At 39.2% G+C, this 72,089-nt stretch overlaps 4 protein-coding genes, 2 long non-coding RNA genes and 3 pseudogenes across 8 annotated transcripts; 3 read left to right on the forward strand and 6 right to left on the reverse strand.

Moving 5' to 3' along the window:
• The first annotated feature begins 4,163 nt into the window (after positions 1–4,163).
• Positions 4,164–4,768, forward strand: LOC147924642 (uncharacterized). The gene is made up of 2 exons (XM_087496862.1): positions 4,164–4,236; positions 4,329–4,768. The coding sequence occupies exons 1-2, from the start codon at positions 4,164–4,166 to the stop codon at positions 4,766–4,768; spliced, it is 513 nt and encodes a 170-aa protein (XP_087352988.1).
• Positions 4,769–7,800: 3,032 nt separating this feature from the next.
• On the reverse strand, positions 7,801–9,274 carry LOC147924643 (uncharacterized). The gene is made up of 2 exons (XR_015585664.1): positions 8,576–9,274; positions 7,801–8,061 (listed from the first exon to the last, which is right to left on the reverse strand). It is a non-coding gene; the product is annotated as an uncharacterized LOC147924643 (long non-coding RNA).
• A 661-nt stretch (positions 9,275–9,935) lies between these two features.
• LOC147924644 (zinc finger CCCH domain-containing protein 13 pseudogene) lies at positions 9,936–10,425 on the forward strand (annotated as a pseudogene). The gene has a single exon (XR_015586065.1). The product of XR_015586065.1 is annotated as a zinc finger CCCH domain-containing protein 13 pseudogene (transcript).
• Positions 10,426–15,739: 5,314 nt separating this feature from the next.
• LOC147924645 (uncharacterized) lies at positions 15,740–17,599 on the reverse strand. The gene is made up of 2 exons (XM_087496863.1): positions 17,174–17,599; positions 15,740–17,107 (listed from the first exon to the last, which is right to left on the reverse strand). Exons 1-2 carry the CDS (start codon positions 17,597–17,599, stop codon positions 15,740–15,742), a joined length of 1,794 nt encoding a protein of 597 aa, XP_087352989.1.
• Positions 17,600–34,401: 16,802 nt separating this feature from the next.
• LOC147924646 (uncharacterized) lies at positions 34,402–36,476 on the reverse strand. Its single transcript, XR_015585656.1, has 2 exons — positions 35,515–36,476; positions 34,402–35,426 (listed from the first exon to the last, which is right to left on the reverse strand). It is a non-coding gene; the product is annotated as an uncharacterized LOC147924646 (long non-coding RNA).
• Positions 36,477–37,182: 706 nt separating this feature from the next.
• Positions 37,183–38,762, forward strand: LOC147924647 (zinc finger CCCH domain-containing protein 8-like). Its single transcript, XM_087497097.1, has 3 exons — positions 37,183–37,417; positions 37,910–38,270; positions 38,349–38,762. The coding sequence occupies exons 1-2, from the start codon at positions 37,183–37,185 to the stop codon at positions 38,086–38,088; spliced, it is 414 nt and encodes a 137-aa protein (XP_087353223.1). The 3' UTR covers positions 38,089–38,270; positions 38,349–38,762.
• Positions 38,763–41,501: 2,739 nt separating this feature from the next.
• LOC147924648 (uncharacterized) lies at positions 41,502–42,095 on the reverse strand. The gene has a single exon (XM_087496864.1). The coding sequence runs from the start codon at positions 42,093–42,095 to the stop codon at positions 41,502–41,504; it is 594 nt and encodes a 197-aa protein (XP_087352990.1).
• Positions 42,096–57,961: 15,866 nt separating this feature from the next.
• On the reverse strand, positions 57,962–58,062 carry LOC147924649 (small nucleolar RNA R71; annotated as a pseudogene).
• Positions 58,063–66,525: 8,463 nt separating this feature from the next.
• On the reverse strand, positions 66,526–67,050 carry LOC104773728 (zinc finger CCCH domain-containing protein 13 pseudogene; annotated as a pseudogene). Its single transcript, XR_015587610.1, has one exon. The product of XR_015587610.1 is annotated as a zinc finger CCCH domain-containing protein 13 pseudogene (transcript).
• Between the last annotated feature and the right edge of the window lie 5,039 nt (positions 67,051–72,089).

A 72,089-nucleotide genomic window follows, 5' to 3' on the forward strand; every position in this document is an offset into this window, starting at 1 on the left:
CTATGCCTGAAGAATCATTTCAACACTCTCTAACCCAAGGCCTTAAAGTTTCGAGGACGAAATTTTTTCAAGAGGAGGGGTATGAGATGATCATGAGACCATCCATGAAGATCCTTGAGCCTTGTTCAACACGAACAAAGTTGAAGTTCAATTCTTCCAGCCAAACAACCATTTGCGATACATTCCATTTGCCTAAGGAGGTTAATCTAGTTGTTCACTTGAAGAGTTTTAGGTTCAACTGGTTTAAGAGCTTCCAGAATTATGTATGGCAATCATGTGTTGTTTCTACTAAGGAAAAAGTGAAGAAATGGTACAGCCCATGTTGTTTCTCATCAGCAACATTGGACCAAGGAGTGGAAGAGAGAGAAGTTCAAGGATGCACTTATTGGGCTAATTCAAGAGATTATGGGCAAGGAGGGCATAGGAAATTATATTGGGGATGTTGTCTACCAAGTCCAGTCCATTTTGAGCCTAATTCAAGTCCAAGAAAGCCCAAAACAATTACTTTATTTTGTGGTCAAAGAGGGGCGACGACAATAGAGTTCAACTCACTTGGGAAGGACACCTTTGAAAGGCAAACTTCAAGAGTTGGGTCTTTATTCAACTATCTATCTTTATTATGTTTTAGTTTCAAGAATAATCAATATTTGACTTTGTTACCAAGTTTCTTATCCCTATGTAAACTCATGTAATCTCATTTGAGAATAATCAATCAATTTTCCTTTTCATTTTAAGAGTCTATCTCTTTGTTCTTTTGTCTAGAACACTTCTTTGTTTCTTGGTGTGTAATATCCAGTCAACAGCCTCCTCTTGCTGGACTAGTGTGTCATATCTAACAGCGATTGGAGTTGGGAATATCAGCAGCCTTCCGCTACTGCTGTGCGACCCCTCAATCCATTAAATCTCCCTCGTTGCACCTTGCACCTTGGCGAGTTTCTATCCATTCTAATCCGGCTGAGAGATCCTCGAATTTGGGCGTATCAAGTGGTTAAAACATATTTCACAAAATCCTCTTGTCTTTCTATCTTCCTTCTTCCCTTGTTGCTTGTGAATTCCATTGGGTTGCTTAGATTTGTTCTCTTAGAACTTAGGGAGAAATCTCTTGAGTGACCTACCAAAATCGAGAGAAACACTGAAGTGTGTGAGGATTTTTTATCTGCTAACTATTGGTGTTAAGTTTTCAGGAAACCATGGAAAGTGATGGAGAAAGAGATCGGCCAGGAAATTATGTCGTCGAGCTATCTAACTTGCAAATGAGGGCATTGAATTACACTATTACTAACCTTATGAATACAGGTCTAGAAGAACTTCATAAGAGGCTAAACGAGATTCAGAACAGCCAACAAACTCGTTCTAGACCTGCACCCAGGAGGGAACGTTCAAGGAGGACTTACCGGCCCGAGGAGGAAATTGAAGAAGAGGAGTTCCATGAAGAAGATGATCGATCCATCAATCGACCTAGATGAAGTCTTAGAAACCGTGATCAAGGTGATGTTAATCCTTTTGGTACAAGAAATGACAATTTAGGTGGTTTAAAACTTAAAATTCCAACATTTGAAGGTAAAAACGATCCGAATGTTTACCTAGAATGGGAAAGGAAAATGGAGTTAGTGTTTGATTGTCAAAATTTTTCGAAACTCAAGAAGGTTAGGTTAGCAGCAATTGAGTTTATAGGCTATGATATTAAATGGTATGATCAAGTTGTGACTCACAAAAAATGGACAGGTGGAAGACCAATAGCTTCATGGGATGAGCTCACTACCTTGATGAGCTCAAATTCAGTTTTAAGTAATGCTCCTGCTCGTCTTGATAACGGAAAGGCAGTCAAGACCAACAATCGGACAAGGGATATTCTGTGTTTCAAATGTCAAGGACTTGGACATTATGCTACCAAATGTTGGAATCAAAAGATAATGATCCTCCTAGACAACGGTGAAGTGGAGTCCAAGGACGATAAAGAGTAAAAGGAAGATTTTGGTCCAATCTTTGACGAAGAGGAAGAACAGTTTGAAAATCCAATTCAAGGGACACTTCTTGATGCAAGCACCGGACGTCTCGCGGTACGGACAGAAACGAGTGCTCTTGGGCCAATCGAGCTAGGAGCAACTTCTCTCGGACAAGGCGCGGTGGATCGACTCTATGGAGGAAACAAACGATGGAAACCGAGTTTCACGGCAAACAAACGAGTGGTTCGAAAGTTCGCAATCTGGACTCGTCGTGGTCGAGCGGCTACGGTACGGTACAGACAGTAGAGTTGCGGAATCGCTAGCGAATTGATGTACAGTTTGGCTAGAGGAAATAAGAACAACGATGGATCAAACGACGACATGAGAGGAATGGCTCACCTCACGATACGGTCAGACTAATGATGGTGAACCTGGTTTGAGTCGTTAGGGTTCTCTCGGTAGAGCAATCTCGGATTGGTCCTAAGGAGAGTAGTGAGACAAGGGTCAAAGAATCTCTCTTTGGAAATGTTTTTATTTGATTCAAGTCTGAGGCTACAAGAAAATAAGAGAGGGTTAAAATAGAGATAGGTTTAGGAGAGACTAGGGACACACGGCCTCACAATGGTCCGCACACGTTGCCCTTGACGTGTTCTCTTTGAAATAAAACACGTCGCTCTCCTAAGTGATTCAAACACAACCACACACGTCACTCTACTTAACGTTACAAAAGGGAGAGTTCTAGAGTTTGTTCAAAACGCAAAGCATAAGTAAAGAGAAAGACACGTCTTCGGCCTTGGTGCGGGAAACGACTTTGGCTTCGAACGTTTGCGCTAAAGCTCCTCGCCTCGTTAAAACCTCCTCCGGTAAACCTCGTGGGACAAACCCGGAGTGAGGAAAAAGAGTATGATTCCTTGCTCTAACGACTTGGTTGCCTTCATCCTTGGGTAAGGATGAAGGCCGAGCGGATGGTCTCTTCTCGAACTTCTTCGGTCGGGTCGCAGGTTTGGACGAACGCTTGGACAAATAGGTTGATTCTCTGCCTGGTGGACTTGGAAGAGCTCTTAGACCTTCTAATGGCTCCCGGGGAGATTTCTGGTATGTTGGCCGGCGGTTGTCCCGTGCGCGGTGCTCACATCACTTCTGGTCACTAGGAGATCATTGACCGTGCAGCTTAAGTCCAATGACCAAGAACAAAGGGAGAATTTCTTTCCCTCTATATGTTTAGTTAAAGATAAACTTTGTTCTTTGATCATTAACGGTGGAAGCTGTACTAACGTTGCTAGTGATACTCTTGTTAGGACGCTTGGACTTGAGACCAGACCTCATCCGTGGCCTTTTAAACTAGAATGGTTGAATGAAACGGGCAGACAATATGTCAGGGAGCAACTCACTGTTCCTCTTACCATCGGCCGATATGAAGATAAGATCCTCTACAATGTCCTTCCCATGGATGCAAGCCATATCCTTCTAGGAAGACCTTGGCCGTTTGGCATGAGGGCGATAGATGATGGCTACACCAACCGGCATCCCTTTGAGCATAAAGGAAAGAAGATCACTCTGGTTCCTTTAACTCTGTTGGAGGTCCATCAAGACCAGGTCCAGTTGAAGAAAAGCCGAGACAAAAATATTAAACCAACAAAACCTGAGGTATCTCCTAAGAACTCCAACTTCTTTGTCAAAAAGAGTCAAGTAAGGAAATCTTTGTACTCTCAACAGCCATTTATTTTGCTTGTGTATAAAGAAACACTAATAGCATTTTCTGACCTTGCACCGGAGCGTCCGAGTGATTTGCTAGATGTTTTGCAGGAATTCTCAGATATCTTTCCAGAAGAGAACCCTAACGGTTTGCCGCCAGTAAGAGGTATAGAACACCAAATTGACTTCGTCCCTGGTGCATCACTTCCAAATCGACCAGTTTATAGGACTAGTCCTGTACAGACATTGGAGCTGCAAAGACAAGTTAATGAGCTCATGGAGAAGGAACATATTAGAGAGAGCATGAGCCCATGTGCGGTCCCAGTCCTACTTGTGCCCAAAAAGGATGGAAGTTGGCTCATGTGTGTTGGTTGTAGAGCCATCAACAACATCACGGTAAAGTATCAATATCCTATTCCTACTCAGCTTTGGCATGATATTTCTATGAATTCTATGCTTGGTTTGCCTAGAACTAGGACTGGTAAAGATTCTGTTTTTGTGGTCATTGATTGATTTTCAAAAATGGCTCATTTCATACCTTGTCACAAAACTGACAATGTTTTGCATGTTGTTGAGTTGTTTCTTCAAGGAAATTGTTCGTTTTCATGGAGTATATAAGTCAATTGTTTCTTGATAGGGATATCATGTTTTTGAGTTACTTCTGGAAAACAATTTGATCTAAACTAGGGACTAAGTTGCTATTCTCCACTACTTGTCATCCGCAAACTGATGGGCAAACTGAAGTAGTTAATAGAACTTTTTCTACTCTCTTGCATGCTTTGATCAAAAAGAACATAAAAATTTGGGAAGATTGCTTACCACATGTTGAGTTTTCATACAATCAATTAGTTCATTCTTCAACTAAGTTTTCTCCGTTCCAAATCGTTTATGGCTTTAATCCTTTATCTCCATTGGATCTAACCCCTCTACCTTTGAATGAAAGAGGTAGAATGGATGGGAAAAAGAAAGCTGACCTTGACAAACAGATCCATGAGAAAGCTAAAATAAACATTGAGGAGAAGAAAAATCAATATGCAAAACAAGCTAACAAAGGAAGGCACAAGATGGTATTCAAACCCGGAGACCAAGTGTGGGTTCTCTTGAGGAAAGAACGGTTTCCAGCTTAAAGGAAATCAAAACACATGCCTAGAATTGATGGACACTTTGAGATCAAAAGAAAGATCAATGACAATGCCTACCAACTTTATCTTCAAGCTTAAATGTTTCTGATTTAGTTCTTTTTGTGGCGGATGATCCAGATTTGAGGACAAATCCTTTTCAAGAGGAGGGGGATGATGTGATCATGGATGGAATTAAGTAGGATGAGCTTTTAGCTGAGCTTGAACCCAAGGAAAAAGAGGAGAGCTTCAACCAGAGGAGAGCTTGTAGCTGAGGAACCATTACTTGTAGCTGAGGAACCATTGCTTGTACCTGAAGGACCAATGACTACAACAAAAGCTAAGAAGCTAAGGAATGCACTTCATGGGCTAATTCAAGAGCTTATGGCCAAAGAGAGCATGGAAAAATCTATTGGGGATACTTATCAAGTCCATGCCACTTTGGGCCTAATACAAGCCAAAGAAAGCCCAAAATAATCACTTTAATTTGTGGTTAAAGAGGGGTGACGAAAATGGAGTTCAACTCACCTTAGGATGGAAACCTTAGGAAGGAAAACATCAAGAGTTAGGTCTTCGTTCAACTATCTATATTTATTTTATTTTAGTTTCAAGAATAATTAATACTTGGCTTTGTTACCAAGTTTCATATCTCTATATAAACACATGTAATATCATATGAGAATCATCAATCAATTTTCCTTTTCATTCTATGAGTCTATCTCTTTGTTTTTTTGTCTATAACACTTCATTGTTTGTTGGTGTGTAATATCCAAGCAATAGCCTCCTCTTGCTGGACTAGTGTGTCATATCTGGCAGCGATTGGAGTTGAGAAAATCAGCAGCCTTCCTCAACTGCTGTGCGACCCCTCAATCCATTAAATCTCCCTCGTTGCACCTTGCACCTTAGCGAGTTTCTATCATTTCTAATCCGGCTAAGTGATCCTCAACTTTGGACGTATCATTATGTTGTTCGTGTTGGTTGCCGCCGTTTGTGAACACTGAGACTCTCGTTGTGCATAACATGTGCCTTAACGAGTCACGTCTTCACCGGAGGGCAAACCGGTGTTGTTGAGAAGGTATCGGCTACCCCTTAACTCTCGTGTATGTTGTTGTTTTATGTAAGTTGTTGAATTGTGAGTTTGGTGGTCATGTGAAGAGGATCGTATTTTCTTGGTTGCGTTGATTTCTTTATTGGATTGAGCTTTAGGACCGGTTATTAAAGTGTTTATGTAATCGTGAAGAGGTGAGTCGTTGACGTGTAGCGTTGATGGTTTCTCTGGTTGGTTTAGTTTTGTATTCCATCAAATCAGGGTGACGCCAATAATTGTGGTTGATATGGTACAGTGTCACTGAGTTATGGCTGTACATATTGCTATCGGAAAGTGAGGAAAGAGGAAAAAGAGAGAGAGAGAGGAGAGAGAAGTGACGTTTCAGAGATGCTGGGAACAATTGATGGATTTGGTTGGTCATTTCGTGGCTGTGGGTAGCTCTGTTAGTGGTGGGAGGACAGAGTTGAAGTGAACAGAGGTGAAGAAGAGAAAAGAAAGTGAAGGAAGGTTGGAGATAAAGGCAGTCTGAAGTAGTCGACTTGGGAAGCTCGCTGGCGCTGTATCTGACATTTTTCCGGGAGTCAGATGATATTGGCGTAATATACATCAAGACAAGAGTCGATAGAAGTTAAGGAAGCATCATTTAGAGTTAATCTCAAAGAGTTATGTGCGTTGCTTCCTGGCCAAGTATTTGCTGAAAACTGTGAAATATGGGTTAAGTATGAACCCTAGAAACTGTTCCGAGATGGTTCTTTCTAGGCGTCGTTTGGAGGAGCAAAACTAGTCTGATCGATACGTAATTTGGTGGAGATATTCTTCATAGTATAGGCTCCTTATCCAGCAGTGGAGTTGCGATTTCAACGGTTATTTTGTGAATTATTATAGTTTTTATATGGATCTTTTGTATGGATTTAATTGTGTTAAGTTGTGTTGTTGGTTGAACCAATGAGCTCGGTTTGAGCTGAAACCTCTGTAAGCTTATGGAGCAAGGTCATGGTGCTTGTAGGACCAAGTTAAAGCTAGGACGGTGAATTGATGGGTTCATCAGAGAAGTGTTTTGTGGCTGGACGGAATAAAGTATTCCAGCCTACCTTTCTTGTTACTCGGTCGTTAGGGATGGTTGGTTGGGCGACTCAGTAACTAGATGATGTGGGGTTGGGAATTAAGTGAATAAGGAAAGCTTGCTCGAACGGTGGAGTCAAGTGTTTTTCCAGTAGGATGCCGAATGACTTTGATACGTGCTTGGGGAGCTGAAGTACGTTTGTATGATTGTGTCTTGTGGATGCGGAGCATGGGTTAGTTGGATCCGCCTATATTGGTGGAAGTTTTTGTAAGAAGTGATTTTTACACCGGTTGAATCGTCAGAATTATGGGGTTCCGGTGAGATTGTTTTCCATGGAACCTAGCTAAGGAGATGGAATCCGGGTGAGGTCGTTTCAAGGTTATTTCTGTACAAGTTAATTAAATTGCACAATTTACAATCACATTATAAATGAATCCATGTATGAAAATAACAGATCAGAATTAGACAAATACCTTGAAAGTCAAACTCATGCCTTGTCCATTTTACACCAATACTACCCAAGCTCCGACACCAATTATACGTACAATTGTGATAAAAACTTTAATGATCAGATACTAACATACACCACATCAACAACAAAATGGCAAACAAAAAAAGCTAGAAATAATATATTACACAAATAAAATCAAGGTACGACCGAACAAGAAGCTTGAATCTAGTTTCTGCAAACAGAACACGAAATGAAGTATCATAATTACAACAACTTCAAGAACACATAATAAGATAATCAATTCAACTCAGATAAACATCATAAAGTATCAAATATTACATTCGACCGAAGATTAACTGCATTATTCCTGTGAGAAACAATAGACGATTCAGATCTACCTTACATGAATTATAGTATAGCATTGCAAATTAAAAAACACCCAACCATATATTTTACCTTCTGAGTCACTTTTGAAACAACCCGACCCTTTTTTTTTTTTTTTAACAATTAAATACAATGTAAACAATTATGCAGCCTATACTACTAAATTAAACCAATAACAACCAGTACACACAACGGAAACATATCAACCATACAATAACAATCCTAAACATTCTATCGATCAACCTATCATATCTCTAGCCAAGGTTCCATCCTAAACAATATAACAAAGACCAACATCACACAAACGAGACCCTAGTTCATCCTCCTCCTCATCGCCATGATTCCACGTCACATACCTGCACACCACAAACAACAATTGAGATGCGTAAGTATTATCATAAATACTTAGTGAGGTCGTCCTCCCATCTACTAGGTTATACACACAAGCATTTGAGAACCCCCAAGTCTAAGCAAGCAAACAAACACAAGCAATACATCAAACCAGGAAAACAAGTCTCGGTTGAGACTGGTATCGACCGATGCTACAAGAGAGTGTCGACCGATGCTCCACAAACAGTGTCAACCGATGCCACAAGAGAGTGTCGACCGATGCTCCACAAACAGTGTCGACCGATGCTCCACCCAAGGTGTCGATCGATGCCTCTTCTGCAGACACGATCTGCGCGAATCTGAACGACGAACTTCCGATTCAATCCACCCCGAAATCGTCTTAAACTCACCAAAATGCCTCAGAAATCACTGGGAATCACGAAAAACAAAGAACCCGAGCAAGCAAACACCACAAAAGACAAGGATACAGCCAAAACAAGAGAGATCTCATGCTTAGATCAACCATGGTCAAGCACTCACCTCAAAATACAGAAGGAAAAGGTCGAAGAACAGTAGAGCAACTCCTTAGGAAGCTTCTCCTTCGTTCCCAGCAACAGAAAACTCAAGAACACACTTTTCTCCCTTTTTCTCTCAAAAACACAAACGGCGACAGAGGAAAAAGACTAAACCCTTATTTTGTCGATTTCCCCATTAAATACCCGGTTAAACCACTAACCAAACCATCCCAATCGAAAAATCGCGAATTAAATCAAACCGGTCGAACCCAGAAATTAGTGGTGTCGATCGATGCCACTAGGGTGTCGATCGACACTCCTCCCAAAATCACAAAATCTGGTTCGCGGATGTTACAACTTTCGACCTCACCAGGTAATATTTGAGATGGTTTCGGCGGAGTTTCGGAGAGAGAGAAAAAGAGAAGAATGAGAGAAGTGGCGACTGTAAGACTTAGTTTCATTTTTTACTTCTTTTTTTTTTTATATATATTTTTTATTTATTTAATAAAAATTTTGATGGCAATGCAATTTTCATTTTCTTGGTTTCCCCTACAATAGTGTTTTCACTTTAGACTATGCAATCATATAACCAAAATCTAAGCACCAGATTGAAATGTATTCCCGCACATCCTACTATAGTGTTTCAAAATATGGAAACGCTATGTTACTTTTTAAGAAATTTAACTATAGCAAAACCAAAAAATCTGCTATTAAATACTGCTATTAAAACCATCATTTCATTTAGTGTAAATCAAATGTTGCAGTGTTGGATACAATGGTTCATAAAATATATAATAGTAACTAAATATTGATTTTTTTTATGAAAAGCTATCATAAAGAAAGGTAATTACTAAAATATATTTTGGTAGCTTTTCATAAATTTACCAAACAACCCTAAAGTTTGCAATGATTTATCAAATTAGGTAAAAGTTGTAATGGTATATATATACCAAAAATTAATTAAAATGGTTAATTAAACAGTTGTAACAATTTGTTTAATATATTTTAACAATTAAAACAGAAAATTATAATAAATGAAAATTATTATAAAAAGATAATAATTATTTTTTAGAGATTGTAATTATTATACATAATTGACTTTTGTATGCATAATAACTTCTGTATCTAATTTATAAAATATGATGGTGTATCCTCTCTGAAAAAGCTTTATAACTCATTAAATATAATGACTTATGTCACATGTAGTTAAAAAAGTATTATATAATTGAATGGATATATCTATTGGTAATCTAATCACTAAAAAAAAACTATTACAATTATAACTATATACAATAAATGTTAATGATGATATATTTCTTCAAAACATGTCATTTGAGTATTTAATGCTAGATATCTTTTTCTAATATATATATATACACGTAGAACATAATCAAGTATATGCAAACAATACCAAGTCTAATAAGAGAAGAGAAAATATGTCTGACAAAAAAATGCCAACACGTCCAGGCATACCTGAATGCAGCAACTATCTTCTAACAGGAAACTGTGATCTGAAAGAATGCGAATACCATCACCCCATGAATACAACCCCGATAGAGTCTGGACTGGCCCTCAATAACAAAGGCTTACCGTTAAGACCTAATCAAACCGTTTGCCCAGATTTCAGTCGCTTCGGCCTTTGCAAATCCGGTCCAGCTTGTAAATTCGACCATTCATCATCCTCAGGTTCCAAATTATGAAAATGAAACTGATATTCCCTATGTTCTGTTCCGTTTATTCTAAATAAGATTATAATACTTATCCATATATATATATGCATAATCATGTATTTTATTCACCATTTGTAATAATAATATATTAAAGAACGTAATGATCAAGTTTTGATCACCATGGTATCAAAAATGTTCATTTCATTTTCATGTAACAAGACTTTTTGTTTCGATTTAATTCAACTAAACAAAGACCTAATCAAGTTATAGGCTCCAACGGATCCATAATGAATGCCTTGAAAATAAATCCAAAAGAGGATCGATCTTACCTTATTTGACTGGCACTGTTTACTTACGAGATTAAACAAGGATCACAACAACAAACACTCTGATGCCAAACTAGTTAGACAAATGCAATTTATGAAAAGGAATCTTCACTTTATCAACCCTCTCATATCATGATCTTGGGGGTAGACACTTTAGACACTTCTGTAGAAACTAGGTTTCCACAATGAATTTGTTTAATGGGGGAAACAAATTCAGGAAAATAATCTCTCTATAAAGTCGATCTAAGCTTTGAAATTAGAGAAGGGATTTAGATCTCTCAAACTAGGGTTTTTTGCTAAGAACAATGGGAAAAACTGAATTATTGTATTCGATCTTGGATGATTTACAATGGAGAAGTCTCTCCTTATTTATACATGTCCATTGATTACATAATATATTAACTTTTCTTATGAGACGAACTGAGATAATGAAAGTTGCTTCATTTCTTGAGTCGGCCACTAGGCAAATTGGGAAGTCGGTTCTTCGTCTCCAAGGCTGGGCTTCCCTCTTCCGAACAGGTCTCAAATAATACCTAATTGAGTAGAACACTTCTTTGTTTCTTAGTGTGTAATATCAAAGCAACAGCCTCCTCTTGTTGGACTAGTGTGTCATATCTAGCAGCGATTGGAGTTGGGAATATCAGCAGCCTTCCGCAACTACTGTGCGACCCCTCAATCCATTAAATCTCCTTCGTTTCACCTTGAACATTGGCGAGTTTCTATCATTTCTAATTCGGCTGAGTGATCTTCGAATTTGGGCTTATCAAGTGGTATCAGAGCCACTCAACCGGTACTTGTCTGTTCATCTTCTCATCTTCCATTTCTAAACACTTTTTCTTCTTTCTATCTTAAATCTGGGCCATCTCCTTACCTAGGTCATCTCTATTTTCAAAAAAAAAAAAAAAAAAAAACAAAGAAAGAAGAAAAAACAATCCTAATATATAACAAAAAAAAAAGATTTGCATTTGGCTAGGTGGTGGAAGAGAAATCATGATGGCTGAGGAGAAATTCAGCCTTGGAGTGGTGATATGATCATGAGACCATCCATGAAGATCCTTGAGCATTGTTCAACACGAACAAAGTTGAAGTTCAATTCTTCCAGCCAAACAACCATTTGCGATACATTCTATTTGCCTAAGGAGGTTAATCTAGTTGTTCACTTGAAGAGTTTTAGGTTTAACTGGTTTAAGAGCTTCCAGAATTATGTATGGCAATCAGGTGTTGTTTCTACTAAGGCAAAAGTGAAGAAATGGTACAGCCCATGTTGTTTCTCATCAGCAAAATTCGACCAAGGAGTGGAAGAGAGAGAAGTTCAAGGATGCACTTATTGGGATAATTCAAGAGATTATGGGCAAGGAGGGCATAGGAAATTCTATTGGGGATGTTGTCTACCAAGTCCAGTCCATTGTGAGCCTAATTCAAGTCCAAGAAAGCCCAAAATAATTACTTTATTTTGTGGTCAAAGAGGGGTGACGAGAATAGAGTTCAACTCACTTGGGAAGGACACCTTGGAAAGGCAAACTTCAAGAGTTGGGTCTTCATTCAACTATCTATCTTTATTATGTTTTAGTTTCAAGAATAATCAATATTTGGCTTTGTTACCAGGTTTCTTATCCCTAAATAAACTCATGTTATCTCATTTGAGAATAATCAATCAATTTTCCTTTTCATTTTTAAGAGTCTATCTCTTTGTTCTTTTGTCTAGAACACTTCTTTGTTTCTTGGTGTGTAATATCCAAGCAACTGCCTCCTCTTGCTGCCCTAGTGTGTCATATCTAGCAGCGATTGGAGTTGGGAATATCAGCAGCCTTCCGCAACTGCTGCGCGACCCCTCAATCCATTAAATCTCCCTTGTTGCACCGTGCACCTTGGCGAGTTTCTATTCTTTCTAATCCGGCTGAGTGATCCTCGAATTTGGGCGTATCAAGTGGTATCAGAGCCACTCAACCGGTACTTGTCCGTTGATCTTTTTATCTATCCATCTTTTCATCTTTTTCTTTCTTCTTCTATCTTTTCATCTTCTATCATTTTCTTTCATTTTCTATCTATTCATATTCTTTCAAAACAAAAAAAAAACAAAAAAAAAGAAAAGAAAAAAAATAAGAAAAAAAGAAAGCAAAAAAAGAAAAAAAAAAGAAAGAAAAAAGAAAAAAAAAATGTATAATGATCCTCGAGATTGTGGGATCATCGAAGACAGAGAGCTTGGGATTCCAAATCTACTATTTTAAGCACTTATGGAAGAGATGCGAAGGTCGTGGAAGATTGAGATGAATGCCATCTACAAAAGGTTGGATGAAGTTCAAGCGGAGGCACATCCGAGACGACCACAAATGTTGCATCATAGAAGAGAAATAAATCAACCTAGAGTAACAAGGGCTGATAATTATTACAGTAGTCAATCCTCAAGAGAGAGCCACTTGAGACCAAGAAGTGCTAGAGAAGTAAGAGAAAGAGTGGATTATAACATGGGTATTTTGAAGTTCCACCAACAAATTAGAATCCCCAGCCAGTCCACTGGCGCCGTCTATCTGCTACGTACATTCCTTAGGCTTTGCAACCCTTGGTACGTACGCAGCGTTATGCTCCACTTGTCCGATTTATATATGAAAATAATCGATTTAATATATATAGAATAAAGTTTACAAAATCAATAACAACAGAAAACCAAAGCGTTGGATCCAACTTAACAAAAAAACAAAGAAATAAAAATAACAAGAAGAAGCAAGGACTTTGCAACACAGCACGAAAACATCCTATCCGATCCATTAAACTCGGTACTACCCTTTTCACTTTCCCTGCAAGAAAAACAATTGTGGAGAAGGGTGAGAAATCTAAGATCACTCAGTGAGTTGGGTAACCCTCTAAACATGCTATCCCCCAATAACATGCTATCTCCCTATAACATGCTATCTCAACACATCCAACTACCCCACAATCAAAGCACGCAATGCGGAAGCTTAACAAGCAATCAACCACTCAATGAATCAATCAATCAATCAAGGAACAAACAAGACCCAACTCGTCTAGACCTTGACTCTAACTTGGCCTCCACGCCACTTCACCTTGCAATCACTGCCAAAGTGGAAAGAGCTAGTCGTGCATCAAGATAACTTGACCACGCTTGACTCCAAAGTCAGGTATCCACACCATGACTGACACTAACAGACCTCACCCAGGGATATCACAATCAATCTAGGGAACACATCCTAGACATATCTCCACAACCTAGGGCCCATCGATCCTCTGTCCTGTCCCAACACTCTTCCGCGTTGATACCAAAAAGGCAACCAACTGGACACACCCCAAATCCTCCGAGTTGTTACCCATCCCAGGTAACAATCGGGTATACTGTGCCGCATGGTCAGGCGGTTCAGGCTAGTAGCTAGCTAGACCCAAAGCCGTCATGCCATGAGATCCCTGTGGATTAGCTCATCGGACTTCCACACACATGTCAGGAACAGAGTATGATCTCTAGCTACGGACCGAGACATTAAACCCGCAAACTAGCTAGGAAAACACTTAACTCTAGGACTCAAGACTCCAAGAATTAAGCACAACCAAAACTACATAAAAAGCAAGCAACACATGCCAGCAACAACAATCACCACACAAACTTAAGCCACAAGAAATGATTCATGCAACTTAAGAAAATCCTACCATGCATGCATCCTAAATGCTCCCAACCCCCAAATTTTGAAGTCTTTTAGTTAACCATTTTTTTACATGCATTTAAACCCCAAATTATTCCTTATGCATGTGGCTCTTTCCGACCTGGAGATTCTCGCATGTCTTTAGAAACCAACACTCCAATGGTTCGATCTTCCATCGACACCATGAGGTTATATTTCTTTGGTTTTGGGTTCACATGCGGCACTCTTCCTCGCATGGCCTCACCAACAACCACTCTTCCAATTTATATAGGTTAAACTTAATCTTTAAATTTTTGGGTCCTTCAGATGACTCTTTCCATCCCGGAAATTCACATATGGACTCACCAAAAATAAACCACTCCGTAGATCGATCTCTCATCGGATCTAGGGGTTTAACCTCACCCAAATATTATGCAAAATTAAATTACAATTTTAACAAGCATAACACAACCCCCAAAATTCCCAAAATCGATCATGCAAGACCTTCCACACTTGCATGAGATTTTTAAAATATTTACCTACCCTTGAAAAATTCTTAAAAACCCCAAAACTTATCATGCAAGGCATTTCACACTTGCTTGAGAGTTTTAGAAATTATTTCCACCCTTCGGAAAAATTCTTAAAACTCTAGAAATCCAACATGCAAGGCATTTCACACTTGCATGAGGTTTCCAAAATTATTTTTACCCATCACAAGTTTTAAAATCAATAGATCTAGCATGCAAGGCATTTCACACTTGCATCTAGTCTAAGATAAAATCATTCTCCCCCAAGAATGCTCTAAAACCCCCTTGTCTACATGCATCTCTCTAGATCTACATGCAACAAGTACCATGCAACACACAACAAGGGCGATGCGAGAGCTAGAGAGCTCACACACCTCTCATCCCTTAAAATCCACAACTCACCTTGGCTTTGAAGACCTTTGGCGATTGGAACTCCACCACACTACGCCGACCTAACAACACCTCCCCTTGAGCGAGCTTCCCACCGACGAGATCTTCTTCTTCTTCTTCCTCTTCACTCGAAATCAAGAGATTTTCTCTCCAAAAGAGTTGAGAGAAAATTTGGGCAGAGCTTTAGTGTCTAGAGAGGTTTTGGTCGAAAATGAGAGGATAGAGGTGCTATTTATAAGCACTTCACTCGATTTCATAGGCTAGCAAGTGGCAAAAATCAAGTGACAAGTGTCACATTTTTTGCATGTACCCTCCCCCACTTGCGCGTGTATCTCACTCGCTGGCGGAAGTGGCTTAATCGCGTGACACGTGGCAATGCCTACGCCAGACGTATCACACTCCACTTCGAACGTCTTGTTGAAGTCGGGCAGGGTAAGTAGAGGGGCTTGAGTGAGACGCCGTTTGAGTTCTTTGAAAGCTCGCTCTTGCTCCTCTCCCCATTTGAACTCCTGGTTCTTCTTGATCACCGCGGTAAGAGGCACTGCGACCATGCTAAAATCTTTCACGAACCGCCGATAGAAGCTAGCGAGGCCGTGGAACAATCGGACGTGCGACACACTGGTAGGCGTGGGCCCCTCCTCAATGGCTCAAATCTTCTCTCCATCTACCTTGAGGCCCTGTTCACTTACAACAAAACCTAAGAAAACTATTTCATTAGCAGCAAAGACGCACTTTTTCAAGTTAGCGTACAATTGCTCTTCGCGGAGAGTGTTCAAAACATATTCGAGGTGCATAACATGATCCGATAAACATGAGCTATACACAAGAGCGTCATCAAAATAAACCACAACAAATTTGTTTATGTAAGCTCTCAAGACATGGTTCATCAAACGCATGAATGTAGAAGGTGAATTAGATAGACGGAATGGCATTACCAACCATTCGTACAAACCTTGCTTGGTTTTGAAAGCGGTTTTCCACTCGTCCCCTTCCTTCATTCGGACCTGGTGGTATCCACTCTTGAGATCGATCTTCGAAAAAACGCTTGACCCGCTTAGCTCGTCAAGCATGTCGTCCAGTCTCGGCATAGGGTGCCGATATTTGTTCGTGATGTTGTTCACGGCTCGATAGTCGATGCACATACGCCAGGAGCCGTCTTTCTTGGGCACGAGCAGGATAGGGACGGCACACGGGCTCAGACTCTCTCGAACGTAGCCCTGGGACATGAGCTCGGACACTTGGCGCTCCAACTCCTTCGCTTCCTCCGGGTTGACTTGATACGCGGGCCAGTTCGGTAGTTGGGCTCCAGGCAAGAGATCGATCTTGTGTTCAATGCCTCGAATTGGTGGTAAACCTTCGGGCAACTCGTCCGCGAAGCGTCGGAGAACGTCTCGTATCACGTCCGGTAAAGCGTCCATCAAACCTTCGAGTCCTTCAACCAATAAATCTCGAAAAACCATCAATATAACTTGGTTGGTGTCCTTAAGGGACTTTCTAACATCACTAGATTGAATTAGAAAGTTCGTTTTAGAGTCTGAATCCTTAGACAGTTTCGATTGCATTTCATGAACTTGTGTGGGGCTCAATGGTTTCAAACAAATGCGCTTATTATCATGAACAAAATAATATTGGTTGGTGTGGCCGCAGTGAGTGGTTCTCTTATCAAACTGCCAAAGACGCCCCAAAAGGAGGTGGCTAGCTTGCATTGGAACCACATCACACAAGACTTGGTCTTTGTAAGGACCCACACTAAATGGAACCGTGACTTGTTCTTTCACATGAATCACGGTTTTGTCATTCAACCATTTGATTCTATAAGGCCGAGGGTGGTTTGGGGTGTTAAGAGATAATTTCTTGACCAGACTAGAACTTGCCACATTAGTGCAAGATCCACCGTCGATGATCAACCCACAAACTTTCCCACTTACAGTGCAACGAGTGTGAAATATGTTGTCGCGCTGGCTCGCGTCGTCGGTCTCCACGCTGGTGTTGAGGATGGTGTTCTTCTTTTTGATCTGACCCTCAATTTTCACCGGTAGGTGCAACAATTCTTCGAAGCCTTGGTAAGGCTAGCGTTCAACCTTGCGCGCGATCCGGTCTTGTAAACCGTCAAGGAACTGCGCCATGAGGGATTCTTTGGTGTCTTCGACTTGAAGTCGATTGCGCATATGCTCGAACTCCTCATAATACTCCTCAACAGACCGCGAGCCTTGAGTGAGTCTCCGGAACTTCTTTTGGAGCTCCCGGTGGTAAAATGGTGGAACATATCGCCTCCTCATCTTGGCTTTCATGACTTCCCAAGTGGCGATCGGTCGGTCATGATTGTGGTGTTGCTTGGCTACTAATCGGTCCCACCACGTGAGGGCGTAGTCGGTGAATTGTGCCACGCCGTAGTTGATTTTACGCAGCTCCGGATAGTTGTGACACAAATAGAGATGGTCCATTCGGCTCTCCCAGTCGAGATAGGCCTCCGGATCAGATTTACCGGCAAATGTTGGCGCCGTCATCTTGTGGCTAGGTTCGTTAGGCTTTGGAGCATCATCGTATTGATCTTCACGTCGGTGGCATCGCCTCAGACGTGGTTCGTAGTCCTCGTCGGACTGATCGCTTTAATCCGGTTCTTGGCGTTGGCGCCGCATGGGCAAGTGATCTTCTCTTGGGGGATTTAATAGTTCAAGGCGTGTCATACGCTTAGCCAAGCGATCTATTCTGTTGCGTAAGGACGCTAGTGTGACTCCGATCTCTGGTGGAGGTAGAGGATTTGCCGGTGGTTTTTGGTCGGCCATAGTGATCGTACGGACGGTCAACGGTGACGTGGCTCGACATGATGCGCGGTTTGGCTGAATTTTAACCTCGTCAAAACAAAGAACCAATATTCGTAAGTATATTACGTTCGTTGGACCACAAAGAGATATCTTTCTTATGCCACACAATAATTGATGACAGCTAGACAAAAAGTAACCTATGACTAACAAAATTAAAAGCAAAAGCGAGTCACGATAAAAATTTCTTTGGACCACAACAAGAATGAGAAAGCAAAACACGAACTTTATCGATCTAACAATGTTAATGCAAGAACACGAATGAACAAAGCGATGAACATAATGAACACAAGACAACCTAAACAAACGACTAACAACACTACGGATACACCAAATTAAACCAAACGACTAAACGAAACAAGCAAAGCAAGATAAAGCAAACGAGACTACTAAATATTCTCAAGATCCAAACTTTATTCAATAGGAGAGGAGTTTCTGGGTTAGAAAGACACAAACTTTTGGTTAGGAACGTTGAGCTCTGATACCAGCTTATGTGAGCGCCGGACGTCTCGCGGTACGGACAGAAACGAGTGCTCTCGAGTCGATCGAGCTAGGAGCAACTTTTCTCGGACAAGGCGCGGTGGATCGACTCTATGGAGGAAACAAACGATGGAAACCAAGTTTCACGGCAAACAAATGAGTGGTTCAAAAGTACGCACTCTGGACTCGTCATGGTCTAGCGGCTACGGTACGGTACGGACGGTAGAGTTGCAGAACGGTTAGCGAATCGATGGACGGTTTGGCTAGAGGAAATGAGAACGACGATGGATCGAATGACGACACTAGAGGAATGGATCGCCTCACGATACGGTCAGACTAACTACGGCGAACCCGGTTCGAGTCGTTAGGGTTCTCTCGGTAGAGCAATCCCGGATTGGTTCTAAGGAGAGGAGTGAGACAAGGGTCGAAGAATCTCTCTTTGGAAATGTTTTTATTTCATTCAAGTCTGAGGCTAAAAGAAAATTAGAGAGGGTTTAAATAGAGCTAGGTTTAGGAGAGACTAGGGATACGCGGACTCACAATGGTCCGCACACATTGCCCTTGACGTGTTCTCTTTAAAATAGAACACGTCCTCTCCTAAGTGATTCAACCACAACCACACACGTCACTCTACTTAACGTTACAAAAGGGAGAGTTCTAGAGTTTGTTCAAAACGCCAAGCATAAGTAAAAAGAAAGACACGTCTTCGCCCTTGGCGCGGAAAACGACTTTGGCTTTGAACGTTTGCGCTAAAGCTCTTCGCCTCGTTAAAACCTCCACCGGTAAACCTCATGGGACAAACCCGAAGTGAGGAAAAAGAGTATGATTCCTTGCTCTAACGACTTGGTTGCCTTCATCCTTGGGTAAGGATGAAGGCCGAGCGGATGGTCTCTTCTCGAACTTCTTCGGTCGGGTCGTGGCTTTGGACGAACGGTTGGACAAATAGGTTGATTCTCTACCTGGTGGACTTGGAAGAGCTCTTAGACCTTGTTGTGGCTCCCGGGGAGAACACTGGTACGTTGGCCGGCCGTTGTCCCGTGCGCAATGCAAGCATCTCGGTCGCGTCCGGTGCGTCTCGTTCAGGTTCTGGTCCCGTGCTCACATCACTTCTGGTCACTAGGAGATCATTGACCGTGCAGCTTAAGTCCAATGACCGAGAACAAAGGGAGAATTTATTTCCCTCTATATGTTTAGTTAAAGATAAAGTTTGTTCTTTGATCATTAACGGTGGAAGCTGTACTAACGTTGCTAGTGATACTCTTGTTAGGACGCTTGGACTTGAGACCAGACCTCATCCACGGCCTTTTAAACTAGAATCGTTGAATGAAACGGGCGGACAGTATGTCAGGGAGCAACTCACGGTTCCTCTTACCATCGGCCGATATGAAGACGAGATCCTCTGCAATGTCCTTCCCATGGATGCAAGCCATATCCTTCTAGGAAGACCTTGGCAGTTTGACATGAGGGCGATACATGATGGCTACACCAACCGACATCCCTTTGAGCATAAAGGAAAGAAGATCACTCTGGTTCCTTTAACTCTGTTGGAGGTCCATCAAGACCAGGTCCAGTTGAAGAAAAGCCGAGACAAAAAAAATTAAACCAACAAAACCTGAGGTATCTCCTAAGAACTCCAACTTCTTTGTCAAAAAGAGTCAAGTAAGGAAATCTTTGTACTCTCAACAGCCATTTATTTTGCTTGTGTATAAAGAAACACTAATAGCATTTTCTAACCTTGCACCGGAGCTCCCGAGTGATTTGCTAGATGTTTTGCAGGAATTCTCAGATATCTTTCCAGAAGAGAACCCTAACGGTTTGCCGCCAGTAAGAGGTATAGAACACCAAATTGACTTCGTCCCTGGTGCATCACTTCCAAATCGACCAGTTTATAGGACTAGTCCCGTACAGACAATGGAGCTGCAAAGACAAGTTAATGAGCTCATGGAGAAGGAACATATTAGAGAGAGCATGAGCCCATGTGCGGTCCCTGTCCTACTTGTGCCCAAAAAGAATGGAAGTTGGCTCATGTGTGTTGGTTGTAGAGCCATCAACAACATCACGATAAAGTATCAATATCCTATTCCTACTCAACTTTGGCATGATATTTCTATGAATTCTATGCTTGGTTTGCCTAGAACTAGGACTGGTAAAGATTCAGTTTTTGTGGTCATTGATTGATTTTTAAAAATGGCTCATTTCATACCTTGTCACAAAACTGACAATGTTTTGCATGTTTCTGAGTTGTTTCTTCAAGGAAATTGTTTGTTTTCATGGAGTACCTAAGTCAATTGTTTCTGATAGGGATATCATGTTTTTGAGTTACTTCTGGAAAACACTTTGGTCTAAACTAGGGACTAAGTTGCTATTCTCCACTACTTGTCATCCGCAAACTGATGGGCAAACTGAAGTAGTTAATAGAACTTTTTCTAGTCTCTTGCATGCTTTGATCAAAAAGAACATAAAAACTTGGGAAGATTGCTTACCACATGTTGAGTTTTCATACAATCAATTAGTTCATTCTTCAACTAAGTTTTCTCCGTTCCAAATCGTTTATGGCTTTAATCCTTTATCTCCATTGGATCTAACCCCTCTACCTTTGAATGAAAGAGCTAGAATGGATAGGAAAAAGAAAGCTGACCTTGACAAACAGATCCATGAGAAAGCTAAAATAAACATTGAGGAGAAGAAAAATCAATATGCAAAACAAGCTAACAAAGGAAGGCGCAAGATGGTATTCAAACCCGGAGACCAAGTGTGGGTTCTCTTGAGGAAAGAACGGTTTCCAGCTGAAAGGAAATCAAAACTCATGCCTAGAATTGATGGAAACTTTGAGATCAAAAGAAATATCAATGACAATGCCTACCAACTTTATCTTCAAGCTTACATGTTTCTGATTTAGTTCTTTTTATGGCGGATGATCCAGATTTGAGGACAAATCCTTTTCAAGAGGAGGGGGATGATGTGATCATGGATGGAATTGAGTAGGATGATCTTTTAGCTGAGCTTGAACCTAAGGAAAAAGAGGAGAGCTTGAACCAGAGGAGAGCTTGTAGCTGAGGAACCATTGCTTGTAGCTGAGGAACCATTGCTTGTACCTGAAGGACCAATGACTACAACAAAAGCTAAGAAGCTAAGGAATGCACTTCATGGGCTAATTCAAGAGCTTATGGCCAAAGAGAGCATGGAAAAATCTATTGGGGATACTTATCAAGTCCATGCCACTTTGAGCCTAATACAAGCCAAAGAAAGCCCAAAATAATCACTTTAATTTGTGGTTAAAGAGGGGTGACGAAAATGGAGTTCAACTCACTTTAGGATGGACACCTTAGGAAGGAAAACATCAAGAGTTAGGTCTTCATTCAACTATCTATATTTATTTTATTTTAGTTTCAAGAATAATTAATACTTGGCTTTGTTACCAAGTTTCATATCTCTATATAAACACATGTAATCTCATATGAGAATCATCAATCAATTTTCCTTTTCATTCTATGAGTCTATCTCTTTGTTTTTTGTTATAACACTTCATTGTTTGTTGGTGTGTAATATCCAAGCAATAGCCTCCTCTTGCTGGACTAGTGTGTCATATCTGGCAGCGATTGGAGTTGAGAAAATCAGCAGCCTTCCTCAACTGCTGTGCGACTCCTCAATCCATTAAATCTCCCTCGTTGCACCTTGCACCTTAGCGAGTTTCTATCATTTCTAATCCGGCTAAGTGATCCTCAACTTTGGGCGTATCATTATGTTGTTTGTGTTGGTTGCCGCCGTTTGTGAACACAGAGACTCTCGTTGTGCATAACATGTGCCTTAACGTGTCACGTCTTCACCGGAGGGCAAACCGGTGTTGTTGAGAAGGTATCGGCTACCCCTTAACTCTCGTGTATGTTGTTGTGTTATGTAAGTTGTTGAATTGTGAGTTTGGTGGTCATGTGAAGAGGATCGTATTTTCTTGGTTGCGTTGATTTGTTTATTGGATTGAGCTTTAGGACCGTTAATTAAAGTGTTTATGTAATCGTGAAGAGGTGAGTCGTTGACGTGTAGCGTTGATGGTTTCTCCGGTTGGTTTAGTTTTGTATTCCATCAAATCAGGGTCACGCCAATAATTGTGGTTGATATGGTACAGTGTCACTGAGTTATGGTTGTACATATTGCTATCGGAAAGTGAGGAAAGAGGAAAAGAGAGAGAGAGAGAGGAGAGAGAAGTGACGTTTCAGAGATGCTGGGAACCATTGATGGATTTGGTTGGTCATTTCGTGGCTGTGGGTAGCTCTGTTAGTGGTGGGAGGACAGAGTTGGAGTGAACAGAGGTGAAGAAAAGAAAGTGAAGGAAGGTTGGAGATAAAGGCAGTCTGAAGTAGTCGACTTTGGAAGCTCGCTGGCGCTGTATCTGACATTTTTCCGGGAGTCAGATGATATTGGCGTAATATACATCAAGACAAGAGTCGATAGATGTTAAGGAAGCATCATTTTAGAGTTAATCTCAAAGAGTTATGTGCGTTGCTTCCTGGCCAAGTAATTGCTGAAAACTGCGAAGTATGAACCCTAGAAACTTTTCCGAGATGGTTTTTTCTAGGCGTCGTTTGGAGGAGCAAAACTAGTCTGATCGATACGAAATTTGGTGGAGATATTCTTCATAGTACAGGCTCCTTATCCAACGGTGGAGTTGCGATTTCAACGGTTATTTTGTGAATTATTCTAGTTTTTATATGGAGCTTTTGTATGGATTTAATTGTGTTAAGTTGTGTTGTTGGTTGAACCAATGAGCTCGGTTTGAGCTGAAACCTCTGTAAGCTTATGGAGCAAGGTCATGGTGCTTGTAGGACCAAGTTAAAGCTAGGACGGTGACCGCGAGACGTCCGGCGCTCGCATCAGTTGGTATCAGAGCTAAAGGATCCCTACAAGGTTGTATCTTTCCTTTACCTCTAATTTCATGTTTCTGTTATTATCGTTTGCTTCCGTTTGCTCTAGGTTGTTAGTTCTCTGTTCGATCTAGTTTGTTCTTGTTCGTTCTCGTTGTTCTTGTGTTCTTTGTTCGCTTAGCTAGATCTTTGTTAGGTTGCGTTGCTTTTGTTTTTGGTTGTTTTAGGGTTTCGATCGATAAAGTTCGTTGCTTTACCTTGATTTCCTTGTTAGTGGTGGTCCTTACCTTTTGTCGTTTTGTAGGCTGCTTTTGCTTTTGTTCAATCTTTGGATCCTATCTTTCAATCATTGAATATTCATTTTGCGTTTGGGATATTCGCTACACTAAAGCAAAAACGTGTGACTTGTGGAGAGGTGTACACGAGTGTTCCAACTGACGTCACACGCGAGCCAAAGTCACGAATCAAACCGTGGACAGAGACCCGGACGCACCGCGGTCATCGACTTCCGTATCCGACCGATCGTCCTTGCCATCTGTATGTCGACCACCGTCCGTACGACCAAGCCGTCCGTACCAACGTCTGACAACCGTTGGCCGTCCGTACCATTGTCGCACTACCGTCCGTATCAACGTTCGACTACCTTCTGTCGTCCGTACGAGCCGTCTGAACCGCCGTCCGTACATAATCGGCCATCCATACCGTTGCTCGCGCCAGTCTTCCGTACCATCGACGATCTCCAATAGCCCTCCGTACCGTCGACGATCTCCGATAGCCGTCCGTACCGTCGAAGATCTCTGATAGCCGTCCGTACCGTCGACGATCTCTGATAGCCGTCCGTACCGTCGCAGATTCTATCCTCCACATTCCACCAATGACGTGGCGTTTCTATCTCCTTCCTTTCCTTTCTTTTATTTCCTTTGAACTCTCTTATGACCGTTGGATTGGTCTTTGTTTTGAATTGCTTTTGCTTTTACTTTTAGGGACATGTATACTCCTTAGCTTTGCCCGCGTGTCTAGGGTTTTAGAGTCTCCCATATGTAAGCCTCCCTATAAAAAGGCCTAAACCCTCTTTGTAAAACTGAGACTGGAATATTGAATTAATTTCCAAAGAGAGAATCTTTGTTTTCTTGTCTCACTCCTCTCTGCCGCTCAAGTCCGGGACTTGGCTCCAGAGAAACCCTAGAAGGTTCGTGAACCGGGTTCAAGACCTTCTAGTCGATCGTATCACGAGCCGAGCCATCTCCCGTGTGTCGTCGCATCGATCCACCTTCCGTCCATCTCTACCGTACCGCGTTCGGTTCCATCCGTTCGTTGTGTTCCGCTTCAACTCCATCGCTCACTAGTGAACCAAGGTCGAGTTTCTCACTCGGTTCGCTAGCCGCCGTCCTTTTTGTACCGTACCGCCACCGTAGCCGCTTGACCACGACGTGACCAAAGTTTGAACTTTCGATCTGCTCGTCTGTTTACTGCCAAACTCCGTTTCCACCGTTTTTATTCCTCCTACTTTCATTCTACAAAGTTTGGTCCGAGGAAAGTTGCCTCTATCCTAAGAGTCCCGAAGCCGAGCCGTTGTGTCCGTACCGCGAGACGTCCGGCGCTCGCATCACCAAGTGTGGGTTCTGTTGAGGAAAGAACGGTTTCCAGCTGAAAGGAAATCAAAACTCATGCGTAGAATTGATGGACACTTTGAGATCAAAAGAAAGATCAATGACAATGCCTAACAACTTTATCTTCAAGCTTAAATGTTTCTGATTTAGTTCTTTTTGTGGCGGATGATCCAAATTTGAGGACAAATCCTTTTCAAGAGGAGGGGGATGATGTGATCATGGATGGAACTAAGTAGGATGAGCTTTTAGCTGAGCTTGAACCTAAGGAAAATGAAGCTGAGCTTGAACCAGAGGAGAGCTTGTAGCTGAGGAACCATTGCTTGTAGCTGAGGAACCATTGCTTGTACCTGAAGGACCAATGACTACAACAAAAGCTAAGAAGCTAAGGAATGCACTTCATGGGCGAATTCAAGAGATTATGGCCAAAGAGAGCATGGAAAAAATCTATTAGGGATACTTATCAAGTCCATGCCACTTTGAGCTTAATACAAGCCAAAGAAAGCCCAAAATAATCACTTTAATTTGTGGTTAAAGAGGGGTGACGAAAATGGAGTTCAACTCACCTTGAGATGGACACCTTAGGAAGGAAAACATCAAGAGTTTGGTCTTCATTCAACTATCTATATTTTTTTTATTTTAGTTTCAAGAATAATTAATACTTGGCTTTGTTACCAAGCTTCATATCCCTATATAAACACATGTAATCTCATTTGAGGATCATCAATCAATTTTCCTTTTCATTCTATGAGTCTATCACTACACGAAAACATGTCATTTGTGACCAACAGAATCGTCTCAAATCAGTCGCTAAGTCGGTATGTGCGACTATTGAAGGACTGTTCTAAAGCGTCGCAAATATTTGGTCGCAAAATGTTTTGGTCGCAAAACAGTCCCTTATTTTTGGCGCATTGGAGACAAGGGTTATGGTCGTTAATTAGCGACTACGGACATACAGAAATATACCGTCGTAATTAACAACTCTACAGTGACTCATTGACGCAGTCGTAACATACGACTTGGTTTAGACGATATGGTAGTCACAAATTAGCTACATTTGGAAGACTGATTTAATACCACAGTGTTGAGGATGAACTTTAAAAATTTGAAATTTTGGTCCTAAAGTAGTCACTGTTTTAGTCACAAGGTAGTCGCAAAGGAGTCAGAATGTTTTGTGACTGACTGAAGACTAAGTTTTTTTAGTCCCAAAATTGTGACATATACACAACGAATTTGGTACTTGGCTTGTGCTTTTTTAAATTGTAAATGGTCTCAAATCAGTGAAACTATAGCTAGTAATTTGGGACAGTATACAATAAAATTTGAAAAGAACCTGAATTTAAATTAAAATCCCGAATCTGAATGATATTAACCAAAAACATACAATTCATTCAATGATCATATCCAGAAAATAGTTTTAGGCTAAGGGAGATAGAAATACTACTACACAATCCAAAAAATAGTTATAGAGGCTTAAGAGAGATAGTATTAGTTAGTTAAGCATGAGAGGATGATACTGACAAAGGTGATGTGGTTGGTGAAGTGGTTGGTGAAGTCGCTGGTGAAGTTATTGGTGAAGTAGATGGTGAACTAGCTCCTGAAGTGGTTGGTGCGGGTGGGTTGACATTGGCCGTTGTGGCTGGAGTGATGTTGGCTGCTGGTGCTGTTGTGGTGAATGGCGCATGGGCTGGTGGTTGAGTAGACAAGAATTATGCAACCCCCGGATCACTGGTCTTCAAGTACGATACAAGCATCTCCAAGGTTGCAATGCGGTTTTGAGCGTTACGTTGCTCCTCATCACGTCTAGCATCTTCTCTGGCACGTCGAGAATTTTCTTCATCTTGATCAGCGAGCTTACGACGAGCAACCTAGAGTTGTTCTTGAATCTCTAACAGCGAAGTTGGACTAGTGCTTGGATAAGTAGCCTTTCTTTTCCCTGTGGTGATTATCTCCGAGAGACTTCTAAGTCCAAAGGGGGTTCCCTTGGCATATGTTACAGTACACTAAGACAGAAGAAGAGATGATCATTCACAAAACAAACATAATAAACATAAATATCACACAAACCCAGATAATCAACATCGAGTATTCTCAAGCATCAATCAAAAGTATATCAATATCAAGGATTCTTAAGCATCAATCAAAATCAGATACTTATCTTAGCAAAATAAGAAAATTATCATAGGCAAAACAAAGACAATTGTATAGGAAACTACCTTTAAGAAAATGTCATCTTTTTCTTGAATGGGGAAGAGGGTTGCATGAGTAGAATCTGGCGCGGAGTGGTTTGTACCATCAAACTCCATTTGAGACATTACCTCTTCTATGTTCTTCTCATATGTCTCAACAACTTGTTTGGCCTTCTGATCAACAAAACTTCCATCTGCCTTTGTATGTGTTGCGACAAACACCTCTCCAAGCGAGACAGGACGTCCCAATTTTTCTTCCTATAATGGATAAAAGAATGTTAATTGTGGAAAATGAAAAATTTAAATGAAATAATTAGAGTTAGTTTAGAGCATTTACAACATCTTGTTGAATTTGCAAGTAAGATTTCTGGCCGGATAGATGTTTGTGGATTCCAAGACCGCCACGATCAGAAGTACGGGCTTGGGATGCATTAGAGCTCTTCTCCTTAGCTTCGGGTGTGTACCAATGCTCCCATATTTGTTTCCAAAGCGTAGGCTTGATCCAAATCGGTGGCTCATCATACGTCTTTGCCTGACTTACAATTCCTTTCATTCTTTTTTTGCTATCTTCACAAATCCTTCTCTCACAAGCTCAGTAATCGCAACATCCCAGTTGTATTTCCCCTACACAGTACAACAATGTAAAGTAACTGTCTAGTAAGTAAACAAAGACAAACTCATTAACTTAGAATAGTAAAAAAATAGAAACTGTCTCACATATTACCGCAAAGGATCTAAAATATCTCTCTCGTATGTGTAAGGGCGTAACCTTCCAGCTGAAGTATGGACCATCAAACTTTCTCCTTAAAATCCCAGAAATAACACGAGATAGCTTTCCTTTGTCTCGTCCGAACCTGTTACATAAATATGAGATTGTTAAGTTATAAACTAGAAGCCATCAAACATAAACGAATGAATCACAAAACAATAGTCTAATGGAAAACGAACCAAACTTCACAACACAACACAACACACCACAACACACCAAACTTTGAAAACAACTAAGAAAACGAACCGAACTTTGAAAACAATAAGAAAACAAACCAAACAATAATCTATGAAACTTTGTACCAGACTTTACAACACAACACACCAAACTTCACAACACAACACATCAAACTTGACAACACACTTAAAATTTACAACACAACACACAAATTTTTCTTCTACTTCTTTATCTAAACGATAATCAAATGATAAAATAAAAGAAAAAAATATTTTACCATATGCTTTGAGTGTCGGGGATGGGAAGCGGACTCAAGATCGGAAGATGGTGTCGACCAGGAAGTGCAAGCAAATCATCAAGTTGCTGTTGGAAGTCTTGATTCTCCTGATTCTGAGCCGGTGGTGGATGCTCTTGATCGTCCTGATTCTGAGGCGGCGGCGGTTGAAATCCTGGATTCTGAGGAGCCGGCTGTTGATACACCGGATTCTGAGGAGCCGGCGGCTGAAACCCCAGATTCTGAAGCGGCGGTGGATAATCTGGATGGTGAAGCGGTGGTTGATATCCAAGATTGTGAAGTGGTGGTTGATATCCAAGATTGTGAAGCGGCGGTTGGTATCCCGAATTCTGAGGAGCTGGCTGTTGATACACCGGAACATGAGCATGCGGTGGTGGTGGCTGCTGCATCTGGGAGTGGAGCTGTTGTTGAAATCCTGGTTGTTGTGGCTGCGGTGAAGCTTGTCGAGAATACTGGGGAAATGATGCTTGCGTATACTGAGATGGAAGCGACGGTTGAGAATGTTGGGAGTGTGATGAAGTGTCATTGTGAGAGGAAGGGTTAGAGGAGTGAGACGACGAAGCAACATCTCTACTTCATCTCGCAATGCCACCAGATCCACAACCACCGCCAGATCTAGCACCACGACCACCACCGGATTTAGAACCACGACCACCACCGGATTTAAGACTCTATTGCGACTGACAGAAACAGATGCACAATCTACTTAGTGACAAAACAGTCGCAAATTATAACCCTAGTCACACTTTAGTCTGTTATTGTGACTGTTTTGTGACTTTAGTGTATGAGTAAAAATATTAGATATATTTTGTATATGAGTAAACATATGAGATATGACTCTTTGATCATGTATACTCTCATTTAAGAGTTAAATTTTGATTAAAGATCAAACAATATAAATTGTAACTGTTTTTGTAAATATATACAACCTTCACTACTCTTACTTAATTAACACATGTAACCTTAATACATGTTATGGAAGATATAAACATAATTGTCAAATTTGGTGTTTTATTGATTTTGTTTTAAAAATTTAGTAAATAATATACGTCAGATATAAGTAGAAATGTATAAGGCTACATGTTTTGTATTCATATTTGAAAAATTCTCTGATTAATTTAAAATAGTCGCTAAACAGAAGCAATTCGATCAAGAGCGTGGCAAAACAGTCGCAAATAATTAACTCGATCACACTATAGTCTCAACCTGTGACGTATTTGTGACTATAAAATATTAGTATAATTTTGTGTTAAGATTTTATCACCAGAAAGATATTGGGTATGACTCTTTGATCATTTAAACTCTAATTTAAGAGTTTATTTTTGATAAAATATCAAACAAAATAATTTGTATATGTTTTTGTAAAGATAAAGCATCTTAACTACTCTTCCTTTATAATACACAAGTAACCTTAATACATGTTTTGGAAGATATAAACATAATTGTCAAATTTTGTGTTTTATTGATTTTGTTTTTAAAATTTAGTAAATAATATACGTCAGATATAAGTAGAAATGTATAAGGCTACATGTTTTGTATTCATATTTGAAAAATTCTCTGATTAATTTAAAACAGTCGCTAAAGAGAAGCAATTCAATCACAGTTTCCGGTTGTAGTCACAAATTAATCCGAATTCAGTTGTAATTTAGACTCACTTAAATACGTTTAAACGACACCAGGAGTGAAATATTGATCTAAACATAGTATTCGCAAAGTAGTGGTAATTTACGACTCTTTTGTGACAAATAAGTAGAGAAAACAAGTAGGAAATTTCAATAAAATTACAATAACACAAGTGTTTGAGATTTCAATAAAATTACAAATACACAAATATTAAACATGAAAATCTTTCATATTCCTCATTTTCATTTTCTTCATCTTCATCCTCATTTGAAGACGAAGACAACGACGAGTAGTTGCCACGAAATTCGTCTTCTGGTTCAGCGTCGTTGATCTCAAAATCAATTTCTTCATTAGGATGATTACCATCTACGAAACTTTCAATTAGGATCTCCTCTATTGTATATGTCATTCCATCATCAACTGTTTGCTGCAATATAACAACCTCCTTTTGTTTTAAGTTTCTTTGTACAGCATGCCTTGGATTAACTTTCAGAACGTTGAGCCAAAGTTTTCGAGGTCGTTTAGTGTGAGGATATGAAAGATAACAAACTTGATCAGCTTGAGAACCTACACATAAAAAACGGGTCTCCAATTAGATGTATATATATATATATATTTAAAATAGTACATTACCTAATATAAACGGTTCATAATGTCGGTATCTCCTTAATGACAAACGTCAACAATGCCTCCATCGCGTATTCGAGTGCCTTTGTTATTTGTAGGGTCATACCATTCACAATCGAAAAGTGTGACCCTCAAATTCAAAAATCCTAGGTAGGTAAGCTCTATGATATTTTCAATGGTCCCGTAAAAATCGTCCTCGTCAGATGTATAAGAATAAGTTTGTCCTCGGACACATACCCCATAATTCATTGTTTTTTAGTGAGACCGTGAGATTTGGTGTGAAACAGATAACCTCTTGTAAAATATATAGGCCATGACTTGACTTTATTTTCAGGACCGTCCACGATTTCATGGACCCATGGAGGAAAACTTTCAAAACCAGCACGCACCTGTGCAAAATATATATACAAAATTTTAGATCACAATATTTATCATGTTGATATAGTCAATAGGTGGATAGTAAAACATACATATTGCTTAATCCATTCATCAAAATCTTCTTCTCTTTTTGACCTAACATCTTCATCAGATAGTTCTGGATATTCATATCGAATTTGCGTCTCCAACAATATGTGTTTTCTCAACAAGAAGTAGATATTTTAAAGTTTACCTAAGAATATATGGTTATAAATATCCTTGGTAAATCAAAAATACCTCTCATGTGGCTGGAAATAGGCACAATTGCGCAGAACATATGCATGTGCGAATTTGTAATCTTTTTCAGTTAACCAAAATTCACTACTTTTACCGCCTGGACGACCCACTTGAGTGAATATATCTGGTACTGGTATAGGATATACAGGTACTTCACCTTCTTCATGCCGAATTAAAATGTTAAAGTTTATTTTGTAAAACTTTTTCACAATTTTAGAAGTTGATAGAAAAATTCAATAATCATATTTAGAGTTTTACCTTCTTCTGCTTGCTGTAGAAATGTGTGAAGCGAAATAGTGTTATGAGAAATAAGATATCTCATCATTCAAGTAGGATTGAACTATTGAGCCAGCTAGATATCTTTTGTTCTTCGCTTTCCCTTTTAAATGTTTAAAAAACCTTTTACATCCACCTATATTGCACAGGACCACCAAGTTGTGCTTCATAAGGTAGGTGAATAGGGAGGTTCTCCACTACATCAAAGAATGAAGGAGGGAAGATTTTCTCCAAATTACACAAGATCATGACAATATTATCCTTTAGAATCTCGAGGCGGGATTGCTCCAATGTTCTACTACATAGGTCGCGGAAAAATGCTCCAATCCCTACAAAGTTATAACATGATATGTTGTTATATATAAATATAATATCAACAACTAAACCAAATTACATGTTTAATTTATACACCTGAAATCGCCAGGTGGACATTACGCGGTAAAAGCTCTCCAAATATGAACGGAAGCAATCGTTCGATAAACACATGGCAGTCATGACTCTTCATTCCCGAAAACTTTCCATTTTCATATCAGCACAACTAGCTAAATCTGCGACATAGCCGTCTGGGAATCTAACATCTTCTTTTACCCATTTTAATAAAGCCTCTTTAGCTTTGGTTTTCAATCTCCAAATAGGGAATGGGGCTCTCCCTTGAGCATCTAGATGTAAATCATGCCGGGAACAAAATCTTGCAATATCCAATCTTGACTGCATGTTGTCTTTCGATCTATCTTTTACATTCATAGTGGTGTACATCAAGTTATCAAAGACATTTTTCTCAACATGCATCAAATCCAGGTTGTGCCTTAAATTCATATCGACCCAATACGGTAACTGCCATAATATGCTTTCTTTATGCCAATTATGCCATCTTCAGTAGCCTTTAACTTTCTTTTCGTGACCATTCCCACCGCAAACAGATGTTTTAGGGTTTTGGCTTTCCTTATACGCTCATAGATAGCTTGACTAGTCAGAGATGCAGGTGGCTCGTCATTCAATGAATCTTTTCCCTTCAGAAAGTCTTTTTTATTCTTCTGCATCGAATGACTTGTAGGAAGAAATCTCATATCACAGTCAAACCAACATGCTTTCCTCCCAGCTGGTAATTGAAAAGCACCAGTGTCATCCATACAAATTGGACATGCTAATCTTCCATGTGTCGTCCATCCCGACAACATACCGTACGCTGGAAAATCGCTAATTGTCCACATAAGAACAACTTTCATGTTGAAATTTTGATTTAGTGAGATATCATAAGCCTCAACCCCATTATACCATAACTCCTTTAACTCATCGATTAATGGTTGGAGGAAAACATCAAGACTGGCTTGTGGGTGGTTTGGTCCAAGTTCAGAATCGTAAGAAATAAATACTCGCTGTTCATGCACATATCCGGAGGTAGATTGTATGGAATTAAGATCACAGGCCACAAAGAATGATTTTTGGACACCCCAAATGGATTAAAATCATCTGTACATAACCCAACGTAAACGTTTCGTGGCTCTTGCGCAAATGTGGGATGTAAATGTTGGAAATTCTTCCATTCAGGCGCATCAGATGGATGACACATTAGTCCATCTTCTGAATCATGCTCAGCATGCCATCTCATTGATGATGCGGTCTTCTCTGATTGGTACATCCTCTTCAATCTATCAGCAATAGGTAGATACCACATACGACTGAAAGGTATTCTAGTTTTACCCCACTACTTTTGTACCTTGGCTTCCCACAGAACTTGCAATGCTCCAAATTCCCATCTTCTTTCCAAAAGAGCATACAATTCTCTATACATACACCAATTGTATGGTATGACAATCCTATCTTTCGCACTAAAGTCTATGTCTCGTAATATGAACAAGTAGCTTGATTATCCTCTGGTAAAACCTCCGAAAAAAATTCAGCCCAATCGTCCATGCATGCCTCAGACAAATTATTGTCTACCTTGATGTTCATGAACCTAGAAACCAATGATAGTTGCGAATGACCTTCATGACATCCATCATAAAGTGGAGTATTTGCAGCATCTAACATGTCGTAGAACTGTTTCGCCTCTTGAGTGGGTTCTTCATGGATATGATCATATCCATGATCATATCCACTTTCATATTCATGATACTCATTAAAAGGCGTGATACCATGAAATGCATCATTCACCATCTCAGCATATACATTTCCTTCAAATCCTATTGGTTGACTACCAGGTTGACTACCATGCTGACTATCAGTACTAGTATAATCTTTATTAGGATAATGCCTACTGGTTCCTACCCCTAGCACGTCATAATCTTACCATGTTCAGACCATACATAATAATTTTGCATAAATCCTTTACTATGCAAATGATTAGATATTGTCGTACCATGCAAAATAACATTGTTTTGACATTTTACGCAAGGACAGTAAAAACTACCTCCACTGTTTTGTGCTATAGGCTGGCTGTTTGCAAAATTCACCCCCCCCCCCAAAAAAAAATTCTTTAGAGATATTATTTGTTCCACATATTTTTTTAACACTCTTGTTTTCTTTCCCTCTACAAAAAAAAAAATCTTTTTTCTTTTTTTTTTCCCTTTCCCTCTAAAAAACTCTTTTTTTCTTCTCCTCTAAAAAAACTATTTTTTCTTATGTCTTTCTACTTACACACTAATGAGAGCGATATGAATGGAGGGTGAGAGCGATGTGATATATATAGTATAAACTTTGCGACTCTTTTGCGATTGAAAAGAATACGTCGCAAATTACGACTCTTTTGTCACTTTCTAACCACATAATAGAGACAGAATACAGGTCGCAAAAGTTCAGTACAAACACAAACTTCAACATTTACCACGTTTTTTGCCGACATCACTGACCGACCTTTTTGCGACGCCTTTGCAACTACAAACAAAACCGTGGCAAACTACGACTGGTTTATCACTCTTTTACCACATAATAGAGACAAAATAAAGGTCGCAAATGTTCAGTACAAACGCAACTTCCACATTTCCCACATTTTTTACCGACATCATTGACCGACTGATTTGTGACTACAAATGTTAAAGCAAACTAGAAGTAGCAAATACATCTTATTTTTAAGACAACTTTGCGACTCTTCTTGCCGACTAAATCTTCAGTCTTTAATTCGTCATAAATAGCGATTATTTAGCATCATTGAGAGTTAATCTCAAAGAGTTATGTGCGTTGCTTCCTGGCCAAGTAATTGCTGAAAAAACTGTGAAATATGGGTTAAGTATGAACCCTAGAAACTGTTCCGAGATGGTTCTTTCTAGGCGTCGTTTGGAGGAGTAAAACTAGTCCGATCGATACGAAATTTGGTGGAGATATTCTTCATAGTACAGGCTCCTTATCCAACGGCGGAGTTGCGATTTCAACGGTTATTTTGTGAATTATTCGAGTTTGTATATGGAGCTTTTGTATGGATTTAATTGTGTTAAGTTGTGTTGTTGGTTGAACCAATGAGCTCGGTTTGAGCTGAAACCTCTGTAAGCTTATGGAGCAAGGTCATGGTGCTTGTAGGACCAAGTTAAAGCTTGGACGGTGAATTGATGGGTTCATCAGAGAAGCGTTTCGTGGCTGGACGGAATAAAGTATTCCAGCCTACCTCTCTTGTTACTCGCTCGTTAGGGATGGTTGGTTGGGTGACTCAGTAACTAGATGATGTGGGGTTGGGAATTACGTGAATAAGCAAAGCTTGCTCGGACGGTGGAGTCAAGTGTTTTTCCAGTAGGATGCCGAATGACTCTGATACGTGCTTGGCGAGCTGAAGTACGTTTATATGATTGTGTCTTGTGGATGTGGAGCATGGGTTAGTTGGATCTGCCTATATTGGTGGAAGTTTTTGTAAGAAGTGATTTTTACGCCGGTTGACTCGTCGGAATTATGGGGTTCTGGTGAGATTGTTTTCCATGGAACCTGGCTAAGGAGTTGGAATCCGGAAAAAGGTCGTTTCAAGGTTATTTCTGTACAAGTTAATTAAATTGCACAATTTACAATCACATTATAAATGAATCCATGTATGAAAATAACAGATCAGAATTAGACAAATACCTTGAAAGTCAAACCCATGCCTAGTCCATTTTACACCAATACTACCCAAGCTCCGACACCAATTATACGTACAATTGTGATAAAAACTTTAATGATCAGATACTCACATACACCACATCAACAACAAAAGGATAAACAAAAAAGCTAGAAATAATATATTACACAAATAAAATCAAGGTACGACCGAACAAGAAGCTTGAATCTAGTTTCTGCAAACAGAACACGGCATGAAGTATCATTACAACAACTTCAAGTACACATAATAAGATAATCAATTCAACTCAGATAAACATCAAGTATCAAATATTACATTCGACCGAAGATTAACTGCAAAAACAATAGACGATTCAGATCTACCTTACATGAATTATAGTATAGCATTGCAAATTAACAAACACCCAACCATATATTTTACCTTCTGAGTCACTTTCGACCTCACCAGTATGTTTTGGATCAACAACGAAACTGAAAATCGCGATCTACAGGGATTGTGACTAACAGAAAATGAGAATGAGATTGAGAAGAAATAGAGAAGAATGAAATTGAAAGATCATAGAAACAAATTGGATCGAAAGTGAAAAACAGTTTAAAATTCAGAGATGGTTTCGGCGGAGTTTCAGAGAGAGAAAAAAGAGAAGAATGAGAGAAGTGGCGACTGTAAGACCTAGTTTCATTCTTTACTTCTTTTTTCTCTGTTTTTTTTATATATTTTTTATTTATTTAATAAAAATTTTGGTGGCAATACAATTTTCATTTCCTTGGTTTCCCCTACAATAGTGTTTTCACTTTAGAATATGCAATCATATAACCAAAATCTAAGCACCAGATCGAAATGTATTCCCGCACATCCTACTATAGTGTTTCAAATTATGGAAACGCTATGTTACTTTTTAAGAAATTCAACTATAGCAAAACCAAAAAATCCGCTATCAAATACTGCTATTAAAACCATCATTTCATGTAGTGTAAATTAAATGTTGCAGTGTTGGATACAATGATTCATTAAATATATATTAGTAACTAAATATTGATTTTTAATGAAAAGCTATCATAAAGAAAGGTAATTACTAAAATATATTTTGGTAGCTTTTCATAAATTTACCAAACAAACCTAAAGTTTGCAATGATTTATCAAATTAGGTAAAAGTTGTAACGGTATATATATACCAAAAATTAATTAAAATGGTTAATTAAACAGTTGTAATAATTTGTTTAATATATTTTAACAATTAAAACAGAAAATTATAATTAATGAAAATTATTATAAAAAAATAATAATTATTTTTTAGAGATTGTAATTATTATACAGAATTGACTTTTGTATGCATAATAACTTCTGTATCTAATTTATAAAATATGATGGTGTATCCTCTCTGAAAAAGCTTTATAACTCATGAAATATAATGACTTATGTCACATGTAGTTAAAAAGTATTATATAATTGAATGCATATATTTATTGGTAAATCTAATCACTAAAAAAAAAACTATTACAATTATAACTATATACAATAAATGTTAATGATGATATATTTCTTCAAAACATGTCATTTGAGTATTTAATGCTAGATATCTTTTTCTAATATATATATATACACGTAGAACATAATCAAGTATATGCAAACAATACCAAGTCTAATAAGAGAAGAGAAAATATGTCTGACAAAAAATGCCAACACGTCCAGGCATACCTGAATGCAGCAACTATCTTCTAACAGGAAACTGTGATCTGAAAGAATGCAAATACCATCACCCCATGAATACAACCCCGATAGAGTCTGGACTGGCCCTCAATAACAAAGGCTTACCGCTAAGACCTAATCAAACCGTTTGCCCAAATTTCAGTCGCTTCGGCCTTTGCAAATCCGGTCAAGCTTGTAAATTCGACCATTCATCATCCTCAGGTTCCAAATTATGAAAATGAAACTGATATTCCCTATGTTCTGTTCCGTTTATTCTAAATAAGATTATAATACTTATCCATATATATATACTAGAAGTTATCCCGTGCTACACACGGATTTAGCTTACATTGTTTTTGAATTTTAGTAATTTGAATATTATAGTTCTTTTATTTGTTTACTCAGCAATTGTTATTTTAATGGTTTTTAAAATATACTGATCATTTCAATTTTTTTTGGGCTCTTTTGTTTAGTGTTAGTTGAATTTTCCTTTTATATATAGTATTAGAGTATTTCAACATGTGGAGAAATTTTTGATTACATAGTAGTGTGTTTATTGTGTTTTCTCTCTTTAGACTTTCAACACATATTAAGCATTCTCCATCTTTTTATTTTCTCTCTTGCATTTGCACAAATTATATTACCACTGACATCTTCAAAAACATGAAATTTTGGAATATAACTTACATGAATACAACAAATCTGACTAACTAGTGTCAAACCGGAAGAAAAGCGTGACCTGGAAGAATTTTTCCACTCCGTGGAGGATCGCCACACGGAGTATCGTGATCGGCTTGCCGCATCGGAACAAGTGCAATGTGAACTTCTGCTCAAACTTGAACTACTTGAATCCCATCCAAAGGATTGGATCGAGAATGGGTTTAATTGCATAGCAACTTTGCCGCCATGTCTGATTGCTTACTGCAATAAGTGCCGTGAAGAAGCAAGTCTGAGGCCAACTCAAACGGACCCCACCTTGATTAGTGACTTCGTTCCATGCGATGTTAAGCCGTTCTACATTAATAGGTGTGCAAACGAAACTGATCTCGCTGAAGCCCATACCTTCTTTCTCCAGGTAAATATCCCTCTTTCTTAGAGAGAACTCAATCCGCTCCCGTTCGAAATTAACTTATTATTGATTGCGTTTGTGCAGATTGAAGCCATGCATCAAGAGCTAAGCCAAGACCTTTAGTATTTTCATATGAAGAAGGGCAGAATTGACCGCCAGCTAAAGAATCTGGAGTCTGAGACTGCTATACTCAAGGCGAAAAGGAAAAGGACTACGGATCTGCTCGACGAATGTAAACAGAAAGCCAGAGCACTGGAAACTCGTCCCGAAGACTGGGAGAAAACTGGGCTACAGCTGCTGTGGCCGATGCCGAAACGACTCAAGACGAGTGTTCGTGAGATTGCCGCAAGTGGTGCATTAGTTTGGAACTAGTATATTTAATTTGATCTTTTAATTTTAAAAAATAAGACTTCGCCACATTGTAGCAGGCAAATTTGTTCTTTTACTTTTAAAATCAGAATAAGACTTCGCCGCACTATAGCAGGCAATTTTTTTTAATTTGATCGTTGTTTTGTTATTATATTTTGTAAAAAATGTACTAGAGGCAAGACGTCTACCGGCTATGTACCCTTAACAGGATATGTTTGGTCGGAGGGCGAGATGTTGGGCTCGGCTTATCTCCTTTGCTTTAGTTTGGATGTCGGACTGCGAAATTATTCTCTGGGTTCGGCTAACCATTCCGTCCAAACTAAAGGTTGGGTGCGAAATAAATACTCTTGGTTTGGCTTACCCCAAAAAATAAAAGATCGGGTGCGGAATGAATACTCTGGGTCCGGCTTACTCCTACAAATGAAAGATCGGGTGCGAAATACAAACTCTGGGTTCGGCTTATCCCTACATGTGAAGGTCAGGTGCGAAATAAAAACTCTGGGTTCTGCTTATCCTGAAGAATAACGCGCAGTTGCACGAGTTGATCACCTGGCCAGGGTGTCAATGAGGAACGAGTTCGGTATGAACTAAGATTGAGAACTGAGATATATGTATATACATATTCTTTTTTTTTTCTTTTTTTTTTTTTTGGAAAACACGTGCTTAGAGCATTTAATGCCTGCGCGATTTTTTAGGGCAGTTATCGGGACGCAGCAAAAATCATGCTACGAACTGATTGGTGGGAACAGCGGCGGTTGCCCTCCAAAATTTCGTATAAATAGGAGAAGGGTCAAGCAGGCTCATCATATCCAAAACTTCTTGTTTTAGAAAATAGAAAAACAATGCCAGTAACTAACCAATCTGGATGGTCGAGAAGGGTCCAAGAAAGGACAGCTGCTTCGGCGAGCGGTTCTGATCCTGATGCGTTGGATAATCCCCTCGCCCTAGAGGAAGAGGAGACGTTTCTATCTTGTGCCCCCGTTCCATATATCGACATGGCTGGTGTGGAGGGGAGTCCTATATACCAGGAGCTCCGAAGGTATCGAGCTCGCCGCAAAAGGCTGAGGGCTCACCTCACGGCGAGACGCCTTAGGCTTGATCAGGTCCTTCGGTTCTACCGTTTGGACGGGACTGTTCGAGTCCTAAACGAGATGATCGCTGGAGGTTTCTTCTTGGCAAAGTGGCATATGAAACGGTTGCTTACCGCGCACGCGGCGTGCAAGGAACAGGTTGCTCTTATGGAGGTGCCCGTTTTGCTTGAGGTCGACTGCGAACCCTTGGAGAATACCGCGTATCTGTTTGTCACGGATATCTGGGCATATCGTACTTCCCTGGAAAGGCTGAGGCGATACGCCAACTTTCTGGAGTCGACCGGCCCAATCTTCCGCAAAAGACATATGGTTGAGGGCCCGTGCACCTTCTTAGCGGACTTGGTGTCCAGTGGCTCCGAGGTGCCAATGGAAAGGCTTGAGCCCTTAAGGCGGGAGCGTCAGTTCTGGCGAAGTGAACTGAGCAAGCTGATGGTGGAGGAACCATTAGAGGGCGATCTGTCCAGTCCGCGTCCCCCACTTCGGCTTCAGGACCGTCCAGAATGCTAGTGGTGGGAACCAGACCGTGCTGAACTCGGAAGATCGGTGGTCTTTTTCTTTTTTCTCATCTAGGACTAGTTTGTCATTAGGGGGTTTCCCCTTTGTTGATTTTTTTTTGTTTCAAAAAATTTGTGGCGATTTGCCAAACTGAACATAATTGGATTACTATTCTGGAATGAAAAATATATTTTCCTTTTGAAAGAAAATTTTATTGATATTCTGGCTACACTCACTTAATCTTTTTAGAAAAGACAAGGAATTGCCTACGTACCCCGAAGTGGGGATCAAGCCGATCGTAGTTCACATTACAAAAAGAAAATGGGTGGAGTTTGAATTCCAGGAATCTCCTAGTTAAGGTCGTGAAAACGACTTAATAGTAGTAACGTTTCAAATCGGCTGCATTCCACGAGTTCTTGATTCACTCTCCGGCCATGGTCATGAGTTCGTAAACAACGGGCGAACTGCCTTGGATACGAGGTATGGACCCTCCCAACGAGCGTCGAGTTTACCGGCGTTAACTTCTTTGGTGTTCTCAAAAACTTCCCATAGAACTAAGTCGCCTTCGTTGACACGCCGCTGACGAACCGTCTTATTGTAATATTGAGCCGCTGCGTCCTGGTAGTGTTGTACCCGGACCAGAGCTTGATCCCGCAGTCTTCAGCAAAATCGATATGATCGGTCAGCATCTCCTTATTGAGTTTGGGATTGTCGATCATCATAGTGCGGCGATGTGTCGGGATGCCTGCTTCTGCTGGAGCGAGTGCCTCGATTCCATACGCCAGAGAGAAGGGGGATTGTCCCGTAGATTGCTGCGGGTGGTGCGATAGGACCATAGTACGCCATCGAGATGGTCAGCCTATGCTCCCTTTCTTCGTCTGAGTCGTTTCTTGAGTCCACCGACGATCGACTTGTTCTTAGCCTCCGCTTGGCCATTGCCCTGAGGGTATCGAGGGGTCGAAGTGCTGAGACGGATTTGCCACTTGCTCAAAAAACGCCTGGTTATGAGGGAGGTGAATTGCGTGCCGTTATAATTGACAATCTCGTACGGGAGTCCGTGACGACATATGATGTTTTTCCATATAAAATTGGTCACATCCAAGGATTGGATCCTTGTGAAAGACTCCGCTTCTACCCACGTGGTGAAGTAATCGGTTAGCACAAAGACGAACTTCTTTGATTCCGATGCCGGCAAATGCCCTATAGTGTCCATGGCCCAACGCATGAAAGGATACGGATCTGTAACGGTATTCAGCAGTTTGGGTGGAACATGTCGCATCGGTCAATGGCGCTGGCAAGCTTCGCACTTTGTCAAGAAGGCTTCACAGTCGGCAATCATGGTAGGCCAGTAGTGTCCATCCTTCTTGATCTTGAGGGCGAGTGCACGTCCGCCAGAGTGGTTGCCGCCCTCGCCTTCATGAACTTCCATCATGATTCGTTCGATCTCGTCCTGAGTAACGCAGGTGAGGAATACTCCGGACGAACTTCGGCAATATAAGTTTCCATCCAAGAGGATGTATTTGGCACTTTGGGCTTTTAGACGCCAAGCTGCCCAGCGGTCCGGCGGGACGACTCCATCGGAGATGTAAAGTTTAATCTCAATCTGCCAGTCGTCAGGTGGCTTCGTGATATATGTCAATTCCTCTATCGGTTCATAGACTTCCATCGGGACTGAGTCGGATATCAGGCTGACTAGATCGACGCTGGGAGTTTCGATGCATTCGACTGGGATGGAACGCCGCACATTAGGGTCAGAGCAGTTCGCCAAGGCTGCGAGTGCGTCGGCTGACGCGTTTTCGTTTCGCAGGACTTTTGTCAGAGAAAACGAGACGAACTCCCCAGATAATGCTCCGACCAGCTGGCGAAATGCCCCCATTTGCTTGTTCTTGGCATCAAATTCACCGCTGAACTAGCTGACCACCAACTGGGAGTCACAGAAAACTTGCAAGTGTGTCACCCCAAGCCCTCGTGCTAACCGAAGTCCCGCAAGAACGGCTTCGTACTCCGTTTCGTTGTTTGATGCTTTGCATTTGAGTTTTAATGCTTGCTCGAGTATTTCACCAGTGGGAGATCAGAGAATGAGTCCCACACCGGATCCTTGATTCGTCGACGAACCATCAACAAACATCGTCCAATGTTCCTCCGTGGGGGTGGGGGTGGAGTTGCCGGTGATGAAGTCGGCCAGGACTTGCGATTTCAGGCTTGAACGAGAGCGGTATTCGATATCATATTCACTTAGTTCGACCGCCCACTTCACCATGCGCTCGGATTGGAGGGGGCTATGGAGGATAGTTCGGAGTGGTTGATCGGTAAACATGATGACAGAATGTAACTGGAAATAGGGTCGAAGTTTCCGTGCGGCGACGATCACAGCAAGGGCCAACTTTTCCAGCATTGGATATCGTGATTTTGCGTCGTTAAGTGCCTTGCTCGTGTAGAAAATAGGTTTCTGATCTCCTCGGTCGTCTTGGACCAATACACTGCTGACTGCCAAACTGGAGACCGAGACGTAGAGGTACAATGTTTCGCCATCTTCCGGTTTGACTAACACTGGATGGCAAGTCAAATACTCCTTCAACTGCTGAAAGGCGATCTCGCAATCTTCGTCCAAATGAAAATCCTTGTTTCCACGGAGGAGTTGATAGAAAGGAAGGCACTTGTCCGTCGATCGGGCAATAAAACGATTTAGAGCGGCGATTTGGCCAGTTAGGCGCTGCACTTCTCGTTTGTTAGTCGGTGATGGCAATCCCAATATGGCCTCGATCTGCTTAGGATTTGCCTCTATTCCTTGTTCGGTGACAATATATCCTAGGAATTCGCCCGAGGTAACCCCGAACGTGCACTTTGTTGGATTCAGCTTCATTTGGAACGGATCCAAGATATCGAAACATTCGGTGAGATGCTGAATGTGTTGTTCCGCGATCAAAGACTTGACCAGCATGTCATCGATGTATACCTCCATAGTTCGTCCGAGCAGATAGGCAAACATCATGTTTACCAGCCATTGGTAGGTTGCTTCGGCGTTCTTTAGTCCGAAAGGCATCACCTTAGAGAAGTAGGTTCCCCGATCTGTGATGAATGTTGTTTTCTCGCGATTGGTTGAACTCATGGCGATCTGGTTGAAACCTGAGAAGGCATCCATGAACGAGAGCAGTTAGTTTCCAGCTGTAGCTTCGACTAGGCGGTCGATATGCAGTAAAGGAAAGCTATCCTTAGGGCATGCTTTGTTGAGATTGGTGAAATCTATGCAGACCCTCCACTTTCCGTTCTTCTTTTTGACCATGACTGGATTAGCCAACCAATCGGGGTACTGGACCTCCATTATCTGGTCTGCTTTGAGCAATCGCTCAACTTCATCCTGGACCGCTTTTGCCCGATCTGAGCCCAAACGCATGCGTTTCTGCCTTATGGGTTTGAACGTGGGGTCGACGTTGAGCCTATGGCAGAAGACATCGGGACTTATTCTAGACCATGTCCCTTGTTGACCAAGCGAACGTGGAAGATCGAGATTGCAGAAAAGCGATCAGCTTTGTCTTCATATGCTCCTCGAGTTCGGCCCCGATACCAACAGTTCGTGAGGGGTCGGAAGGATTGATATTCGCCTGGATGATCCGACACTCCGGAGTCTTCCGTTTTCCTCTGCTTCTTTTCTATCACAGATCAAGATCATGCCATTCTCTTATCGCTGTAGAGCGTGCAGATCCTTGTGGTAGTCGGTAATTTAAGGCAGAGATTGTAGGTGGACGGTACGGCTTGCATAGCGTATATCCATGGTGCCCCCAGGATCGCGTTGTAAATTGGGGGCGTATCGATGACCAAAAATGTAGTCTTCCGGGTTACTCCTCCAGCTCGCACTTGTAGTTTCATGTCGCCCATGGACATTTTAGCAATCCCATGATAGCCGGTCAATGTTCGAGTCTTGGGTTTCACCTGCTCTGGTGTGACGCCCTTTTTTTCTAGTGTTCGCCAGAACAGTACATTAACAGTACTTCCAGTATCGACCAGGACTCTTTCGATGTCGAACTCGCCCATGGCTACTTCGATGACCAAGGGATCCGAATGGGGGTGTTGGATTCCTTTGGCGTCCTCTATGTGAATGACATGAGGTCCGTGCAGAGCGGAGGATCGTCTGAGGCTGCCTGGAGACTGCAAACTTGGCATGCCCTTTTCTTCAGTGCCCGAACAGAGTCGGCACAATCCTCTGGTGGGCCGAGTATCAGAGTTATTTGGCGCGCTCAGGATTCTGCCCTCTCTGTCGCTTGGGAGGACCAGGCAGTTCGTCCACCTGGGGCATTTCTTCTTGATGATTTGCCAACACTTGGTTGGCTGGCTGTTGAATATCGTTGGCCGGGCCATTGTTCATGTAGCCTCGTCCACGGCCTCCTGTACCATGGCCACCGTTAGATCGTCCACCTCGCCATCCTCCTCGGCGACCTCTATCTCTGCGGATGCTCTTCGGCTCAAAGACAGCTTCGACTTCACCAGAAAGGTATTTTCCATACAGGTAATTCTTTAGATGGACACACTCGTGGGTGGAATGACCGGCGATCATGTGGAAATCGGAATATAACTCCTTTGGGTCGGACGGTTGGCTATTTTGGCTGTCCACTTCGGAGACTGTATGGATGATGCCCTTCTTCCGATCCTGAGGGTCGTGATGCTTCCGGGGCTCGTGATGCTCGTCGCGACTTTTAGCCTTCGGGAGATACGACGGTGTGGAGGTTTTTTTCGCTGCCAATCGTGCGTCCTCTTCCTCCATGAGTGCGTAGCGGGAGGCTTGGTGCAGCGCATCATCGAGGTCTTTGGTTTCCCGGATATTAAGATCCTTCCGCAACGGGGATCCAGGAAGTAGACCCTTCCTGAAGGCAGCGATTGTGGTGTCTTCTTGAACGGAGACGTTTGCCAATTTCTCCTTAAACCTGCCTAAGAAACTATCGATGGATTTGCCGGGTTCTTGGGCCATCTCCCAAAGGTCTGAATTCATCACGCCTCGCTTGATGAAAATTTGATAGTGTGTGAGAAAAGCCTTTGACAACTGGGTGAAGTTATCGATCGAATTTGCCTTAAGCCTTGAGAACCAAGTTAAGGCGGGTCCGGAAAGGCTATCGACGAACAGCTGGCAGTATCCGATGTCTCTCTGTTCCTCGGCGAATCGCGCTTTTGCCGCTATTGCCATAAAATATGTCATGAAATGGACTGGATCCTTTTCGCCGATGTAGGTTGGGAGTTTTAGCTTAATGTTCAGTATGGCGGCCTACAGAATCTGCTGAGTGAAAGGGGTTTGCCGAGTGAGTTCGACGATCCTGTCGATCTCTAGAGCTGTGTTGATAGCCCGATGGAGAAGCGTGTTCATGTCCCTGATCTGCGATTGGATCTCCTCGATCTTGAGGCAGGGTCCCGTGTTCGTCGCTGGGGTGACCGGGATAACCGATCTTTCTTGGGCTCGCGAGTTTGGGTTCGTCTGTTGGATGCTCGATGTAGCCTAAGGGGGGAGAGTCCTTCGCAACAACTGGTTGACAGTTGGTACGTCAGAGAAGTCGAGACGACGGGTAAGACCGCCCATCCCGAGTACAGGTGACTGCCCAGCAGAGATCTGTGATGGAGTTGCTTGGGTCACGAAGGCGTCGACTTTGCGGTTGGTATCGGAGATCATCTGGTAGATCTCTTTCGTCATGGTGCCAAACAAAATCCTGAAGTCTTCCATGGAGACGACCTGCGGGTTTTAGACCGCTGTCGTAGTGCAAGCGTGGAGATCCCTGGTTTGTGCTCCGGGTTACTGTTCTGTGGCGCGCGTCGCTTCCTCGTTCAAGGGTTGTTTATCCGAACGCTCCGCGTCAAGGTTGAACGGTTCTTCGCGAGTTCGCCCCGCTCCCTGACTGGGCTCTCCTTCGGATCCGACCTCAACTGGGAGTTTGGAGCAGTTATCGGTTGGAGTAACCGATGAGGTGACATTGCGCCGAACGTACACGGCTGTCGTTTGCATGGTTAGAGTACCATCTTGCGTTTCGGTGTTACTCTGAGAGGGTGCGAGGCCTGTGACCTCGGAGACGCTTGAGGAAGTGCGGTTTGCGCCGGTGGTGTCGTTGTTAGTGATTGGAGACATGGTTGTTTCGGGAGAAACTTTTTGGTCGAGCTGCTTTGAGAGATTTGACTTGTAAAGACGATTTTGCGTCCCCACAGACGGCACCAATTGTAGAAACTAGGTTTCCACAATGAATTTGTTTAATGGGAGAAACAAATTCAGGGAAGTAATCTGTCTAAAAATTCGATCTAAGCTTTGAAATTAGAGAAGGTATTTAGATCTCTCAAACTAGGGTGTTTTGCTAAGAACAATGGGAAAAACTGAATTATTGTATTCGATCTTGGATGATTTACAATGGAGAATTCTCTCATTATTTATACATGTCCATTGATTACATAATATATTAACTTTCCTTATGAGACGAACTGAGATAAGGAAAGTTGCTTCATTTCTTGAGTCGGCCACCGGGCAAATTGGGAACTCGGTTCTTCGTCTCCAAGGCTGGGCTTCCCTCTCCCCAACAGGCCTCAAATAATACCTAATTGGGTTCTTAACCGGACTCCCGGGTAAATAATCGAATTATCTTTCTGGTTTAGTTCGGTATGTCGGGGGTGCTAAATCCCGCACCAACAACTTCCTTGGCTGTGTCACCTGGAGGAAGGAACATAAATAAAACCAATTAGTGAACACACAGCTAATCTCCAAACGCGAGTTTCTAATCATGATCAAATCCATTTCCCTTACCCGTTAAGCTCTAATACATCTCGATACTAACCATGTTTTGTCTTTATAATTGATACAAGCATACATGTCTCTTTATCCAAACCCACAAAGGTAGCCTAGTTCGTATTTGCATATCCAATAAAAAAGTACATGATTATAAAATTGTGATCCCTGATTACACATTATCAACACTAGTAGTAGTTCATAGTCTGTTTCTGTTCAACAAGTGACATGTAATGTAATACACAAACATCTAAGAGAACAATTCTAAAGAAAGTGTTAGTTACCTGACTGAGTGGTTGCTGTTACTTGAATTTACTTGTGGAGTAGAGTAACTTGAATTTACATTTTCTGATATAGTATTGACTTTACTTGTGGAATTGATTTATCCACAATTCTGTTGTTTTTGTTTTGTGTGTGTGTGTGTTTATATTGATTACTGCGACTCTAAATGTTCCCTAGAAATGAATTAGTGTTAAAGATATTGTGTGTTGTCGCAGGAAACCCCTAAACTAAGTGAAGACAGAGTGAAGCAATGCGTTGATGCAAGACTACTTGGAGACTATCCTCCCAAAGCTGTTGCCAAGGTATTACTCAAAATGGCTTTCATCCCATTTTTTTATAAGAACATAAAAGTTTCAACTTTGAAGACTAGTTTCAACTTCCTCCCAAAGCTGTGAAGGAAGAGGAACCAAATTTTGTTTGTTTATCGTAAATTTATTATTTCAAGACGTTCATTTCTAAATTCTGATACCATATTTTTATTATTTAGATGATGTTTTGCCACAGGTCTTAGATATGATTATAGGAAGAGAGGGATGGAACAATATTATCTGATGTGATGATGGATGGAGCTAAGTAGGATGACTTTTTAGCTGTGTTTGAACATAAGGAAAATGTAGCTAAGCTTGAACCATAGGATCTTGTAGCTCAGGAACCATTTCTTATACCTGAAGGACAAATGACTATAGCAAAAGCTAAGAAGATAAGGAATGCACATCATGGGCTAATTCAAGAGCTTATGGCCAAAGGGAGCATGGGAAAATCTATTGGGAATGATACTTATCAAGTCCAGCCCACTTTGAGCCTATTACAAGCCTAAGAAAGCCCAAAACAATCGCTTTATTTTGTGGTCAAAGAGGAGTGACGAAAATGAAGTTCAACTCACCTTGGGAATGACACTTTGGGAAGAAAACATCAGAACTGGGTCTTTACTCAACTATCTATATTTATTTCCTTTTAGTTTCAAGAATAATTAATACTTGACTTTGTTACGAAGTATGATCATGAGACCATCCATGAAGATCCTTGAGCGTTGTTCAACACGAACAAAGTTGAAATTCAATTCTTCCAAGCAAACAACCATTTGCGATACATTCTATTTGCCTAAGGAGGTTAATCTAGTTGTTCACTTGAAGAGTTTTAGGTTTAACTGGTTTAAGAGCTTCCAGAATTATGTATGGCAATCAGATGTTGTTTCTACTAAGGCAAAAGTGAAGAAATGGTACAGCCCATGTTGTTTCTCATCAGCAAAATTCGACCAAGGAGTGGAAGAGAGAGAAGTTCAAGGATGCACTTATTGGGCTAATTCAAGAGATTATGGGCAAGGAGGGCATAGGAAATTCTATTGGAGATGTTGTCTACCAAGTCCAGTCCATTTTGAGCCTAATTCAAGTTCAAGAAAGCCCAAAATAATTACTTTATTTTGTGGTCAAAGAGGGGTGACGAGAATAGAGTTCAACTCACTTGGCAAGGACACCTTGGAAAGGCAAACTTCAATAGTTGGGTATTCATTCAACTATCTATCTTTATTATGTTTTAGTTTCAAGAATAATCAATATTTGGCTTTGTTACCAGGTTTATTATCCCTATATAAACTCATGTAATCTCATTTGAGAATAATCAATCAATTTTCCTTTTCATTTTTAAGAGTCTATCTCTTTGTTCTTTTGTCTAGAACACTTCTTTGTTTCTTTGTGTGTAATATCCAAGCAACTGCCTCCTCTTGCTGGACTAGTGTGTCATATCTAGCAGCGATTGGAGTTGGGAATATCAACAGCCTTCCGCAACTGCTGTGTGACCCCTCAATCCATTAAATCTCCCTTCTTGCACCTTGCACCTTGGCGTGTTTCTATTCTTTCTAATCCGGCTGAGTGATCCTCGAATTTGGGCGTATCAAGTGGTATCAGAGCCACTCAACCGGTACTTGTCCGTTGATCTTTGTATCTATCCATCTTTTCATCTTTTTCTTTCTTCTTCTATCTTTTCATCTTCTATCTATTCATATTCTTTCAAAACAAAAAAAAAAAAACAAAAAAAGAGGAAAAGAAAAAAAAAAAGAAAAAAAAGATTAAAAAAAAAAAAGAAAAAAGAAAAAAAAAATGTATAATGATCCTCGAGATTGTGGGATCATCGAAGACAGAGAGCTTGGATTCCAAATCTACAATTTCAAGCACTTATGGAAGAGATGCGATGGTCGTGGAAGATTGAGATGAATGCCATCTTCAAAAGGTTGGATGAAGTTCAAGCGGAGGCACAACCGAGACGACCACAAATGTTGCATCATAGAAGAGAAATAGATCAACCTAGAGTAGCAAGGGCTGATGATTATTACAGTAGTCAATCCTCAAGAGAGAGCCACTTGAGACCAAGAAGTGTTAGAGAAGTAAGAGAAAGAGTGGATGATTACATGGGTATTTTGAAGTTCCACCAACAAATTAGAATCCCCAGCCAGTCCACTGGCGCCCGTCTATCTGCTACGTACATTCCTTAGGCTTTGCAACCCTTGGTACGTACGCAGCGTTATGCTGGCTCGGACTAATCCGTACCAGCTCTACTTGTCCGATTTATATATGAAAATGATCGACTTAATATATATAGAATAAAGTTTACAAAATCAATAACAACAGAAAACCAAAGCGTTGGATCCAACTTAACAAAGAAACAAAGAAATAAAAATAATAAGAAGAAGCAAGGACTTTGCAACACAGCACGAAAACATCCTATCCGATCCATTAAACTTGGTACTACCCTCTTAACTTTCCCTACAAGAAAAACAATTGTGGAGAAGGGTGAGCAATCTAAGATCACTCAGTGAGTTGGGCAACCCTCTAAACATTCTATCCCCCAATAACATGCTATCTCCCTATAACATGCTATCTCAACACATCCAACTACCCCACAATCAAAGCATGCAATGCGGAAGCTTAACAAGCAATCAACCACACAATCAATCAATCAATCAATCAAGGAATAAAAAAGACCCAACTCGTCTAGACCTTGACTCTAACTTGGCCTCCACGCCACTTCACCTTGCAATCACTGCCAAAGTGGAAAGAGCTAGTCGTGCATCAAGATAACTTGACCACGCTTGACTCCAAAGTCAGGTATCCACACCATGACTGACACTACCAGACCTCACCCAGGGATATCACAATCAACCTAGGGAACACATCCTAGACATATCTCCACAACCTAGGGCCCATCGATCCTCTATCCTGTCCCAACACTCTACCGCTTTGATACCAAAAAGGCAACCAACCGGACACACCCCAAATCCTCCGAGTTGTTACCCATCCCAGGTAACAATCGGGTATACGGTGCCGCATCGTCATGCGGTTCAGGCTAGTAGCTAGCTAGACCCAAACTAAACATTCAAAGCGGTATTTGTAAAATTCAAATCGTATCTATGAATTTTACAAATAAACTTTTTGAAATATATAATAAATTGACGATAAACAAACAAAATTTGGTTCGTCTTCCTTCACAAACTAAACATAAAATATATAATGACATAGACATACATACATAGCTCTTCCAATGTGGGACTTGAATGAAGAATTAATGAGATAAGGTCCAAGAAATTTACACAAACAGAAGAAAAAAAAAAGTATAATACACTTAAATAAATCATCGTTAATAAGATGAGATGGGGATTGGATATCTGATCAATAGGAATTAAAAGAGGTTGAAGTGCCTTCACCACGATGCTCATGTTTGGTCTGAAATTTGCCTCATATTGCACACAGGATGCAGCCACCGCAGCAAGCTGATCATTATGTCGCACCAAATGTCAAATAAAATCAGACTCATGAAATGTTTCAATCGCCATGCATGTAGATGAATGTGGACAGCAATTATCACTTGGTTTCTTTGGCGTTTTGCAAGAAAAGGTAACATCAGAACTGTGGTTTCAGTAGTTTGGTTCTAATGTCAGCACTTAGATAAACTAACTAGTCTTCAAAGTTGAAACTTTTATGTTCTTATAAAACAATGAGAGGAAAGCAATTTTGAGATTAATACCTTGGAAACAGCTTTGGGAGGATAGTCTCCGAGTAGTCTTGCATCAACGCATTGCTTCAGTGTGTCTTCACTTAGTTTAGGGGTTGCCTGCGACAACACACAATATCTTTAACAATAATTCATTTCTAGGGAACATTTAGAGTCGCAGTAATCAATATACACCCACACACACAAAACAAAAACAACAGAATTGTGGAAAAATCAATTCCACAAGTAAAGTCAATACTATATCAGAAAATGTAAATTCAAGTTACTCTACTCCACAAATAAATTCAAGTAACAGCAACCACTCAGTCAGGTTACTTACACTTTCTTTAGAATTGTTCTCTTAGATGTTTGTGTATTACATTACATGTCAGTTGTCGAACAGAAACAAACTATTAACTACTACTGGTGTTGATAATGTGTAATCAGGGATCATAATTCGATAATTCTGTACTTTTTTAATGGATATGCAAATACGAACTAGGCTACCTTTTATAGATTTCAAGAGATTGATAAACAGAGGATTTAATAAAGACTGCTCTCTTTATTAATAGCTTTAGAAAACTTGCTCAAAAACTAAAACTCTCAACACAACCTCAATCTCTCAATATCTTAAACTCTCTAACTCATAAATCTCTCTCTCAAGGATGCCACATCTCAGACATCTCTATTTATAAGCTAGGGTTTAAACAATTTCCTTTTTCCTCATTAAGGATAACTTACTATTCTCATTATATTTAGATATCTCCTAAATATAATCTCTAATCCTAATCTCTCAAGGATTGCTTGTACTTCAAGCTTATCTCCAACACCTTTGTGGGTTTGGATAAAGAGACATGTATGCTTGTATCAATTATAAAGACAAAACATGGTTAATATCGAGATGTATTAGAGCTTAACGGGTAAGGGAAATGGATATGATCATGATTAGAAAGTCGCGTTTGGAGATTAGCTGTGTGTTCACTAATTGGTTTTATTTATGTTCCTTCCTCCATGTGACACAGCCAAGGAAGTGTCTAAAGTGTCTACCCCCAAGATCATGATATGAGAGGGTTGATAAAGTGAAGATTCCTTTTCATAAATTGCATTTGTCTAACTAGTTTGGCATCAGAGTGTTTGTTGTTGTGATCCTTGTTTAATCTCGTAAGTAAACAGTGCCAGTCAAATAAGGTAAGATCGATCCTCTTTTGGATTTATTTTCAAGGCATTCATTATGGATCCGTTGGAGCCTATAACTTGATTAGGTCTTTGTTTAGTTGAATTAAATCAAAACAAAAAGTCTTGTTACATGAAATGAACATTTTTGATACCATGGTGATCAAAACTTGATCATTACGTTCTTTCATATATTATTATTACAAATGGTGAATAAAAGACATGATTATGCATATCTTATATAATATGATAAGGTTTTTCTCAACTTTTGCTAAAAAAATGACACTTGGCCTATTATCTATCTGACACCTGTACATTTTTGTTGTTTGGACCTAATTAACAAAATTCATTTATACTTTGGACCTAATTCACTAAAAGCCTATAAAAAAAAAAAAAAAAAAACTCTTAACATTTTCTTCTTCCCTTTTTCAATTAGGCCTCTTCCAATCTAAACCCACCATTTATCAGTTTATGGTTTCATCCTAAGAACAATCTAATTATAAGTTATTTTGAAATTATAAAAATATGTTTCAATCTTATGTATGATTCACCGGCAAGAACGGATTCTAAATTATGTAAAAAAATTATTTATGGGTTTCAATCTTATAAATAATTCATAAGCAATAAAGGAATCTAAATTATGTTAGATTGTAGATGTTTACGTGTTCTCAAAATTCTCTTATAAATTCATAAATTTCTCTGGCACGCCAAGGCGTACCTCTTCGCACCATGTTTTGTTTGTAAACGATTTTCCACCCAATTGGCTCGTTTGAGCTGATCTTTTATTGACAAAAAAAAAATTCATAAATTTCTGACTCAAATTTAAATTTCTGGGTTTCTATTACTGGGTTTAGTTTCTGACCTTTAATCTTATATAATCTAATGGTGGGATGTTTTATGTAAGTAATTTGATAATTGCTTACTCATTTATTTCCAATTAGATATTACCAATTAGTTTTCCATAATATTAGAATTCAATCCGTTTTCCATAAAATTAAATTTCAGTCCCTAATTCCTTTCATTTTAAGAGAATTTTTTCAGTCATGATTATTTAATTTCAGTTGATATATCATGGTTTTTACGGTTTTTAACCATGATATAAGTGTGCTTTTTGAGTCTTTTGATTTGTTTCTAGGCTATTTGTGAGTCTTTACAGGTTATTTAGGAATTTGGCACGGATGGAGCAATTTGGAACATTTTGGAGCACTTTACCGAAGGAAATCAAGTTGGAGTCGGAGCAGAGTACATGCATCGATCGATACCACACAAAGGAGCATCGATCGACACTCGTGTTTACCCGACGAGAGAACAACAAATTTGGAAAATTTGGAAGTTTTACAAATTTGCCCAAAGTCTTCTATAATTGCAACATAAACCCCTGGACGTATTTTAGGATGTATATATATTGTTTTTGGGTTTTAGAAACCCTTAAGCTATTTTCTAGCAGTTTTTGAGAGAGAGATATTGAGAGCTTTTTGGGAGAGATCTGATCTTCATTGAGAGAAGAATTTCTAAACTCTTTCTTACTTTTCAATATCTATTGCATGTTATTCAGAATTATGATTTGTTATTCATTAAACATGTCTGAGTAATTTGCTTGTTAGGTTTAGGGTTTTTCATAGGGTTTTTATGATTTATTAGATCTGAGATTTTTAGGGTTCTTAATCTTTTATGATCTTCATCCTTGGTTGTTCTTCACAATAATTCTTGATTGATCACCTAGAATTGTTATCTTAGGGAAATAAATTGATATGAGAATATAATTGTTTTCCTGATTAAACCATTGATGAGCAGAATTGTTTATTACAAAGAGATTTGAATTAATAATTCTGTGAACTTATCTAAGCCTGTTCTTAAAGCTGATTTATTACTTGGAATTTTACAAAGAGATTTGGATTTTCTGGTTTTAAATTTAGATTATAATTGCAGTGAGAACTGATTATTTTACCAAAAGTTTAGAGTTCTAGATCTGATTTTTATTGCTTGAACCTTAATTAATTTATCTGATTTAATATTTCATAATTTCCTGAGAAATTCCCTAGGCTTAGCTCTTTTGATTTTCTGAATTCACAACACTTTTATTTAAATATTTGCATTGCTTTATTTTAATTCAATTTAACTTGTTTAGCGTAATTTACAAAACTTTACAATCTATTGTGTTTGATCTTGAGTCTCTGTGGATTCGACCCCTAAGTACTGCAGTGATCTCTTGTTTGAGAGAGTAGCTCTAGGGATTAATTTGAGCCTATCAAATTTTGGCGCCGTTGTCGGGGACTCTCTGATCTACCATTAGATTTAAGTTTTTAATTTCGTCTAAACTTTTCTTTTTATTTTCTACTTACACGTTTTTGTTTTTTTTCTTCTCTTTGGTGTTTCAGGTGCATGCCTCCTAAACCTCACACAATGAACAACAAGTCTGGTCCTACTGTGAATCTTTCAAACAAAGAGTTGGGAAAACTTGAACGTGAGAACAGAAAAGCAGCTAAATCTCTGAAGATGGTTAATACGATCATTCTGATGCGTGATGAGGCTGGTGTTTTGAGGGATCAAGAGGGCCACTTGCGCAATGAGCAGGGCCAAAAGCTTGATGTAGAAGGAAACGTGATTCCTGAACCTGTTGTCAACGAGCAGGCTGTTGTGATTCCTGAATCTTATATAATATGATAAGGTTTTTCTCAACTTTTGCTAAAAAAATGACACTTGGCCTATTATCTATCTGACACCTGTACATTTTTGTTGTTTGGACCTAATTAACAAAATTCATTTATACTTTGGACCTAATTCACTAAAAGCCTATAAAAAAAAAAAAAAAAAAACTCTTAACATTTTCTTCTTCCCTTTTTCAATTAGGCCTCTTCCAATCTAAACCCACCATTTATCAGTTTATGGTTTCATCCTAAGAACAATCTAATTATAAGTTATTTTGAAATTATAAAAATATGTTTCAATCTTATGTATGATTCACCGGCAAGAACGGATTCTAAATTATGTAAAAAAATTATTTATGGGTTTCAATCTTATAAATAATTCATAAGCAATAAAGGAATCTAAATTATGTTAGATTGTAGATGTTTACGTGTTCTCAAAATTCTCTTATAAATTCATAAATTTCTCTGGCACGCCAAGGCGTACCTCTTCGCACCATGTTTTGTTTGTAAACGATTTTCCACCCAATTGGCTCGTTTGAGCTGATCTTTTATTGACAAAAAAAAAATTCATAAATTTCTGACTCAAATTTAAATTTCTGGGTTTCCATTACTGGGTTTAGTTTCTGACCTTTAATCTTATATAATCTAATGGTGGGATGTTTTATGTAAGTAATTTGATAATTGCTTACTCATTTATTTCCAATTAGATATTACCAATTAGTTTTCCATAATATTAGAATTCAATCCGTTTTCCATAAAATTAAATTTCAGTCCCTAATTCCTTTCATTTTAAGAGAATTTTTTCAGTCATGATTATTTAATTTCAGTTGATATATCATGGTTTTTACGGTTTTTAACCATGATATAAGTGTGCTTTTTGAGTCTTTTGATTTGTTTCTAGGCTATTTGTGAGTCTTTACAGGTTATTTAGGAATTTGGCACGGATGGAGCAATTTGGAACATTTTGGAGCACTTTACCGAAGGAAATCAAGTTGGAGTCGGAGCAGAGTACATGCATCGATCGATACCACACAAAGGAGCATCGATCGACACTCGTGTTTACCCGACGAGAGAACAACAAATTTGGAAAATTTGGAAGTTTTACAAATTTGCCCAAAGTCTTCTATAATTGCAACATAAACCCCTGGACGTATTTTAGGATGTATATATATTGTTTTTGGGTTTTAGAAACCCTTAAGCTATTTTCTAGCAGTTTTTGAGAGAGAGATATTGAGAGCTTTTTGGGAGAGATCTGATCTTCATTGAGAGAAGAATTTCTAAACTCTTTCTTACTTTTCAATATCTATTGCATGTTATTCAGAATTATGATTTGTTATTCATTAAACATGTCTGAGTAATTTGCTTGTTAGGTTTAGGGTTTTTCATAGGGTTTTTATGATTTATTAGATCTGAGATTTTTAGGGTTCTTAATCTTTTATGATCTTCATCCTTGGTTGTTCTTCACAATAATTCTTGATTGATCACCTAGAATTGTTATCTTAGGGAAATAAATTGATATGAGAATATAATTGTTTTCCTGATTAAACCATTGATGAGCAGAATTGTTTATTACAAAGAGATTTGAATTAATAATTCTGTGAACTTATCTAAGCCTGTTCTTAAAGCTGATTTATTACTTGGAATTTTACAAAGAGATTTGGATTTTCTGGTTTTAAATTTAGATTATAATTGCAGTGAGAACTGATTATTTTACCAAAAGTTTAGAGTTCTAGATCTGATTTTTATTGCTTGAACCTTAATTAATTTATCTGATTTAATATTTCATAATTTCCTGAGAAATTCCCTAGGCTTAGCTCTTTTGATTTTCTGAATTCACAACACTTTTATTTAAATATTTGCATTGCTTTATTTTAATTCAATTTAACTTGTTTAGCGTAATTTACAAAACTTTACAATCTATTGTGTTTGATCTTGAGTCTCTGTGGATTCGACCCCTAAGTACTGCAGTGATCTCTTGTTTGAGAGAGTAGCTCTAGGGATTAATTTGAGCCTATCAAATTTTGGCGCCGTTGTCGGGGACTCTCTGATCTACCATTAGATTTAAGTTTTTAATTTCGTCTAAACTTTTCTTTTTATTTTCTACTTACACGTTTTTGTTTTTTTTCTTCTCTTTGGTGTTTCAGGTGCATGCCTCCTAAACCTCACACAATGAACAACAAGTCTGGTCCTACTGTGAATCTTTCAAACAAAGAGTTGGGAAAACTTGAACGTGAGAACAGAAAAGCAGCTAAATCTCTGAAGATGGTTAATACGATCATTCTGATGCGTGATGAGGCTGGTGTTTTGAGGGATCAAGAGGGCCACTTGCGCAATGAGCAGGGCCAAAAGCTTGATGTAGAAGGAAACGTGATTCCTGAACCTGTTGTCAACGAGCAGGCTGTTGTGAACCAGCAAGCTGGTGTTGTTGATGATCCGGATCTTGGTGTCGATCGACACCCACCTGCAGACGTGCGTGGAGCTGCCAACCACGTACATAACCCAGTTCGACGACAGGAGAACAACCGGGATCTGATCAGGACTATTGCTGACTACAATCGGGCTTATCTGGTGTATGAGAACCGGTCTGCTATTGTTCCTCCCCCTTTTCAGAGGAATGATTTTGAGTTGAAACCTGCATACTTTCAACTAGTTGGGCAGAGACCTTTCTCTGCTTTGCCCAATGAGAAGCCCTTGGATCACATTGAGCATTTTGAGGATCTGGTGACTAGCATCAAGGCTAATGGGGTAACTGAGGACTACATCTTCTGCAAACTCTTCCCTTACTCACTTGCAGGAGAGGCATCTCAGTGGTTGAAACAGCTGCCTGCTGGATCATTGACAAGCTGGCGTGATGTCAAGGTGGCCTTCCTCAACCACTTCTATGATGATGCAATGTCAGATGAGTTGAGAATCAAGCTGTCTTCCTTCAAGCAGAGACCAGATGAAGCTTTCAAAGCAGCTTGGGTGAGATTCAAGGCTTACCAAAGGGACTGTCCACACCATGGTTTCTCAAGAGTTCAATTGCTAAGTATCTTCTTCAGAGGGTGTGACTGGGAGTATCAGTTGGCTCTAGATGCTGCAAGTCATGGGAATTTCAAAACAAGGATGGCAGAAGATGCTGAATTATTGATTGAGAACTTAGCTGCTAGCAATAGTACTAAGAGAGCAGATGCTGAAAGGAAGCGATTACATGGAGGATATGACTCACACCAGTTAGCTTCTGTTAATGCTAAGCTGGATTCTGTGCATAATCTCCTTGTGGGTAAGAAATCTGTTCATTTTGCTGCTGAAGTTGAGACATATGAGCCAGAATCTGATCAAGGAAATCATGAGAAAGAAGAGGTGAACTATGTCTATGGGAATCAGGGGCAGAGGTTTGGAAATCAGCAAGGTAGTAGGCCTTACAGTGGGAACTCTTCAGGCTACATTCCCAAACCGGACTACCAGAAGCAGCAACAAGGGAGCAACTTCACAAGGACTTATGGGAACTCATCCTATCAGTCTCCGCCTCCACAGACTTCTTCTGAGAGTAGAATGGAAGCCATGCTTGAGCAGATTCTTCGGGGACAAGAGAATTTGACAGTGACATTAAATGGGAAGATTGATAATGTCTACAATGAGCTGAATGGGAAGATAGACACTCCTCTCAGACGAACCCAGAAACTGCAAAATCTCAGTTTCCAGCTGTTGAAAGGGTCTACAAGCCTAAGGTTCCTTTTCCCAAGCCAATAAAGTCTAAGCAGGAGATGGAGGAAGCTAGATGCAAAGCAATGATGGATAAGGTGATGATTGAGATGCCTTTGATTGATGCAGTGAAGCTTTCACCACCACTTAAACGCTATGTAAAGAGAATGGTATCCAATGGTTTGAGCCCTGAGGAAGGAGCTTTGCTAACTAAGGATGTTAGTGCAATTCTGTTGAACCAGCCTGTTCAAAGGAAGAAGGAGAGAAAGCAAGAAGTGGTAGTTTCTGAGAAAGTTAGTGCAGCAATTCAGTGTAGGACTGCTAAGAAGCTACCAGATCCTGGAAGCTTTGTGCTTGATTGCTCAATCTCAGCAGGAAGGTTTTCACACTCACTCTGTGATCTTGGCTCTAGCATCAACTTGATGCCACATTCTGTTGCTGTAAGACTTGGGATAACAGAATTCAAGCCAACTCAGATTTCTCTTATCTTGGCTGATCGCTCCCGACGAATTCCTGAAGGTGTTTTAGAGGATATTCCAGTTAAGGTTGGAAACTTCATGATTCCCACTGACTTTGTGGTGCTGAAGTATGAGAAAGAGCCTAATGATCCTCTCATCTTGGGAAGATCTTTCTTAGCTACAGCTGGTGCCATCATAGATGTGCAGAAGGGAAACATAACACTGAATGTGGAAGGTTTGCCTATGAATTTTGAGATGGATAAGCTGAGGAGGTTTCCTACTATTGATGGACAGACTTTTTGTGTTGAGAAAGTGTCTGCTAAACGATCATCAGACTATGTGTCGATCGACACTGCTGTGGTGTCGGTCGACACTCCTCCACATCCGCAACAGAGTTTGTCCAAAATAGATGCTCCAAGTCATAAGTCTGTTACTAAACGGAAGACTCACTCCTCCACACTCCAGAGTCCTCAAATGAAGCCACGATGCACTATACCCAAGTATCGTTCTGGTCCTGCTTCTCATGTCCTTGGTAGACCTCATTCATCTACTGCTTATACACCACCTTGGATGATGAGATATTCCTCTCAGAAGCATTCACAGCCACGTTCTGATCCGCGGGACGCCTGAGCTTCGACACAGTCAAGCTAATGACTTAAAACAAGCGCTGAGTGGGAGGCAACCCACTGGTAGGAATTACTTATTTTGAATTTTTTTTTTTTTTTAGGATCATTAACATATTAATTTTTGGTTTTGAGTCTTTATTGTTTCAGAAAAAGAAAAAGAGAAAAAGTTATGGATACCATTGATCAGCATCGATCGATACCATCTGGGTATCGGTCGTCACCGAAATTGGATCGCAGAAAATAAGAAAGGTTGATGGGTTTCTGAATTGCAAGAATTGGGCCTTTAATTGCAACTGGGCTGGGTCCGATAAAAGAAGCATCAATCGATACCACTTAAATGAGCATCGATCGACACCATTAAAACCGAGGGACACGCGATTAAAACCCCGAGCTGTCTCTGTTGTTTTTCATCTCTCAAAATCGACGAACACCTTCAGATCCTCATAACTTCTCCGATAATGCTCCGTTTTGAGTGATTCAAAGCTCTATCCCACTCGTTTTTGAGTCCTCTATCCAGATTCAGTCTCAGTTTCGCGATTCAAAGCAATGACATCCAATAAAAAGCAACGAACCGGAACCGCCGGAGCTACCACTTCTCGCCAAACTCGCCGTCCACCGGCGGACGATGCTCAGCCACCGATGACCACTCCTTCTACTCCACAAGTTCCAGCTCGTCCTCCATGGCCAAGGTCAGAAGGTAGAAAGATTCAGTGTAATAGGATTTGGAATGATGATATCATGAAGGAATTTGAAGAGTCAAATTACATCAATAGGCCAGTGTCAGATGATTGGGATGATTATGATACATTGTTCTATAATGGATGGTTAGAAGTTGAGATTCACCCCACTAGGACACTTGATTTGGTTGCTATGAACCAGTTGGGTATTAAGGATGAGGTTCTTGCTGTGTTGGATAGGATAGGATTGGGAACCATTGCATCTAGGCAGTATGATATGTATCCTGAACTTGTTCGTCAGTTTATGGCCACTGTGGGAGTTCATTATCAGAATGAAGCAGTTAAGAATGCACAGGAGGGGTTCCTTTCTTTCTTCATTCGGGGTATTCGTTATAAGCTACCACTTAGAGACCTTTGTGGCATTTATGGCTTTGAGAGAGATTTTACCGCAGTTGCATTTCCTGAAAAGTTTCCTGATGTCCAAGATTTCTGGAGTTTGTTTGGACATGGGAGATATCATTCTAAGTCATCTACACAGACTGATATTCGACATCCGGTCCTGAGGTATGTTGTTCGTGCTATTGGGCACACAATTTTATGTAAGATGGAGCCTAACAAGATGCGAGTGGCAGAGTTGATCTTATTGTATTCTGGCTTGCGAGACTTGGTTGCTGGTATTTGTCCTACACCTGGATTAGATAGGCCAGTTAACTTGGGATCAGTTTTTGCGCATCACTTGGTTACCTTGAAGACCAAACCTTTCACTGGGAAAGGAAAGAAGAAGGAGTATGTTGGGAGTCTTCTGACTCCAATCTTCAGGCATTTTCAGATTGATCTCGGGAGTTGCAGGATCATTGCTGAGCATCATGTTATGGATGTTGGTTACATGGCACATACTTAGTGGATGAAGAAGCCTTTATTCTGGCGTTTTCGTTTCACTACAGGAGAGCGTATGATTTCGATGCCGCGTCCTGCACTGACTGATATTGGCGAGGATTACCGCCAGTTGGCATTTCAGCCTGACATGAGAGATTCTGTTGCTGCACCTGCTGCTCGTCGCCGACGAGGCGATGCTATTCCTGCTGTTGATTCAGCTGCTCCTAACCCTGCTGGGGGTTTTGAGTTTGGTTCTTCTTCTGGGACTGCGGCATTTGAGTTTTTCAGAGCCATCAGAGGATCCCGCTACTATGGACCAGGGAGCTCATCAGACTTATGTGGTTTCTGCTTTGCGTGCCATCTGGAATGGCATGGCTCGACTCTCCCAGTGTGGCTGCATTCGTCCTACCAGGCGTACTAGGCGCAGGTCCCCTTCGCCATCTTCACCATCTGCTGAGGATGCTGACGATACTGATGATGATGGTGGTGCTGATGATGTTTCTGTTACATTTTAGCTTCTGATCATGGTTTTTCTTTATCTTTTTCCCTTTCCTAGGATTGAGTCATTTTTATTCTTGCTTTGAGTCAGTTTGTGTTTGAAAGTTGTTTGGATTTATGAACCATCTATCTATTATGTTGCTTTTAACCTGTGTTTGTGTTTGAGTGCTTCTTAACAGAATTAACATCAAAGGATTGACCCAACAACACACAACTAACTGCAACTAACAAGGAGATTCGGCCATAACTCACCATTCGCCGAATGTGTCGATCGATGCTGCCTTGCATGGTATCGATCGACACCAATGGGTAACCCGAGAATCTGTTCACTTTTTCATTCAATTTTTCAACACAATTTTTGTTTCTTGACTTTTCCCTTCTTTGATAACACTGGGGACAGTGTTGTTTAAGTCTGGGGGAGGTTAGTACTAACTACTTACTTGGTTTTTGTGTCTTGTGTCAAAACCGTAATTTTGTTTTTATTGAGTCAAATTTTTCAAAAATTTCTGTTGAATTATGATCTCTAACTGATGGTTCTTGTTCTTTAGCTAACACTCTAATGATTCTTGACTAAGCTTGACCTCAGAACTGAAGTGTGGAAAGACTATGAGCTGTATCAACAATCCTGAAAGCCCTTATTCAAAGGATATCTAGTTCAACCAATGTTGTCTCAACTTTTATCAGGATTTTAACCGGACTTAATCTCTTACTTTGGGGTTGGAAATCAGTGGACTAGACTTTTTTCTTCAGGCCATACAAGACAGTGCAATTTTTCAAAGTATGTCTCCCCTCTCTCTTCCCTTCAGTGCTTAAGAAAAAAAAAAGAGAAAAATCAGAAAAAGAGAGAAATAAAAGATGAGATGATTTTGATCAGTTTAGAGAGGTAGGTAAATTACCAGTGACCTCACTATTCTACTCTTGAGTCAAATGATCATACAAAGCTTGGAAGCGAGGGGTAGGTAAATTACCAATGACCCCGGTATTCGCTTACACCTTTGCTAAAAAAGAATAAGAAAAGAAAAAAAAAGGAAGTGAGAAAAGGGAGAGGAAAGGAGATGTAAGAAGAATGTCTTGGCCTGAAGAGAGTCCATATGCCACTGTTTGAATACCACAAGGTAAGAACTCACCTGTACTTGCTTTAATTTATGTAATGAGATGGCAATGGTTAGACTAGAGATTCCAGAGGATTGTGGGATTTGAGTAAGGAATGTTGATGCTTTTCAATTGACAAAGTATATGAAGTAAGTTCTTGAGAGTCAAGGCGATAAAGAGTGCGAAGATCAGTTACCAGCAGTTGAGTGAATTCTATGTTTTCAAACCTCTTTCACAGGTTTAAGTTTATGTTTTGCTTAAGGACAAGCAAAGGCTAAGTCTGGGGGAGTTGATATATCATGGTTTTTACGGTTTTTAACCATGATATAAGTGTGCTTTTTGAGTCTTTTGATTTGTTTCTAGGTTATTTGTGAGTCTTTACAGGTTATTTAGGAATTTGGCACGGATGGAGCAATTTGGAACATTTTGGAGCACTTTACCGAAGGAAATCAAGTTGGAGTCGGAGCAGAGTACATGCATCGATCGATACCACACAAAGGAGCATCGATCGACACTCGTGTTTACCCGACGAGAGAACAACAAATTTGGAAGTTTTACTAATTTGCCCAAAGTCTTCTATAATTGCAACATAAACCCCTGGACGTATTTTAGGATGTATATATATTGTTTTTGGGTTTTAGAAACCCTTAAGCTATTTTCTAGCAGTTTTTGAGAGAGAGATATTGAGAGCTTTTTGGGAGAGATCTGATCTTCATTGAGAGAAGAATTTCTAAACTCTTTCTTACTTTTCAATATCTATTGCATGTTATTCAGAATTATGATTTGTTATTCATTAAACATGTCTGAGTAATTTGCTTGTTAGGTTTAGGGTTTTTCATAGGGTTTTTATGATTTATTAGATCTGAGATTTTTAGGGTTCTTAATCTTTTATGATCTTCATCCTTGGTTGTTCTTCACAATAATTCTTGATTGATCACCTAGAATTGTTATCTTAGGGAAATAAATTGATATGAGAATATAATTGTTTTCCTGATTAAACCATTGATGAGCAGAATTGTTTATTACAAAGAGATTTGAATTAATAATTCTGTGAACTTATCTAAACCTGTTCTTAAAGCTGATTTATTACTTGGAATTTTACAAAGAGATTTGGATTTTCTCGTTTTAAATTTAGATTATAATTGCAGTGAGAACTGATTATTTTACCAAAAGTTTAGAGTTCTAGATCTGATTTTTATTGCTTGAATCTTAATTAATTTATCTGATTTAATATTTCATAATTTCCTGAGAAATTCCTTAGGCTTAGCTCTTTTGATTTTCTGAATTCACAACACTTTTATTTAAATATTTGTATTGCTTTATTTTAATTCAATTTAACTTGTTTAGCGTAATTTACAAAACTTTACAATCTATTGTGTTTGATCTTGAGTCTCTGTGGATTCGACCCCTAAGTACTGCAGTGATCTCTTGTTTGAGAGAGTAGCTCTAGGGATTAATTTGAGCCAGTCATTAGGTTCCTATGAAGAATTTTATTATTTTTATATATCTTTCCATATTTTAATACGTATTCTTGAATAATTTTAATTGTTTTTTTGCAGATTATCATCTTTGTTGTTTGCATTAAAACTACATCAGAAAAATATAATGTGAGAATGTTTGACAAATTTACTTATTTATTAAAGTGTTTATGTATGTATTTCCTAATCTCCATGGAACGGTCCGGCAATTTTGGATGATATATGCCAATTTGTTTTTAAAAAACCATTTTCATTATCGTAAATAAAATTATAAGAATATAATATAAAAAATTATTTTCATAAGATAGTTTCTAAGTCCATAAACCGAAATATGTTTGTTTTGCTTGCTCACTTTTTTTTGTCTTTTCAATGTTTTCATATTTATTTAAATATTTATATAAAAATAAAAATTATATCGCCTAATAACTCATTATTGTTTTAACACTCTTCGAATATAGAAAATTTTTTATTAGAGTTTCAAATTTTTTTTTCTAAATTAAAATTTACATTAAAATTCATCAAAAAATGGTTTAATTAACATTAATCTAATGCTCATTCACCAACAGTTCAAAAGACGAAATAGTTTTTTATATAAACCTAACAAAATTCATCTATAAATTGGATATATCTACATAAAAAATATATGTTTTTCTTATATAAAACTTGAACTTATTAAAAAAATCTAATAATAACTGAACTTATAATTTTGTTTTTTTCTACATAAAAGACAAAAAAAAACATTTGGTCTAAAGTATGGTCCAAAAAATTTGATGCCCTAATGCTTGGCTTCATTTGCTTACCATATGGGTTGGGCCTCAGTCTGGGCCTTGAACCATATTTTATATTTACTCTAAGGTTGTCGTGTTTGTTGGTTATGTTAATACTACTACATCATGAAAAAATGAACTATCATGATTTAGTATGTTCAACATCACTACAAAAAATATGCGTATTTTTAGCACACGAAAAAACGCTATTATTTCATTTCGATAGCGATTTTGTAAATGATGTCTTTGCCGGTACCATCTTAGAGGAGGCACATACAATAATGCTTTTTTCTTTTGCTATTATTTGTCTCTCTATAATAGTGCATTATTAGCACTATATTAAAAGATTATTAGTAGCATTTTAAATTTGCTATATTAAAATTAACAGTGTGTAAAGTAGACTAAAACTTCTTCTTATTAGATGATGCATATGAGTCTCATATGCTTAAAAATCATGTTGTTAAGATTGTGATGTCTTTTTATATCATAGCATGATATGAGTTGCATTTTTCTTTACTAATTAATTTGACTTCTATAGTTTTGAGTAATATATGCTAATTGTATATTGGTATCATATATTTTTAGGAATCTTAGTATCAAATAGCTTTAGAATTAACCATCTTAAAAATAAAAGATCAACAAAAATTCTCATAACATTTTCCACTTTCACATATAATATTTTACTTCCTAAGAAACTTTTTTATTATGACATTTGATATTATAATATTCTGTGGTTTTTATTCTAAGTAGCTACGACAAAATAAATATTTGTTTTATTCAATTGCATTTATGATAAAGCTAAATAGACAGATCTAAAAATCCATTTCGGCGATGGAACAAAACTATTGCATTTTTATACTCAACCAAAATTTTGAGTAATTTTTTATAACTTTATTTACTTGGATTCATTTTCATTATTAAAATTTCGTAAAAACAATTTTAATTTGTATTAGAATGTATAAAGAATAAATTATATTGAGGGATGTGACTGCATTTTTTACCTCACCAAAAATTAGCTGGTAAAATATATTTATTAAGTGCATTGTTGTTTACCTAAATTTCATATTTATATTGTATTCATGTAAGTTATATTCCAAAATTTCATGTTTTTGTAGATGTCAGTCGTAATATAATTTGTGCAAATGCAAGAGAGAAAATAAAAAGATGGAGAATGCTTAATATGTGTTGAAAGTCTAAAGAGAGAAAACACAATAAACACACTACTATGTAATCAAAAATTTCTCCACATGTTGAAATACTCTAATACTATATATAAAAGGAAAATTCAACTAACACTAAACAAAAGAGCCCAAAAAAAATTGAAATGATCAGTATATTTTAAAAACCATTAAAATAACAATTGCTGAGTAAACAAATAAAAGAACTATAATATCCAAATTACTAAAATTCAAAAACAATGTAAGCTAAATCCGTGTGTAGCACGGATAACTTCTAGTATATATATATGGATAAGTATTATAATCTTATTTAGAATAAACGGAACAGAACATAGGGAATATCAGTTTCATTTTCATAATTTGGAACCTGAGGATGATGAATGGTCGAATTTACAAGCTTGACCGGATTTGCAAAGGCCGAAGCGACTGAAATTTGGGCAAACGGTTTGATTAGGTCTTAGCGGTAAGCCTTTGTTATTGAGGGCCAGTCCAGACTCTATCGGGGTTGTATTCATGGGGTGATGGTATTTGCATTCTTTCAGATCACAGTTTCCTGTTAGAAGATAGTTGCTGCATTCAGGTATGCCTGGATGTGTTGGCATTTTTTTGTCAGACATATTTTCTCTTCTCTTATTAGACTTGGTATTGTTTGCATATACTTGATTATGTTCTACGTGTATATATATATTAGAAAAAGATATCTAGCATTAAATACTCAAATGACATGTTTTGAAGAAATATATCATCATTAACATTTATTGTATATAGTTATAATTGTAATAGTTTTTTTTTAGTGATTAGATTTACCAATAGATATATGCATTCAATTATATAATACTTTTTTAACTACATGTGACATAAGTCATTATATTTCATGAGTTATAAAGCTTTTTCAGAGAGGATACACCATCATATTTTATAAATTAGATACAGAAGTTATTATGCATACAAAAGTCAATTCTGTATAATAATTACAATCTCTAAAAAATAATTATTATTTTTTTATAATAATTTTCATTAATTATTATTTTCTGTTTTAACTGTTAAAATATATTAAACAAATTACTACAACTGTTTAATTAACCATTTTAATTAATTTTTGGTATATATATACCGTTACAACTTTTACCTAGTTTGATAAATCATTGCAAACTTTAGGTTTGTTTGGTAAATTTATGAAAAGCTACGAAAATATTTTTCAGTAATTACCTTTCTTTATGATAGCTTTTCATTAAAAAAATCAATATTTAGTTACTAATATATATTTAATGAATCATTGTATCCAACACTGCAACATTTAATTTACACTACATGAAATGATGGTTTTAATAGCAGTATTTGATAGCGGATTTTTTGGTTTTGCTATAGTTGAATTTCTTAAAAAGTAACATAGCGTTTCCATAATTTGAAACACTATAGTAGGATGTGCGGGAATACATTTCGATCTGGTGCTTAGATTTTGGTTATATGATTGCATATTCTAAAGTGAAAACACTATTGTAGGGGAAACCAAGGAAATGAAAATTGCATTGCCACCAAAATTTTTATTAAACAAATAAAAAGTATATAAAAAAACAGAGAAAAAAGAAGTAAAGAATGAAACTAGGTCTTACAGTCGCCACTTCTCTCATTCTTCTCTTTTTTCTCTCTCTGAAACTACGCCGAAACCATCTCTGAATTTCAAACTGTTTTTCACTTTCGATCCAATTTGTTTCTATGATCTTTCAACATTCTTCTCTCTTTCTTCTCAATCTCATTCTCATTTTCTGTTAGTCACAATCCCTGTAGATCGCGATTGTCAGTTTCGTTGTTGATCCAAAACATACTGGTGAGGTCGAAAGTGACTCAGAAGGTAAAATATATGGTTGGGTGTTTGTTAATTTGCAATGCTATACTATAATTCATGTAAGGTAGATCTGAATCGTCTATTGTTTTTGCAGTTAATCTTCGGTCGAATGTAATATTTGATACTTGATGTTTATCTGAGTTGAATTGATTATCTTATTATGTGTACTTGAAGTTGTTGTAATGATACTTCATGCCGTGTTCTGTTTGCAGAAACTAGATTCAAGCTTCTTGTTCAGTCGTACCTTGATTTTATTTGTGTAATATATTATTTCTAGCTTTTTTGTTTATCCTTTTGTTGTTGATGTGGTGTATGTGAGTATCTGATCATTAAAGTTTTTATCACAATTGTACGTATAATTGGTGTCGGAGCTTGGGTAGTATTGGTGTAAAATGGACTAGGCATGGGTTTGACTTTCAAGGTATTTGTCTAATTCTGATCTGTTATTTTCATACATGGATTCATTTATAATGTGATTGTAAATTGTGCAATTTAATTAACTTGTACAGAAATAACCTTGAAACGACCTTTTTCCAGATTCCAACTCCTTAGCCAGGTTCCATGGAAAACAATCTCACCGGAACCCCATAATTCCGACGAGTCAACCGGCGTAAAAATCACTTCTTACAAAAACTTCCACCAATATAGGCAGATCCAACTAACCCATGCTCCACATCCACAAGACACAATCATATAAACGTACTTCAGCTCGCCAAGCACGTATCAGAGTCATTCGGCATCCTACTGGAAAAACACTTGACTCCACCGTCCGAGCAAGCTTTGCTTATTCACGTAATTCCCAACTCCACATCATCTAGTTACTGAGTCGCCCAACCAACCATCCCTAACGACCGAGTAACAAGAGAGGTAGGCTGGAATACTTTATTCCGTCCAGCCACGAAACGCTTCTCTGATGAACCCATCAATTCACCGTCCTAGCTTTAAGTTGGTCCTACAAGCACCATGACCTTGCTCCATAAGCTTACGGAGGTTTCAGCTCAAACCGAGCTCATTGGTTCAACCAACAACACAACTTAACACAATTAAATCCATACAAAAGCTCCATATAAAAACTCGAATAATTCACAAAATAACCGTTGAAATCGCAACTCCACCGTTGGATAAGGAGCCTGTACTATGAAGAATATCTCCACCAAATTTCGTATCGATCGGACTAGTTTTACTCCTCCAAACGACGCCTAGAAAGAACCATCTCGGAACAGTTTCTAGGGTTCATACTTAACCCATATTTCACAGTTTTCAGCAATTACTTGGCCAGGAAGCAACGCACATAACTCTTTGAGATTAACTCTCAATGATGCTTCCTTAACTTCTATCGACTCTTGGCTTGATGTATATTACGCCAATATCATCTGACTCCCAGAACAATGTCAGATGCAGCGCCAGCGAGCTTCCAAAGTCGACTACTTCAGACTGCCTTTATCTCCAACCTTCCTTCACTTTCTTTCTCTTCTTCACCTCTGTTCACTCCAACTCTGTCCTCCCACCACTAACAGAGTTACCCACAGCCACAAAATAACCAACCAAATCCATCAATGGTTCCCAGCATCTCTGAAACGTCACTTGTCTCTCCTCTCTCTCTCTCTTTTTCCTCTTTCCTCACTTTCCGATACCAATATGTACAACCATAACTCAGTGACACTGTACCATATCAACCATAATTATTGGCGTGACCCTGATTTGATGGAATACAAAACTAAACCAACCGGAGAAACCATCAATGCTACACGTCAACGACTCACCTCTTCACGATTACATAAACACTTTAATAACCGGTCCTAAAGCTCAATCCAAAAAACAAATCAACACAACCAAGAAAATACGATCCTCTTCACTTGACCACTAAACTCACAATTCAATTACTTACATAACACAACAACATACACGAGATTTAAGGGGTAGCCGATACCTTCTCAACAACACCGGTTTGCCCTCCGGTGAAGACGTGACACGTTAAGGCACATGTTTTGCACAACGAGAGTCTCTGTGTTCACAAACGGCGGCAACCAACACGAACAACATAATGATACACCCAAAGTTGAGGATCACTTAGCCGGATTAGAAATGATAGAAACTCGCTAAGGTGCAAGGTGCAACGAGGGAGATTTAATGGATTGAGGGGTCGCACAACAGTTGAGGAAGGCTGCTGATTTTCTCAACTCCAATCGCTGCCAGATATGACACACTAGTCCAGCAAGAGGAGGTTATTGCTTGGATATTACACACCAACAAACAATGAAGTGTTATAGACAAAAAAAACGAAGAGATACACTACACGAAAACATGCAGATTGGGACTACTTTATGTGACTGAATTTTTAGTCGCAAACTTTTGTGACCGTTTTGCGACATTCTTGTGACGGGCTAACGACGACAAAAATACTAGACGTAAAGGTGTCACAAATTTACAACACCAAATTTCAGTCGCAAACGCGTTGCTATTATGCGACTGTTTTGGAACAATGTTTCGACAACAAAACGTTAGTCGCTAAATAATCGCTATTTATGACGAATTAAAGACTGAAGATTTAGTCGGCAAGAAGAGTCGCAAAGTTGTCTTAAAATCAAGATGTATTTGCTACTTCTAGTTTGCTTTAACATTTGTAGTCACAAATCAGTCGGTCAATGATGTCGGTAAAAAACGTGGGAAATGTGGAAGTTTGCGTTTGTACTGAACATTTGCGACCTTTATTTTGTCTCTATTATGTGGTAAAAGAGTGATAAACCAGTCGTAGTTTGCGACGGTTTTGTTTGTAGTTGCAAAGGCGTCGCAAAAAGGTCGGTCAGTGATGTCGGCAAAAAACGTGGTAAATGTTGAAGTTTGCGTTTGTACTGAACTTTTGCGACCTGTATTCTGTCTCTATTATGTGGTTAGAAAGTGACAAAAGAGTCGTAATTTGCGACGTATTCTTTTCAATCGCAAAAGAGTCGCAAAGTTTATACTATATATATCACATCGCTCTCACCCTCCATTCATATCGCTCTCATTAGTGTGTAAGTAGAAAGACGTAAGAAAAAATAGTTTTTTTTAGAGGAGAAGAAAAAAAGAGTTTTTTAGAGGGAAAGGGAAAAAAAAAAAGAAAAAAGATTTTTTTTTTGTAGAGGGAAAGAAAACAAGAGTGTTTAAAAAATATGTGGAATTTATCTCGAGAGTGGATGTTTAATCGGATCGATGGAAGAACAAATAATATCTCTAAAGAATTTTTTTTTTTTGGGGGGGGGGGGGGGTGGAGCAGTTCATGAATTTTGCAAACAGCCAGCCTATAGCACAAAACAGTGGAGGTAGTTTTTACTGTCCTTGCGTAAAATGTCAAAACAATGTTATTTTGCATGGTATGACAATATCTAATCATTTGCATAGTAAAGGATTTATGCAAAATTATTATGTATGGTCTGAACATGGTAAGATTATGACGTGCTAGGGGTAGGAACCAGTAGGCATTATCCTAATAAAGATTATACTAGGACTGATAGTCAGCATGGTAGTCAACCTGGTAGTCAACCAATAGGATTTGAAGGAAATGTATATGCTGAGATGGTGAATGATGCATTTCATGGTATCACGCCTTTTAATGAGTATCATGAATATGAAAGTGGATATGATCATGGATATGATCATATCCATGAAGAACCCACTCAAGAGGCGAAACAGTTCTACGACATGTTAGATGCTGCAAATACTCCACTTTATGATGGATGTCATGAAGGTCATTCGCAACTATCATTGGTGTCTAGGTTCATGAACATCAAGGTAGACAATAATTTGTCTGAGGAATGCATGGACGATTGGGCTGAATTATTTTTGGATGTTTTACCAGAGGATAATCAAGCTACT

Source organism: Camelina sativa, chromosome 17 (genome assembly GCF_030686135.1).
Source record: "Camelina sativa cultivar CO46 ecotype springtype chromosome 17, ASM3068613v1".
NCBI lineage: Eukaryota > Viridiplantae > Streptophyta > Magnoliopsida > Brassicales > Brassicaceae > Camelina > Camelina sativa.

Excerpts from the sequence above, each read along its gene's own strand:
- LOC147924648 (XM_087496864.1), bottom strand. The coding sequence starts at position 42,095 with ATGGGGGCATTTCGCCAGCTGGTCGGAGCATTATCTGGGGAGTTCGTC.
- LOC147924647 (XM_087497097.1), top strand. The coding sequence starts at position 37,183 with ATGCCAACACGTCCAGGCATACCTGAATGCAGCAACTATCTTCTAACA. Across the intron at positions 37,418-37,909 it reads CGACCATTCATCATCCTCAG|TGTCAAACCGGAAGAAAAGC; the intron begins GTTCCAAATTAT and ends CTGACTAACTAG.
- LOC147924645 (XM_087496863.1), bottom strand. The coding sequence starts at position 17,599 with ATGACGGCGCCAACATTTGCCGGTAAATCTGATCCGGAGGCCTATCTC. Across the intron at positions 17,108-17,173 it reads AAGACCGGATCGCGCGCAAG|ATCAAAAAGAAGAACACCAT; the intron begins GTTGAACGCTAG and ends ATTGAGGGTCAG.
- LOC147924642 (XM_087496862.1), top strand. The coding sequence starts at position 4,164 with ATGGCTCATTTCATACCTTGTCACAAAACTGACAATGTTTTGCATGTT. Across the intron at positions 4,237-4,328 it reads GTTGTTTCTTCAAGGAAATT|GGACTAAGTTGCTATTCTCC; the intron begins GTTCGTTTTCAT and ends GATCTAAACTAG.